Below are 72,089 nucleotides of genomic sequence, written 5' to 3'. Positions count from 1 at the left end.
TGAACATACTTTGACATAAAGGGTTGTCTGAACTTGTTAGTAAAACAACATTACAAGCTTTATCATTACTTGCAGAAAATTATTTTTAATAAAATAAACAGCAAAGCATAATTTACATCAAACAGACGAGCACAACAAGTCAACAAACAATTGAATAAATGCGGGTATGTGCAAACTCCTGGAAGTACAGCATTTTCCGCATATCAATGGACAAAGACGATATTGAGGAGGCCCTTCAGAGATCTGATTTGCTATCTGAGTTTCCAGAAGAAGAGGAGAGAGAATATGTCCTTAGACCCTTCATCATCCTTTTTTCACATGTGGAAGACACGCATCTGCTTTTAGATAACATGAGACGAAAAAGGAAAATGACTGTGTTTTGTGAGAAAATGTATCAAACATACATGTTTGTCATTGTTCAGTTACAACCTGCAATTCTTGTTCTTTATTTTATATATTCTTTAACTTTCTTGTAATAAATGTTGCAAACCAACTTCATCTTTACAGTCCATCTCTCAGATCTGCACTTAGTGTTATGTATTAAAATGTTTTTTTTATAAAGCAGGGCAAGGCAATTTTTATTTTTAAAGCACATTCACAACAGCAGCCAGAACAGAAGTAAGGGTAAAAGAAGAAGTTCAAATAAACTGTATGTACTCAGCACAAAACTGCAAGAATAACCAACCATTACATGAAAGATAAACTTAAAATACCAATACATTAATATTTCTAATCATGAATGTACGTGAGCCAACATATACAAACAATATGAACCTCTTGCAGGGTCAAATGGCAACATCTTTAATGATGACTTAAAATGGCCTGTGCTGGAGCAGACCTAACATAATAAGGTGAGCCATTCCAGAGAAAAGGAGCAGCCGCTGCAAACACCCGATTCCTACTTTGCTTCAGCTTTGACCTCGGCACAACTAAGAGCCTCTGGCTAGTAGACCGCAGGGCTCTTGTTGGCACATACAAGTGAAGAAGTTCCAAGAGGCAAGATGGGGCTGACCCATTCAAACATTTAAAAATAAAAAATAGAATTTTAAAATCAATTCTGAAACAGACCAGAAGCCAATGAAGCAAAGTCAGTATTGGTAAAATATGGCCACACTTGTGACAGCCATTGAATAAGCGAACAGCAAAGTTGTGGACTAGTTGTAGGCATCATAACAGGGCCTGATCAACACCTACCTACAAAGAACTGCAATAGTCCGAATGAGATGTTTTAAACGCTCAGATTGCCTTTTCAAGACCACTGTAAGAAAGAAAAGCCTTTACCTTAAAGTCTCAGCTGGAAAAAAGCTTCATTTAACCTCACAGTTTATCTGTTTGTCGAGTTTGAATGAGCTGCCACAGATCACACCTGGGCTTCTAACTGAAACTTTATGATACGTACAGTATATGGAAAGGGGTCCAAGAGCAACATCAGAGACACTCAAACTTTCTTAACTTTTGGACACCATGATCACAGTTTAATTATTATTTAGTTTAAGAAGATTCACTGCCATCCAGGTTTTAATATCATTCAAGCATGTATGGTGGGTCTGGATTTTCTCGCTTTGATTTTAGTGGCAAATACTGTATATTTGAGTGTCATCAGCATAGAGAAGCCATACTTGTTAAAAATGGAACCTAAATGTAACATGCATATCAAAAAGAGAATTGGTCCAAGGATGGAACCCACAAGTAAGAGGAGCTACAGAGGATGAGAACTCACCCAAATGAATAGAAAAACTCCTATTGCTTAGATAGGATTTAAACCATTTCAGGGCATTACCGTGGAAACCTACATACTATTCAAGGCAGGATATAAGAATTGTAAGATGCAAAATATCAAAAGCTGAGGTAAAATCTAGCAGTACAAGAATGGCAGAATCACCAGCATTAGTAGTTGGGAAGAGGAGGTCACTGTTAACCTTTAACAAGAATGTTTCAATGCTGTAAGAATATCTGTATCTGGACAGGAATTTTTCCAGAATACTATTTCCATCCAGAAATGTTTGAGTTAGGGCGATTTTTTCTAAGACTTTAGATAAAAAGGCAGTTTAGAAATTGGCCTGAAATTTGACACATTAGAAGGTCTTTATTTTGTTTTTTAAAAAAGTTTCTGCACCACAGTGTGTTTCAAAGCATCAGGATTTATTAAGGTAACAATACTTGGTCTGACAGAATCAAAAACCCCTTAACTAATAGAGAGGGGACACTGTCTAGGGGGCAATTTGTAGGATTCAGGCGTTGCACCAAATCAGACAACAGAGATGATGACACACGCAGGCTCAAGGTGGTCAAAGACAGCTGAACACACTGTTAGAACATAATGAATCTGAGCAGGAAGTGAGACCAATGACCTAATAACGACAATCTTATTTACAAAATTATTATATCTCCGTTTGGAGAGTAAGTTGAGGTATGTGACAAATGACAAATTCTTAATACAAGAAATGGTATATGGCGATTAAAGGAGTTAAAATCACTAAAAAATGTATTTTTAATTATTGCATTGACCCAAACAAAACATTTTTAAAGTTAAGTTTAAAATCTGTTAGTTCGGTTCCAAAATAAATAAAAAAGACGGTTTTTATGGAAGTGCAACTTTCAATAATGCACATTTTTACATTTCTTTCGAAAAACAAACAATATAATATCTATCAAGCAATTTAAGAAATTTGCTTCACTTTTTTTAATAAGTACATACTTATAAGTTATAGGGTCCCAGGGAGCACAATTATGCATTAAAATTAAAAACCAAGTAAACGTTTGAAAGTTTAATATCTCCACTTGAAATATATCAACATTATAGTAGCACTGTAGAGCAAAATTAAGAAAACACAATTCAAGACGGACAATGGAAATGAAGGTATGAACTCTATAGTAAGCTGGATCATTTATAAAATTGTTCAATATAAAAGTTTCTTTTACTGAAAACTCGAAAGTTTAGATCTTCATTTTTATGCCTGTTGATTGTTATGTTGTGTCATTGATCATCATTTATTTTGTAACATAATAAATTAACGTCATTAACGAAATTTTCCTTTATTGAACGAGGTTCCAGAAATAATGTCAGACATGACGTTTAGTACACAAGTACCGTAAAATAATTTCAAATATTTTGAATTGCAGTTTGAGCAACCACATTCATATTTAGAATGTTGTTTCCTTAATCTAAAAATATGTTATGCCCTGTTTCTTTTAACTATATCGAATCCTGAATCATAAATTATGAAACTGTTTTTTGTTTTTAAAAGTAAATACGACAGTAATACCATAAAGGGAAACTCGGATTCTTGCCTCGTGATTGCTGGAAGTCATATTAATATCGTATTTTAGAGTTACATGGTAAATCAATGTTATTAGATTTTCAGCGAAAGCGCTGTGACAGAGGACAGATGCGAATGCTGGGGGCGTGGTGTGGAAGTCTGGGGGCGTGGAAGGCTGAGTCTGCAACCTGCAGCCGGTTACAATTGGGTTTTTCAGCACTTGGTAAAAATGGCGTCAACCCATTTCTCTGTTCTCTGCGAACTTAATCACGAGACTGTTTTTTAAACGCGATAATTAGTTAAATGTTAAAAGACTTTTTTTACATTCAGATGGTTTGAGACTACTTTGAACGTATCCCCCGTTTATATCAACTTTAAAAACTTCTGCGTTCAGTACGATCAACGGGTGCTCTCTGTCTCTGTTAACATTCCGAACGAACCGCCCAACTCTTTATGGTACTTGATAAAAAGCTGTTTATATTTCATAAAGAGAAACTCGGATTCTTGCCTCATGATTGGAGGAAGTCATACAGTATTTATATCGTCTTTTAGGGTTACAGGCAGTGGCGTAGCTCGAGTTCGTGCCGCACGGGGCGGGGCGGTGCTTCAATTTGCCGCCCTCCAACATATCTGAATATGTTAAACTATTTAAATAGAAAATTAAAATGACGTATAGAGAAAAATTAAGATACACTTTGCATAGATTTATTCATATATAAAGAAACAGCAATATTTTGTAGATACATTTATAAGCATCAACTAGACAAGAATATAGTATATACGCATTGATAAGCCGTGTTCTAATTATTAGTTTAATATAATTACGCTACGAAAACCACAACCAAAGTAGGGTACAAGTGATAGGTGGGGATGTTTTCTGCGCAGAGCAAGAACACATTCGGATTAATAACGAAATTATAAATTGTAAATTAGTTGTTTATCTTTCTAGAAATTATCGGTGTAATGTTTATGTTTATTTTTGTCATTGCCTCATACATTTCAACTGCTGTGTCTGATGCAGAAGGACAGTCTGAACATTATTTTTCAAGCATTTGTGGTTAAACAAATCAGAGAATTTGACTTTTTTCATACATGAGTGATATTTTTTCCGAACCCTGCTGCTTACACACAAATTGTACTAAGCCTTATGGCCAATAATGCCGCCCCCAAAAATGTGCCGCCCGGGGCGAACCGCCTCACACCCCCCCTCCAAAGCTACGCCAAAAGTTATAGGGTAAATCAACATTACTAGACCGCGGTAACGTATGGTGCTGTGGCTCTGCAAGTGGATATTATTGGAGTCTCCACGCATACGCATAACTATTACGACCCTGCCCGATCTGCGTTTTTCAACTTCGTGACAAGAGTCCCCATCCGATTTGTCTCGCGCACGCGCTCTCTGCTTAATTAAAATTCATTTCACGACGCTGACCGATTTGTTCTGCGCATGTCTAATGTTTACTGACACACGTCACTCGTCAGGTTTGAATTGCACTTGCGAGTCATTTTTGTGTTGACGTTTATCTCCGTCTGTAAGTGGACTTCTTACTGGAAAAGATGACAACTTTTGAATTTTATAACGTCTTGGAAGACTATTTGTCGCCTGAAAATTTTAACTCCATTTGAATGACGAGTGAGGGAAATGAAATGCGAAGTATGTCTGTGAAGTTCATAATGGATACGTATAGCATTTTCTAAGTACATCGTATTTATGTAGAAAGCCATAAGGATTTTCCTTTTTAGTTTCTATACGACATTCGTAATCTCGTGGTTTAAATGTGAAAGTCGCAGCATTTTCCGTATTTTGGTTAATGGATGCATTTAATTTATCTCGCAACACCCTGTTAGCATATGGTGGTGTGTTTCTTTTAACATTTGTTCGCATTTTTCATCTTAAAGAGTGAACGGCTTGCTAATAATTAGGCTCAACAATATAATCGAGGTATCGAAATTAGGAATAGAATTAGGAGAGCACGTCTGACACTCGACGGGTGTAAAGTGTGCCCTCCAAAGCCATCGGTATTTTTTTATTATGTTGATATCAGATTACATCGTTACAATAGTTTTTCCATAATAAAGTTAACAAATATACAGTAATGGAGGCTAAATTACATACAAGAGTAGCAACAGCTAAGTTATTACAAGAAATTGAGATGCAGATAATAGCGTTACAGATTTATAATGAAGCAGATCAGAATCTTACACGTTTTAATTATTTTAGTGTTATCCGTTTTTAAAAGCAATTTCTAGCATATTAATGTCCATACAGAAAGATGTAACAGAGGGTCTAACGTTCTGTACTTTACACTTATGAATATGAAATATATGAAGCAGGGAAACCACAGTTACTCCATTTTCAAAGTCAAAGTGAACTTCATTGTCATCTCAACTATATACAAGTATACAGATAGACGAAATTGCGAAGCTCAGAGTCCACAGTGTAACAATATGACGTGCAAATAGTAAATTAAAAATAGAATAAAAATTTAAAATTAAAACACAAACAAGACAAGACATTGTGCAAAGATAGGACAAACAAGTAGCAGCAATATTGATGTGTAAGATATGTAATATAATAAATAAATAATAGATATAGATAATACAGAAATTATCAGTGTATAATAATAGTTGTTTAAGACGTGTGTAAACAATGACAGGTCAGAATGTTTCATAGCATAAGGATATCAAGAGTGTCAAAATCCTTAGAGTATCAATTTAGAGATTATTTTCTAACCTTTAGTCTTCAAAATTGTATTCAGAAGAAGAACAAGAATTAAACAGTGAGATATTGGTTTGTCATTCAAGACAGTAACAGAAATAAGTCTAAAACATTTTGGAATAAGAGTTGAAATAACAGAAATCTGAGGGGATTTTTTTCATTTGTACATAAACTACATTTTGGCGATATATTAATGTCATACTTCTGAATTAATTTGTTAGTTGGGTACTATTTATTCATAATTTTGAAATGGATTTCTTTAACTTTGTTTGGTAGAAAAAATTCTATGGCAGAAAACAGGCAATTTTAAAATTTATATCCAAAGCCATCAGAGAAGTGTGGTGTGCGTCTGATGTGGCACAGTGACAGGCTGAACACCTGCTGTTGTCATTTGTCATTGGCTTATCATTTATGCTGTTGGTTTCGGAGGAGTACACACACATTTTACTGAATATAATGGAGAAGGCTTGTCCTTAGAAATAACTTTTCTTATTGCTGCAGTTAGAAGTACAATGCTCCTTTATTGTATTTTTTTTCTTGACCCTACAGGATGCCCGGTGGTTACCAGCCTTCCAAGTGTCTGAATAGATGCCAGTGTACCCGAATTCTGAGACACAACTGGATGTCCTTTTCTTCTGCTTTTAAGATTCCCAATACGAGATGATGTGCAGTTCATGTTAGATTTGCTATTTCTAGAGGTAAGACTACCAAGACTTTCAGTTTCAAAAGTAATTTGTGCACAATTCCTGCAAAGCCTCCCCATATTTATTACTTGATCTGTAATATTTTGCTGCCTTGAATACTGTACTGTATGTCTGCTCACTCTGTCCAGTAACTAACACGGCTTTTTAATTTTAGACAGGAAAGCCTCAGAGTGTGAATCCTCAGAAACACAGAGACTGAGGCTCATTAGTCCCAGCAGTCACTAAACAGGGATATTGTTCTGTTTTGAAAAATAACATTTATTTTCTTAAGTTACTGTGCTTTTGGTGTTGGATTTTGAAACTTAAAACAAAACTAAAGTAGGAGAGAAAAACGGAAGAAGTACCGACACCTGAGCACATCACATTAGAAGTTCAGATATACAGAGATTGTAACACAATGTCTACTGTATGTGTAATGTAAAAGGAAAAAATATATACTACATATGACAGTTAAGTTGCGGTTCTTTTAACATCCAACAAAAAACCAGAGTAATTTAAAAAAATATTAGTCAGACTTTACTCTAAGCAGAACTTTTTTCTTTTGTGATGGTTTACTTTGGTAATAATTGATCTACAGGTGAACCAAGAAAGGAGGCAGAACAAGAAGTAAGAGTACACTTTATTAATGTTTGAACTCTGTGAGTGAATATCTACTGTGTTTATGTTTTTAACAGTTACAGTGAAGTAGAAGAGTCCGGTCGTGTTATGGGGCAGCAGTTCAACAAGAAGAAAGGAGAGATGTGTGCCATGTTGAAGTAGCGGCTGCCCCTCCTGCCTGGCACTTCTAGAATCCTCCCTCTCAACCTCTGCTCTGATCTGCTTTGCCTTTGCCAAGTGATCACGAGGTATTGGCCTTTTTGATTTTTTTTTTTTCTTCTGAAAACTGTCTCAGTCTCATTACACTGGCAGCCTCGCATAGAATTGATTTCAAAGTTCTATTAAATAATTAGAAAGCTTTGAGTATTTTAGACCCTGTCTGTGTTTTGTAGTGTCTGCTCCCAACATCTCTTTTCTGAAATGTTGCTTTGCTTTTTATTCCAAGATCAACCATAAAACCTGGCAGCTTTCTGTACTCTGGAATGCTTTGCCAATAGAGGACTGCCAGGCTACAAATGTCAAGCATTTCGAAAAACTTCAATAAGCCCACTTTTCTAATTTTTCTTTTTCTTAATTACTTGCATTGGTTGTAATAAATTAGAAATGGTACTGTGTACACTTTGTAAGCTCTGTACTGGGCACTAACCTCTATGGTTTTTCTCTGTTGTTTTTTTTTCCAGTTTATTGCAATGGTGCCCCCTGCGTTTCCACCGCCTTTTAAATCAACCCCAACTGCCTGTGATAGAAGAAAATTTCACAAGACATCCTGAAATGGAATTGTGATTGGACTGAGACGGCCACAATTATGTATGCTGGGATGTGCAGAGGGGGTCTGTGTGGGCTTTGGCTTGTGACCCCCACAGGTTTATTATCTCCAGTATCCTTGAAGGCTGCAAGTTTGTCTTTGTTCTTATTTACTTTTATAATGCCTTCAATTTTCTTTGTAACTGCATATTTTTGTAGAGCAATTTGAGCTGCACTTGTAAGCAAAGGTGATGTAAAAATATTATTAATGAACAAATATTAAAGGACAAATCAGGAAAAATATCAGTTTAAATAGAACACATTTTTATGGAATATTGCTGGATAACAAATCTGACTCTGAGTAGCATCTGGTTCATAAAGCTAAAATAGCATTTTTCCTTTTGTGACAAATTTAGTGATTCACTTTTATTGTGTTCAAAACCTTGGCTAACATTTTTTTTTTTAATACTAAGGTAAAAATCTGTAAATATATTTGTGTTCTCCTTCCCTAATAATTTTTAAAACCTCTCCTTGTTGGCCATTTTCATTGTAGTTGTGTTCTAGTTAAATGCATTTACCATTTATACATCTTTATGATTACTGAATTTTCTACTAAAAGGAGGCAATATCAGCTCTCAGATATGCTGACATTGTGGGGAATGTTCAGCATGGAAGAGGAGGCCTTGGCCTTACAACTAGCCGCCCAGCCTGGAATAAAGCCACTGCTCAAGCATGGAGGAGGATGGTGGTGGAGGAAGTACGTCGTCAGGAGCTGGCTGCAAGGTGGGTGAAGGCAGTCTACCTTGGCAAACGGGGGCAGTGGACACGGTGGGACAGTGTCGAAAGAAGGAAGCTTAGCTGGAACGATGTGTGGGCCATGGAGACGACGAGTCTGTGGTTTACCATCAGAGCCACTTATGATGTCCTGCCAACACCAACCAATCTCCATCAGTGGATTGGTGAAGATCCAGGGTGTGCCCTTTGCTCCAGGCCAGCCTCCTTCCGACATATACTCACAGGGTGTAAGACCAGTGTCACCCAAGGGCGATACACTTGGTGCCACAACCAGGTCCTAAAGAGCCTTGCTTCCATAATGGAGGAAAAATGACCTTTCATCAATGCCCTTACACAACCAATTTCTAATCACCCATGGACGATTGTCTTTGTCCAAGCAGGGGCTATAGTTACCAGGAGCAACTCCACACCATCAGAAAGAGGCCAGCTGTGCTTAGCACGCGACTGGAAACTGCTGGTAGATATTGGCCAACAGTTGGTGTTTCCTCCGGAGATTGCCTCTACTACTTTGAGACCTGACATGGTTCTCTGGTCCCCTTTCTTAAGGAAGGGTTACATTATCGAGCTCACCGTACCCTGGGAGGATTCTGTGGATGAGGCATATGAGTGCAAATATCTACGCTATGCTGAGTTGGCTGCTGAAGCGCAACATCGCGGCTGGACCATGGAGGTTCGCCCAGTGGAAGTTGGATGCAGAGGGTTTGTGGCAACATCTACCATCAAACTGCTTAGAGACCTGGGAATTGGGGGCCAGAGACAGCGCGCAGCCATCAAAGCTGCATCAGAGGCAGCGGAGAGAAGTAGCCAGTGGCTTTGGATGAAGAGGAATATCCCCTGTTGGGCCACCAATTAACAAACTTAGGCTGCCATACATAGGTTCATGAGATGTCAGTCATTTGCACCAAAGCGACTCTCATGACTAATTGGGAGTGGGACGCAAGCTTTGGGCTGATCACCCTGTAGCTGGCCGCCTCTGGTGAGGGTGTATAGTGTGAAAGGCTGAAACACCCCATGAGCCAGAGGAACACTATACTGATGATGCGTTCCAATATTCTGGAAAACTTCTCTAAGTCTACAATTCACCATTCACTGACAAGCGTAACTGAACCTATTGTACGTGCTTGCACAAGGATAGTAACATCTCGTTCTGTGTTTTGTAATCTACTCATAATATACATACAGTATATATACATATAAATATGGATGTGTATTATTTTTTTTTTGAGAAACATTGCTCATGGGTCTTTCACTTTTTACTTTTTTTAAAAATACCATTTATTTCTTCAGTAAAAAAAATGTATGAATAAGTGTATTGTATTTCCTTTTTTAAAGTTATAAAAAGCTTTTTAAAGTTTATAAAGCTGGCTCTGTATCAATATGGGTAAATAAAACCATTGACATGAGACGAGTCTGCACACAAACAGTGGTGTGTTATGTTGATTAAACTTCCATCCATCCATTTTCTAACCCGCTGAATCCGAACACAGGGTCACGGGGGTCGGCTGGAGGCAATCCCAGCCAACACAGGGCAGGGACCAATCCTGGGTAGGGTGCCAACCCACCGCAGGACACACACAAACACACCAGGGCCAATTTAGAATCGCCAATCCACCTAACCTGCATGTCTTTGGATTGTGGGAGGAAACCGGAGCGCCCGGAGGAAATCCACGCAGACACGGGGAGAACATGCAAACTCCACGCAGGGAGGACCCGGGAAGCGAACCCAGGTCTCCTAACTGCGAGGCAGCAGCGCTACCACTGTGCCACCGTGCCGCCCTTGATTAAACTTGTAAGAAAGAATATCATTGCACTCTGTCCACATGGTGTTCATCATAAACTGAACTACTTCATGCTGTTTAAATTCTGCTCAGTTAGTGAAGAATATTTTATTTTACAGCTGTTAAATTCAGTTCAGTTTTATTATATTAATAGGTAAGTTGGTTTCTCAGCGGGTTTTACAGAGACGCCTTGAAATAACATTAAAAACACATCACTAAGAACAAACGTAATACAAATATGAACTATAGCAGCAAGCACTTACTGTAAAAAAAAGCTCAAATAGATTGATTCAAGTGATAACAGAGCATTTCCTTAATTTAAGTCTGTTGATATAAAATTAAACTTCTTTGTAAGATTAATAGCCATTGGAATAAATGAGGATTTGAACCGGTGGCTTTATACTCTTGATTTCTTCAGCATCTGACCTGACTGCACAACTGAGAACGAATTAAAGAAATTTAACAAGTGGACAGTCGCAGTTAATACTAAGGACAGGGACGGCACAATGCCGTGCAACACAGTCTTAATTATTTTCTTTTTTTTTGAAAAAGGACCATATATTTCTATAAAGCTGGTAGGATACATTAGGTTTTATAAACCTGATGCCTTAAGACAAATGGCAATTTTATTAATAATAATTGATGTCTAAACATATTCTTAAACAAACACAATTTGCTCATAAGAGGGAAACTGCAACAATAGATCGAAATCGAAAGGAAATTTTATATGATTTATTACGTGAGTGGGAAAATAAAAACACTACGTACTTTATATATATATATAGTACCTGCCAAATAATACAAAGAGTACACAGCTTGTGTTTCGCCGTAATTGGGACTTATCAGGTGTGCACACCTAAGCTGCTTCTTACGGCGATCGAACACTGGACATCAACGTTAAGCCACAAAGGCTGCTTCTTTTATTTTGCAGGATGAATATTTTTATCATGGTCAACTAATGTGTAACTAAAATGAATATACCGTAATCTCAAGTTATACTGGATGCACGGTTCTGATCGGGCCGTGCCGTAAAGTGGATTTTTTTGTTTTTGATGTTTTTTTCATTAAGCGCATGCGGTGTGTGTCACTTCCCGTTGCCGGCCCGATCTGCGTGCGCGTGCGTATTGAAAGGACACGTTGTCGCTACCCGATCTGCGTGCCTACCAGATTTGCGCGCGCAGGCGTATTGAAAGCCTAACATGCCGTAAAGTGTTCACGCATGCGTTAAACAGATTGGGCAGCACCGTAGTGTGTGATGACGTAGACTTTCAATACGCACGCGCATGCAGATCGGGTCGGCAACGGGAACCAGGTAGTGACACACACCGCATGCGCTTAATGAAAAAAACATTAAAAACAAAAAATCACTTTACGGCACGACTCGATCGGAACTGTGCATACAGCACAATTTGACATTACGGTTTATTCATTTTAGTTCCACATTAGTTGACCATAATGAAAATATTTATCCTGCAAAATAAACGAAGCAGCCTTTTGTGGCGTGTAACATTGATGTCCAATGTTTAATCGCCGTAAGAGGAAGCTTAGGTGTGCACACCTGATGATCCCCAATTAGGGCGAACTATACACTGTGTACTCTTTGTATTATTTGGCAGGTACTATATATATATATATATATATATATATATATATATATATACAGTATGTATATATATATTGTATATATATATGTTATATAAAGCATGTAGTGTTTTTATTTTACCACTCACGTAATAAATCATATAAAGTTTCCTTTCCGTTTTGATCTATTGTTGCAATTTCCCTTATGTGCAAATTGTGTTTGTTTAAAAATATCTTTAGACATCAATTATTATTAATAAAATTGCCATTTGTCTTAAGCCATCAGGTTTACAAAACCTAATGTATCCAACCAGTTTTATAGAAATATATGGTCCTTTTCAAAAAAGAAAAGAATTAACACTGTGTTGCATGGCATTGTGCTGATTGTCCCCTTAGTATTAACTGTGACTGTCCACTTGTTAAATTCTTTTAATTCGTTCTCAGTTCTGCAGTCAGGTCAGAGGCTGAAGGAGTCGAGAGTATAAATCCACTGGTTCAAATCCTCATTTATTCCAATGGCTATTAATCTTACAGAGAAGTTTAACTTTATACCCACAGATTTAAATTAAGGAAGTGAGCTGTTATCATTTGAATCAATCTATTGGATCTATTTTTTTAACAGTAAGTGCTTGTTGCTGTAGTTCATATTTGTAATTCATTTGTTCTTAATGATGTGTTTTTAATGTTATTTCAAGGCGTCTCTGTAAAACCCGCTGAGAAACCAACTTACCTATTAATATAATAAAACTGAACTGAATTTAACAGCTGTAAAATAAAATATTCTCCACTGAGCAGAATTTAAACAGCATGAAGTAGTTCAGTTTATGATGAACACCATGTGGACGGAGGGCAGTGATACTCATTCTTACAAGATTAATTAACACAACGCACCGCTGTTGGTGTGCAGACTCCTCATCTCGTGTGAATTGTTTTATTCACCCATATTGACACAGAGCCAGTTCATTTTTACAACTTAAAAAAAGGAAATACAATACACTTATCATACATTTTTATTGAAGGAATAAATGGTACATTTAAAAATAAAAGTGAAAGATCTGTGAACAATTATAAAAGTAAATGAGAAGCAGATGGAGGTGTCCTTGTCCTTTGTAATAAATACACTGTGTGGTGAAATGGCCGGGGACAAAGACAAACTTGCAGCCTTCAAGGACACTGGAGATAATAAACCTCTGGGGGTCCCAAGCCAAAGCCCACACAGCCCCCTCTGCACATCCCAGCATACATGATTGTGGCCGTCTCAGTCCAATCACAATTCCATTTCAGGACATCTTGTGAACTTTTCTTCTGTCACACACAGTTGGAGTTGATTTAACAGACGGTGGAGACGCAGGGGGGCACCACTGCAATACACTGGAAAAAAAACAGAAAAACCGCAGAGGTTAGTGCCCAGTGCAGAGCTTACAAAGTGTACACAGCCCATTTCTAATCTATTACAACCAATGCAAGTAAGCCAAATTAGAAAAGTGGGCTTGTTGAAGTTTTTCGAAATGCTTGACATTTGTAGCCTGGCACTTCTCTATTGGCAAAGCACTCCAGATTTTGTTGCACGAGTACAGAAAGCTGCTGGTTTTTATGGTTGATCTTGGAATAAAAAGCAAAGCAACGTTTCGAGAAGAGATGTTGGGAGAAGACACTCAAAACAGACAGGGTCTAAAATACTCAAAGCCTTCTAATTATTTAATAGAACCTTAAAATCAATTCGTGTGAGACAGCCAGCCAGTGTAATGAGACCGAGACAAAACGGCCAATACCTCGTGATCACTTGGCAAAGGCACAGCAGATAAGACCAGAGATTGAGATGGAGGATTCTAGAAGTGTCAGGCAGGAGGGCCAGCCGCTACTTCAACATGGCACACATCTCTCTGTCCTCCTTCTTTAACTGCTGCCCCATAACACGATCAGACTCTTCTACTTCACTGTAACTGTTAAAAACATAAACACAGTAGATATTCACTCACAGAGTTCAAACATTAATAAAGTGTACTCTTACTTCTTGTTCTGCCTCCTTTCTTGGTTCACCTGTAGATCAATTATTACCAAAGTAAACCATCACAATAGATGAAAGGTCTGCTTAGAGTAAAGTCTAACTAATAATATTTTTTAATTACTTTGGTTTTTGTTGGATGTTGAAAGAACCCCAACTTAACTGTCATTATATGTAACATCGTTTTTTCCTTTTACATTACACATACAGTAGACATTGTGTTATAATCTCTGTATATCTGAACTTCTAATGTGTTGTGCTCAGGTGTCAGTACTTACATGAAAACATCTTTGTTTTTCACTCCTGCCTTAGTTTTGTATTAATTTAAAATTAAGTCTCGGTTCTTTCAAAATCCAACAACAAAGCACAGTAACTTAAGAACATAAATGTTATTTTGCAAAACAGAACAACATCCCTGTTTAGTGACTGCTGAGACTGATGCTCCTCAGTCTCTGTGTTTGTGAGGATTCACACTCTGAGGCTTTCTGTCTAAAATTAAAAGCGTGTTAGTTACTGGACAGAGTGAGCAGACATACAGTACAGTATTCAAGGCAGCAAAATATTACAGATCAAGTAATAAATATGGGGAGGCTTTGTAGGAATTGTGCACACATTACTTTTGAAACTGGAAGCCTCAGTAGTCTTACCTGTAGAAATAGCAAATCTAATATGAACTGCACATCATCTTGAATTGGGAATCTTAAAAACAGAAGAAAAGAACATCCAGTTGTGTCTCAGAATTCGGGTACACTGGCATCTGTTCAGCCACATGGAAGGCTGGTTACCACCGGCATCCTGTAGGGTCAAGAGAAAAATACAATAAAGGGGCATTGTACTTCTAACTGCAGCAATAAGAAATAAGTTCTCTCTAAGGAGCAAGCCTTCTCCATTATATTCAGTTAATGTATGTATGTGAACTTCTATAAGCTTATAACACGTGACAACAGCAGGTGCCCAGCCTGTCACTGTGCCACATTAGACGCACACCACACTTCTCTGATGGCTTTGGATATAAATTTTAAAATTGCCTGTTTTCAGCCATGTAATTTTTTTCTACTAAATAAGGTTAAAGTAATCCATTAACAATTTGTAATTCGCATCCTGCTTTCTTGTAATAACTTTGTTGTTGCTACTCTTGTATGTAATATAGCCTTCATCATTATAATTTGTTAACGTTATTATGGAAAAACTACTGCATTGATGTAATCTGATATCAACATAATAAAAAAATACCGACGGCTTTGGAGGGCACACTTTACACCCGTCGAGTGTCAGTCCTGCACTCCTAATTCTATTCCTAATTCGACACCTCGATTACATTGTTTTACTTAATTATTAGGATGCCGTTCACTCTTTAAGATAAAAAAAAATGTGGACAAATGTTAAAAGAAACACACCACCAAATGCTAATAGAATGCTACGAAATAAATGACATACATATATTAATCCATTAACCCAAACACGGAAAATGCTGTGATTTTTACGATTAAACCACGAGATTACGAAGTGGTTTAACTAAAAGTGATGTACTTACAAAAGCTGTAGATGGCCATTATAAAGTTCACAGACACACGTCGCATTTCATTTCGCTCCCTCTTCATTCGACTGGAGTTAAATTTTTCAGGCGACACATCTTCCATGACGTTCTAAAATTCAAAAGTTGCCATCTTCCAGTAACAAGTCCACTTACAGACGGAGTTAAAGGACAACGCAAAAATGACTCGCAACTACAAATCAAACCTGACGAGTGACGTGTGTCGTAAAACATTCGACATGCGCAGAACAAATCGGGCAGCGTCGTGAAATGAATTTTTAATTAAGCACAGAGCGCGTGCGCGAGACAAATCGGATGGGGACTCATGTCGCAAAGTAAAAAAACGCAGATCGGACAGGGTCGTAATAGTAAAGCTCTGCGCATGCGTGCGCATGCGCGCGCAGATCGGGTAGGCACCGCAGATCGGGTAGCGACACACGTCATCACACACCACGGTGCCGCTTAATCTGTTTAACGCATGCGCGAACCCTTTACGGTATGTTAGGCTTTCAATACGCCTGCGCGCGCAAATCGGGTAGCGACACTCCCTGCATTGTAGCGACAACTGGAAGAAAGGAAGACTGGTGGGGATGAGGCAGGAGTTTCAACGAGGTTAGAAAGTTCTTCATCGCCGACAAACGGAGGGTAAGTGCTTCTGGTTTTGGGGGCGCACTTTATGGATGTGCGAGTTTTAATCCGCTCCACTCAGATTTACATCACGAGACTTGAGTGAGAGGCGCACGGTGCGTTCGTGTTCTTCAGCTCAGCAGCGGACTTTGCTCGAGTGAATCCCCCTGTGGCCTTCCACATGCTGTTGTTCATTGGTGTGTGTCTCCGATTCATTTCACGTGGTCGAGTCCCATTTTTACTTTAAAGCACCCAGAAGCAACTTGCTTCATAAATCAAAAGACCGGAGTGTCTTTATGATGTTCGGTTTGCTGTGTCCCTTTTTGACCTGCGCCACTGTGTTATCAGACCAGACCAGTTTATCGTTCAGGTGAACCCCCAGGTACTTCTAGCTCTGCACCACTTCTGTGCTCTCCTCCCCAATGGCGACTGGCCTCTGAGGCTCTTTGGCTCGCCTGAAGTCCACCAGCAGCTCTTTTGTCTTACTGATGTTGAGTTGCAGAGCACACAGAGGGCTGGACTGGCAAGAATGTGTCAACCCAGTTGAAGATCTGCTTCAGTTCATTAGCTCTGCTCATGTTACCTTCCTCTGCATATTTTACAGCTGCCAATGATGATCGTCACCCCATTGCACACTTCCTTCATATTGTTTTGTTGTAACTTGTGGTCGCGTTTTTCTCTGTAGTGGACTTTCCCCTCACAGAGCCGTCTCTTCAGTTCTGACTGCACCACCTTCATTTCATCCTTATCTCCAGACCTACTGGCTCTCTTCTTCCTATTCATTAGGCTTTCAGGTTTTTTGTGATTCATCGTTTGTGTTTGGGGAGACAGCACACTGCCTTTGTGAGAACTGTGTTATCCACACAAAGGTTGATATAATTTGTGATACTGTGGCTGAGACCCCCAATGTACTGGCTGTGTGAGTCACAAAGCATAACCCACTCAGTGTTCTTAAAGGTGTCTTTCAGAGCCTCCTCAGCTTTTCTTGTCCATTCCTGAATGGTCCTGGTGGTGATTGGCAGCTGCTGGACAATGAGTTTATATGCAGATATGAGCTGTAACAAATTATGGTCTTATTGGCATAAAGGTTGCAAAGCATTTAACATTGGCGCACAGCAAGTCCAGGGTCTGGTTTTCCTTTGCTGTACAGTCCACAAACTAGTTAAAAATCAGTGAGGGTGGAGGAAAGTGAAACGGGGTCAAACACCCCTGGAATTGCGATGAGAGCGTTGGGATGGTCAGTAGAGAATTTGCTTCTTACAGAATATACTGTGTCTGTTGTGATTGCCGCATCTGCCGAAGTAGAATGGCATGTGAAAACTCTCTCATCATTTAATAAGATTGTAAGCCACCCTCCCAAAAAAAACACTACATTCACGCCCGGTGCTTTAATAGTAATGTGTCCAGTGTTGCATCGTTTTTCATTCTCAACAATGGCAAGTCCACCTTCTTTCTTACTCCCACTTTTGTTCCTGCTTCTGTCCATCCACATAATTTTAAATCCATCCAGTGCACCCCCAGAGTCTGGTGTTTCAGCTCTAAACCTCGTCTTACTGAAGCGCATAAGACTATTGAGTTTGTATTCCCTTTGGCTCCTGACCAGCTGAGAGCTCATCCATTTTATTCATCATTGATCTTTCATTGCCCGGAAGGCAGCTACAGTTTGTGCTTCTTGTCTTGTTGTGCTCTCTTTTCCTCAGCGTCCACTCTGTAGCTCTGCTGGGAGCTTAGCAATTAGATCGGGCACTCTGGGAGACAAAGGGCGCAGGTCCAGCAGTTGCTGTCGCAGGTAGGCGAGTCAAACCTTCCTGACCACTTCGGTTATCCAAGATCTCCAGAAAAAAAAAAAAAAAAGAAATAACAACAAAGAAAACCAAACACAGGTGCTGCTGTTATGCATGGCCATTCGTGGCAGCACTGGATGTTACTTTTTAAAATCCATGAATTGCTTGAACGAACAATTATGTAAAAGTTTATTTATTTTTCTTTTGTTATGAAATATGACAAACTCCCACGTTTCATTGCTAAAGCCAAACCAGTAATGCCTGTTAGTGAGTATTAGATAAGCTAATAGAGATTTGTGGTTTCTGTTACTACCACCCAGTTCTACCTGACTGAATTTGAATCGCAGCCTGAGTTTTTTTTAAGTCTCTATGCAGTTTCCTTGTCTGGTCTTTAATTCTTATTTTCTCTGCATTTCTAAATATGCTCAGGTTTTGAAGCCTGGCAAGTCTAACTTGTCTTGGTGTGGTCGTTGACTTGAATGTGAGTGTACCCTATGGTGGTCTATAGCTATTTCCTCACCTGTACAGTTACTCTGGTTTTTGCCCCAATTTGTTTTGTACTGGACTATGGTGGTGAGGTGGAAGCTAAGTCCAATTTGGGTGACTGCTACACGTAACTGTATCATGCAGAGCCCACCCAGGCTGTGTGGGTCACCCCTCTTATGTGAACACCACTGTCAGGACTAGAATTCCTCTTCTGGGCAAGACCCACTTTCATTAAATTTAAGGGTCAATAATGAGATGTTCTATGTCTGGCCCTCCACTGATGATTACCCATAATATATTGGTCCTTCAGGATCTCATCTACAGACAATGGAGCTCTAGGGAAGACTGAGGCACATGAGACCTCCACCATGCCAACATCACTGATCTAGTAGGTTCTAGAGCAAGATATGGCTTGTCTCTATAAAAAATACTCCAGGTTATGTGCAAAATCTGCTTAACTGTGCACATTCTGGGTAAGTTAAGCATATCAATACAGTAATCTCTCCTCGATCCAGAACCCCCCCCCACGATAGATGAAAATCCGCGAAGTAGAAACCATATGTTAGTATGGTTATTTTTATATATTTTAAGCCCTTAGAAACTCTCCCACACTGATAACATTATTGGAGCCCTCTAGACATGAAATAACACCCTTTAGTCAAAAGTTTAAACTGTGCTACATGACAAGACAGAGATGGCAGTTCTTTCAAACAAATAAAAGAATGCAAACATATCTTCTCTTCAAAGGAGCGTCGTCAAGAGCAGAGAATGTCAGAGAGAAAAGCAAACAATCAAAAAAATCAATACGTGCTTTTAAGTATGCCGATGCACCAAGATAAAAGCGGCATTTTTTAGAGGAGCGTCTGTATCCTCTAGGCAAACAGCATCTGTGCAAACAGCCCCCTGCTCACACCCCCTCCGTCAGCCAGAGAGACTGAGAAACAGAGAAAAGCAAACAATCAAGCACCACGTGGGAAGCATATCGATTATCATTGAGGAGTTTTAGTTAATATGTAATACGTGCTCTGATTGGGTAGCTTCTAAGCCATCCGTCAATAGCGTCTCTTGTATGAAATCAACTGGGCAAACAAACTGAGGAAGCATGTAGCATAAATTAAAAAGACCCATTGTCCACAGAAAGTGGCGAACCAGCGAAAAATCCGTGATATATATTTAGATATGGTTACATTTAAAATCCGGGATGAAGTGAAGCTGCAAAAGTCAAAGTGCAATATAGCGAGGGATCACTGTACACCATGTCATTGGGGGAAAAAATAATGCATATTCTTTGTGCCATGTTCAGACATACAGTATACAGTCTCTAACAAAAAAGACTTAATACTTAGTGGAAAACCCTTGTTTGCAAGCACAAAGGTCAAACGTTTCTTGTAATTGATGACCAAGTTTGCACATTTTAGGAGGAATGTTGGTCCACTCCTCTTTGCAGATCATCTCTAAATCCCTAAGGTTTCGAGGCTGTCTCTGTGCTACTCTGAGCTTGAGCTCCCTCCATAGGTTTTCTATTGGATTAAGGTCCGAGACTGACTAGGCCACTCCATGACCTTAATGTGCTTCTTCTTGAGCCACTCCTTTGTTGCCTTTGCTGTATGTTTTGGGTCATTGTCGTGCTGGAACACCCATCCACGACCCATTTTCAGTTTCCTGGCAAGGGAAGGAGATTGTCGCTCAGGATTTCTCGATACATGGCTCCGTCCATTTTCCGTTAATGTGATTAAGTTGTCCTGTGCCCTTAGCAGAAAAACACCCCAAAGCAAAATGTTTCCACCCCATGCTTGACGGTGGGGACGGTGTTTTGGGGTTCATAGGCAGCATTTTTCTTCCTCCAAACACAGCAAGTTGAGTTAATGCCAAAGAGCTCTATTTTGGTCTCATCAGACCACAGCACCTTCTCCCAGTCACTCTCTGAATCATTCAGGTGTTCATTGGCAAACTTCAGACGGGCCTGCACATGTGCCTTCTTGAGCAGGGGGACCTTGCGAGCCCTGCAGGATTTTAATCCATTGCGTGTAATGTGTTTCCAATGGTTTTCTTGGTGACTGTGGTCCCTGCTAATTTGAGGTCATTAACTAACTCCTCCCGTGTAGTTCTAGGATTCTTTTTCACCTTTCTCAGAACCATTGACACCCCACGAGGTGAGATCTTGCGTGGAGCCCCAGAGCGAGGTCGATTGATGGTCATTTTGTGCTCCTTCCATTTTCGAACAATCGCACCAACAGTTGTCACCTTCTCTCCCAGCTTCTTGCTAATGGTTTTGTAGCCCATTCCAGCCTTGTGCAGGTCTACAATTTTGTCTCTGACATCCTTGGACAGCTCTTTGGTCTTTCCCATGTTGTAGAGTGTGGAGTCTGCTTGATTGATTGATTCTGTGGACAGGTGTCTTTTATACAGGTGACTAGTTAAGACAGGTGTCCTTAATGAGGGTGACTAATTGAGTAGAAGTGTCTAACCACTCTGTGGGATCCAGAACTCTTAATGGTTGGTAGGGGTTCAAAAACTTATTTCCCTCAATGAAATGCAAATCAATTTCTATCTTTTATTTAAAGTTATTTTTTCGATTTTCCTTTTGTTGTACAATCTGCCACTGTTGAAATAAACCTACCATTGAAATGATACTGTTCTGAGACTTTTCATTTCTTTGTCATTGGACAAACTTACAAAATCAGTGAGGGGTCAAATAATTATTTCCTCCACTGTATTTACTTTAAGTAAAACTAAAAAAATGGTACAATGAGGGTAGTAACCCTGGTCTTAAGTTGGCTTCTTGAAAACAACAAATGGTAGTTTTTTCTTAACAAAAAGAAGCATTTCTGCCTTTTCACCAGCAAGCCTGTTTCTCTTTTCATTTACTGTATTTGAAAAAGCTTAAGGGTGTTCGATGTCTGCACTGATATATATATATATATATATATATATATATATATATATATATATATATATATATATATATATATATATATATATATATATATAAACAAATACCAAAACATGCAGTTTTAAAGTACAATTGTATGACTGCCTAACTGTAACATATGCACACTGTACCTTAAAGTAGATTACATCCTTATTGTATTTACTGCAATTTCATTTAAAATTAACACTTTTACTTTAAATTAAGCAGTCTTTTACAGAAGAGGGTTACTAGCTACTACCGCTTTATCGCGGTGCATCGGCATACTTAAAAGCACGTATTGATTTTTTGATTGTTTGCTTTTCTCTCTGACATTCTCTGCTCTTGACGACGCTCCTTTGAAGAGAAGATATGTTTGCATATATATATATATATATATATATATAACTGCTCAAAAAAATTAAAGGAACACTTTGAAAACACATCAGAAATCACATCATTGCCACATCGTTTGATGGAAATGAAAATGATCAACCTACAGAGCCCTGAATTCAAAGACGCCCCAAAAATCAGAGTGAAAACATGATGTGGCAGGCTAGTCCATTTTGCCAAAATTTAATTGCAGCAACTCCAAATTGTACGCAGCACTTTGTATGGCCCCTGTGTTCTTGTATACATGCCTGACAACATCGGTGCATGCTTCTAATGAGATGACAGATGGTGTTGTGGGGATCTCCTCCCAGATCTGGACCAGGGCATCACTGAGCTCCTGGACAGTCTGAGGTGCAACCTGGTGGCATTGGATGGACCAAAACATAATGTCCCAGAGGTGTTCTATTGGATTTAGGTCAGGAAAGTGTGGTGGCCAGTCAATGGTTTCAATTCCTTCATCCTCCAGGAACTGCCTGCATACTCTCACCACATGAGGCCAGGAATTGTCGTGCACCAGGAGCCACTGTACCAGCATAGGGTCTGACAATGGGTCCAAGGATTTCATCCTGATACCTAATGGCAGCCAAGGTGCCTTTGTCAAGCCTGTAGCGGTCTGTGTGACCCTCCATGGATATGCCTCCCCAGACAATCATTAACCCACCACCAAACTTCTCATGCTGAATGATGTTACAGGCAGCATAATGTTCTCCATGGCTTCTCCAGACCCTTTCACTTCTGTCACGTGCTCAGGGTGAACCTGCTCTCATCTGTAAAAAGCACAGGGCACCAGTGGTGCATCTGCCAATTCTGGTATTCTATGGCGAATGCCAATCGAGCTGCATGCTGCTGGGCAGTGAGCTCAGGGCCCATTAGAGGACATGGGGCTCTTGGGTCACCCTCATGAAGTCTTTCTGGTTGTTTGGTCAGAGACATTCACACCAGTGGCCTGCTGGAGGTCATTTTGTAGGGCTCTGGCAGTGCTCATCCTGTTCCTCCTTGCTCAAAGGAGCAGATACTGGTCCTGCTGATGGGTTATGGACCTTCTATGGCCCTCTCCAGCTCTCCTAGAGTAACTGCTTGTCTCCTAGAATCTCCTCCATGCCCTTGAGACTGTGCAGGGAGACACAGCAAACCTTCTGGCAATGACACGTTGATGTGCCATCCTGGAGAAGTTGGACTACCTGTGCAACCTCTGTAGGGTCCAGGTATCGCCTCATGCTACCAGTAGTGACACTGACTGTAGCCAAATGCAAAACTAGTGAAGAAACAGTCAGAAAAGATGAGGAGGGAAAAATGTCAGTGGCCTCCACCTGTTAAACCATTCCTGTTTTGGGGTCATCTCATTGTTGCCCCTCTAGTGCATCTGTTGATAATTTCATTAACACCACAGCAGCTGAAACTGATTAACAACCCCCTCTGCTACTTAACTGACCAGATTAATATCCCATAAGTTTCATTGACTTTATGCTATACTCTGATTAAAAGTGTTCCTTTAATTCTTTTGAGCTGATCTCTCTTTGAGATGATTGTTTCATATATAATATATATATATATATACATTTAACATCTGTCAAAATATTAAAGAACATTTAAAACAATCAGATTTAAATGATGTTTTATTTTGAGGAAAAAAAACATAACCCAGCCCTGAATTCAAATGCCCCTAAACTAAAACTGTGTTGGCAGCTAGCCAATTCTGCAAAAGCTGAATTGCAGCAACTAATTGAGCTTTTAGCCTCTGATGAATTTTGCATCATCCTTGACAATTTGATGCAGCTCTAATGAGGAAGATTTTGATGGGTCTCTCCAGATCTGGACCAGAGCATCCAATGGTTAGGTCTGAGGTGAACTGGTGGCACTGATGGACCAAAACTAATGTCCCTTTCGCTATTGAGGTGTGAAGTGTGTTTGGGCATTGTCATGTTCAATTCCAGATCGTCCTCAGGACTGCCTGATACTCTAACAGATGGAACTCTGGAATTTTTGGCACCAGGAGCCATGAATCAGCATCTATCGAAGCCTCCAGGTTTCATCCTGAACCAACTCGCAGCCAATCCTTTACAGCCTTATGCGTTGGTATATGTCATGATATGCTCCGACAATCATTAACCCACGCACTAAACGGACATTTGCCTTGAAAGTTCAGCACATAATTTCTCCAGTCCACAAGACCTTTTCCCAATTTTGGGTCAATCATTGAGATGTTTCTACTGTAAGAGCACAGGGCACCATTGTGCATACAGTGGTTATCTTGGAAATCTGCCAGCAGGCTGTTTGCCAGTCTGCTTTAGGTGAGCGACAGCGCCTTGGTCACCCTAGAAGGAGGCTCTTCGGGTTCGTTTAGGACATTCCGGCCAGTGGCCTCGATGGTCTTTCTGGCTCTGGCAGTGCTATTGTTCCTCCTGCTCAAGGGAAGGTTCACTCTTCGATGGGTTTTGCACCTTCTTGGCCATCCTCACTGTCTCATATGTCAGCTTCTAGAACTCCTCTACCTTAGACTGACTGAGACACAGCAAACCTTCTGGCAATTGTGCGTATTGATGTGCCATCCTGGAGAAGTTGGACTACCTGTGCAACCTCTGTAGGGTCCAGGTAGCCTCATGCTACCAGTAGTGACACTGACTGTAGCCAAATGCAAAACTAGTGAAGAAACAGTCAGAAAAGATGAGGGAGGGAAAATGTCAGTGGCCTCCACCTGTTAAACCATTCATTCCTGTTTTGGGGCTCATCTCATTGTTGCCCCTCTAGTGCATCTGTTGTTAATTTCATTAACACCACAGCAGCTGAAACTGATTAACAACCCCTCTGCTACTTAACTGACCAGATTAATATTCCATAAGTTTCATTGACTTAATGCTATACTCTGATTACAAAGTGTTCCTTTAATTTTTTTGAGTGTGTATATATATATATATATATATATATATATATATATATATATATATATATATATATATATATATATATATATATATATATATATATATATATATATATATATATATATATATATATATATATATACACATACATACATACATACATACACCGTGTGGTGTGTTTTTTTTGTGAGGTCAAGGGGCTGTGCTTACATGCATGTTTTGCAGTTTAATGTCTGCTCAATGAATCAATGAAAGCAACATTCAATTATTTAGTGAAATAATGTTGACAAGCCTGAATTATATCGGTCGACTGTAAAATGTACACGGTTGCCCGATTTCGATATCATAATTTTTAATGAACATCAGCTGATAACAATACAGTTCCCGATATATTGTGCATCTCTGCTATTTATGATGGTGTATGTTTGTGTGGAGCATTTACTTCCACAATATAAAGTTGATAAATGTGAAACTTGTTGCTTCCAGTTGTTGAAAACTGCAATACAATTTTGTTTCAGAGATTTTAATATGAAGCCTGTAAACATTCATTTAGACTTTTACCATTTAGCTGCTGTCCCCTGTCATCAAGCCCCCTTTGTTCAGAAAACGCTGAATGCCTCTGTCATACATGTTGTATGAGCCAAGTTGTATATTAATGTTTTTATGTTCAGTTAATTTGAAAATGTTAAATTTATTCTGTAGCTCAAGATTAGTTTATATATTAAGAATAGGACTAGATAATTATTCAGTTCTAATAGGGTATTGTTACTTTAAGAAAGGGTGCTGGGTAGTGGGAATTAGGAAGTTATTGTGTGGATTGAACAGGCTGTGGAAACACTCGGTTTTCTTACCGTGTCTGTCTTGAGTTTCATTTTGACCATGGACATATCGATCCATTATCCAACATGCAATATCCTAACTACACGGTCACTGGGGGGTCTGCTGGCACCAATCCCAGCCAACACAGAGTGCAAGGCAGGAAACAAACCCAGGCAGGGCGCCAGCCCACCGCAGAGCGCGCACACGCACACACTAGGGACAATTTAGAATCGGTAATTCACCTAGCCTGCATGTCTTTGGACTATGGTAGGAAACCCACACAAACATGGGGAGAACATGCAAACTCCACAGGAAGGACCCGGGAAGCAAACCCAGGTCTCCTAACTGTGAGGCAGCAGTGCTACCCACTGTACCACCGTGCCACTCGACAGTGGAAATATATAATGTGGAAAATAAGTGTTTTGATTTTTATACAATAACAGTGGAATAATGTGAAACACCAAGGAGTGGACACGCGTAAGTTTCTGCCGTAGCCACGTTTCGCACCTACGGTTGTATTTCCTTTATTTGCTGTGTTGACTCTGTGGTACTGAGCAGTTCAGTTCTTATTCCTGTTTTAGAATTTGTGTAAAGCGTCTTTTGATGGTGTCTGCTGTAGGAAATGTTAAGCTTGTTGCTACCAACATCATGTCTTCTAAAAAAAATTGATTCGTTATTTGCTATATCTAGCAAGATGAATGTGTGGTCTTTAAGATACCATCTCGGCTTGTGCACTAGCTATTCTTCAGCAAGGTCAGGGCTAATGTCACCCTCATCCAACTCCAATTCAGACAAGTCTTCCACCTTTCCAATCAAGAACAATTGCCCCTCGGAGTAAAGCGAATGCTCCAAAGTCTGTTACGGCCAAACCCCGTAAGCTATGGACAGCCAAAGTTAGGTCCAGGCTGAGAGCTGTAAGCTTGATGAGATGATTTGTGTCTTATAAGGTTTTTTTAAAGGAAGGAATATAAGCCTTGAGATTGGTTTCTTGAGTTTGCATAAGTCCATCCTCTCGGCTGACCACTGGTGCAAAGTTCTGTCCAACAGTGTTACTCCTCCTTGATTTATGGTCCTTTGTTTGAACTCGAGTGTCCATCTTGTGTCTCTGAGAGACATCCCTGGATGTTAACATGGTCTGGTATTGATTGTCTTATCAGGTAAGTCATGAAGGCTGCATTCAGGCGAGGGGCATGGCCATGGAAACTGAGCGTTTTTAGCTGGCAATACGAGTGTCTGGCAGCAGCATTTTTAAACAGGACTTGTGTTCTAGCCATGTTAAAAATGGTAATGTCAGTCTGTCCTACACTGCTGTTGACAGAGCTTTCCAAAATAAAGACGGGTTGATTGTCACTCTGTACACTGGCCTGTCCCACACTATCCCTCATCTCTCTTTTTTCTGTAAGTATGCTTTCACAACTCTTGACAATTGGTAGCCAAAATTCATTTTTCAAGTTGAAAACCTGCTCTTCAGTATTTACACCTGAAAACTAGTGGTGGCTGATGCTGTTGGTTTTCCTTTTGATCCGATACCAGGTGATACTGAGGCCAGCATTGGTGATACTGATACTGATGTGTCATCTTGTAGGAATGGTTAATAAAATCTCAATGTGTGTGTGTGGACGTCAAAAGGTCACATTTTAAACACTTTGCATTAGTGGACTATTACATATGGTGCCAAAGATCAGACTTGTTTACTTTTTTTTTATTAACAGACATTAGTATACGTGTTCAGTTCCTCCAAACGATCTGTGAAAGAACAAAAAGCGTTAGTGTTAGATGTTCTTTTTTTTACTGTAAAACTTGCAAAACTCTAAAAGTACATGGTGTGAAGTGTAAAATGTATAATAACAAAGCAAATACCAAGCGAGCGTCACTTTCAGATTCATCAGATCTCCTTCAGTTTCCCTGTCCGTTTTAGTTGCACTGCATGAAGACAGATTCAGTTTGTCATCACTGCTGATGAGAGGCTCCCCAACATCGTTGCTTATATCCCTGGCAAGAGCAGGCAACACTTGGGCTGTGAAAAACTAGGGAAGCCATTATTAGTGGGCACTCCTACAGGTGAGAGGAGAAGATGTACCCGTACCATTGAACGGGTAACACTTGGGATTTCTGCTTTTAGCACAACCCGAGTGAAATAAAGCTAATTTTGAGGATTTCATTTTTTTTTTTTTTTTTAAAAAACAAAATAAACATGATAAATTTCTAAATTAATCAGATCAGTAGGGCAGCATTTTTTCACTTAAGAAACATAGCAAAAGTTAGACCTCTTATATCATTGAAAGATGTTGAGAAATTAGTTCACTCTTTTGTTTTCAGTCGACTAGATTACTGTAACGCACTCCTCTCAGGACCACCCAAAAAAGACATCAATCATTTGCAACGAGTGCAGAATGCAGCTGCTAGAATCCTAACTAGGAAAAGAAAATCCGAACACATTTCTCCAGTTTTGATGTCACTACACTGGTTGCCTGTGTCATTCAGGATTGACTTTAAAATACTGCTTATGGTTTATAAAGCCTTAAATAATCTCGCTCCATTTTATATATCAGAATGCCTGACACCTTGCATTCCAAATTGTACCCTTAGATCCTCAAATGAGTCTCTTCTTAGAATTCCAAGAGCTAAACTTAAAAGGAGTGGTGAGGCGGGCGGCCTTCTGCTGTTATGCACCTAAAATCTGGAATAGCCTGCCAATAGGAATTCGCCAGGCTAATAAGGTGGAGCACTTTAAAAAAAACTGCTGAAAACACATTACTTTAACATGGCCTTCTCATAACTTCATTTTAATTTAATCCTGATACTCTGTATTTTCAATTTATTATCATTAACTATTCATGGTGGCTCTAAAATCCGTACTAACCCCTACTCTCTCTGTTTCTTTCATGGTTTTCTGTGGTGTTGACCAGCACCACCACCACCTAATCAAAGCACCATGATGTTCCTGCATTGATAGATTAAAAGCCAGAAGTCTACATGACCATCATCATCAAGTCATCATCATCAAGATTTTATTTTTTCTCTCTAGCTTTCTGGAGCTTTTTTTTTCTGTCCTCTCTGACCATCGGACCTTACTCTTTTTCTATGTTAATTAATGTTGTCTTATTTGAATTCTTACTTTCTTATTTTTCTCTTTTCTTCATTTAAAACACTTTGAGCTACATTATTTGTATGAAAATGTGCTATATAAATAAATGTTGTAAGATTGAAAATGTGTTCTAAAGTTTGTCAGTTCATCAAGCTATAAACATAATTTACTCCTTAATTTTTAATTTTTACCTTGTGATGTTAGCTCTGTAAGAAGCTGTTGTAAAGACACAAGTGGCTCTTGCAAAGGTGGTAAAAAGCAGCACCTTGAGTATTTGTTGGATGTATTATGCTCAGCAGGCCAGTATAGTGCATGACAGTGTTTGCACTGCTGGTCTAAAGTCCCAATGTTGTACTCTTGGACAGGAAGACAGGAATTTTGAACGTGATCAATGAGACCTTGCATATGTTCTGTTCTAAGTTTTGCTTGATTCGATTTAATAGATGTTTTGCTTCAACTTTTAGATTACGTATGAATAATGTAATGTTGCAATAGACGTTGAGATGACAGAAATGGGCTAAATACATGGGAACGTATGGCAAATTTTGACCTGAAATACTGTGTGGGTGTTATTTGTTTATCAGAATTTGTGTGTGTCATATTGTACAACCATCCTGTTTTACCATCAGGAATGAGCAAAGGACCTGCACGTGGCGATTTATTTGACAGAAATGATGATTCGTGATTTGATTTTGGATGTACACGAATATCTACTGTTTTTGATGTCTCCGTCTTTTGAAACTATTATCACAGACATTTCATCACATGTTGGTTTATTATAAATTCAACTGTGATCTTTTGGATTCATATAGAAATCTGAGAATTTCCTTGTCCGTGTTTTGCAGATAAATTTTGTGTAAACTGCGATACTTTTGGACATAGGGATTTGTATCAGTTATTGGCGGTATAGCGTCTAATACGGAGTGGTGGCTCTGAGGCTAGGGATCTGCACTGGCAATCGGAAGGTTGCCGGTTCAAATCCCGTAAATGCCAAAAGGGACTCTACTCTGTTGGGCTCTTGAGCAAGGCCCTCAACCTGCAATTGCTGAGCGCTTTGAGTAGTGAGAAAAGCGCTATATAAATGTAAAGAATTATTATTATTACATCAGACCATTTAAGTCTTTCGATTCTATGTTGCATCACTTATTGGTTAACATAAATATACACCTTCCTGAATTGTGGCGTCTTTGGAATTAAACTTGTTGTAGCTTTTAATTATTGTAGGACCACAGATTCTCATAGCATATGGTCCTGAATCTTGTAAATCTGTTTTGAGCATTGAAGGATGCAATCATGAACAGATTATTGTAGATTTGATATTTTGCCTATAGTGTTTGTGGCTTTCACTTTCACCAAACAACAAATCTTTTAAGTCTCGTGGATACACCTCTTCATTGGGAAGCAATACTACTTTCCCTGATGGCAACAGAAATTAGCCGATCTACAAGTCTCTGACTTAAACTTTAAAGTTCATTATGAAGTCTTATTTCTGACCTGGATTTGACCTACGAGCTTTTCAAATCCACTTGGTCCAGACTGATTATTACTTATTTTCTGAATTTGCACATAGATTATTCTTTGTTCTGTTGTGAATCCTTTTCTCTCCAAAGCTTTCGTGTCTCTTTTCGACGCGCTGCTCTTTCTTCTTTGCTTAGTCGTTCATGTGCCATTTAGAATGTATAACATTTTTAAGAGCTGGGAGCACATGAGTGTCTGGCAAAAGCATTCCAATAACTGCGAGGTTAGATTTCCGTGAACTTGTTTTAAGTTGTTTGTAAGTAGGGTGTGATGTGCAAAAGTCACCGTCAAACGGGTCTTGCTTACTAAGGTTGTAAAATTATTATTCCCCTAAACACCAAACCCCGCCCCCCCCAAATAAGCTTCTGTTCCAAGACTGCCGCTTTCCCCAGGAAAGCAAACTCAGTCAGTGTCGGGCGCCCCTTCAGTATAATAGAAACCACAGCATAGAAAGAAGTACAATGCAACAGGTACACATGTCATAAAAGTAGGAAGGACAGTCCTTGGGTGTGTGGCAACTGTTAACATTTGATTCTGATGATTCCATATAGAAGGGAACTGAGGAACTGACCTCTCTGTATTATTCTTTCCTCTGCATGTCCTGGAGTACAAAAGAAACAAAACCATGCACCAAAATGTGGAGACTGGGCAAAATCGGGGGAGAATAAAAAAAAAAAATGCGGTCACTGATTACAACTGCAAGAAGGTATACAGATGAATATGAATATTATGAATAATGTTGCATCAGAGTCACAGTGTTTTCCGAAATGTACTACACAGGTCATAAAATGAATTACTCCAAATACCATATATACCTATGTCTCTGTTTTTTGTCGGTGCGGCTTAGACATCATGGACCATAAGGCGCATACTAACTCAGCGTGAAAAGGAACATAATTAAACTGAATAAAAAAATTCAAGTGACCGTGAAATCAAAAGGCGGCAGATTCTCCAGCGCTTGTGTGTCAGCTTTTATCCTCCAGATCAGAGAGTTTCCAGTTCCATTGTCTCAAAACACCACTCACATCTATGGTTTTCCCAGCATCAGATCTGGGGTGGTGGTGGTTGTATCGTGATCGTGACTGAGAGAATAAAAGTGGGGAAAAAAAACACTTAACTTTTATAAGTGCTATTAATTTACACCAGCTGTTACAGATGCAAATCAAATGTTTGTTTTTATTGTATAATAACAATAAGAGCACCTCACTACTCAAAATGGTAAATTTGTGAGACACCCAGGATTGATCCCGCGGCCTCTTGATTAAAAGTCAGCAGTTCATACCGCTGCACCACGGAAGCTGTCATATTGCACATGGCACCTTTTGTGAAAGTGTTTATTTGATATTTGGCCTTTAGCATTTTACACATTTTACAGTTCATGTCTACATTTTGTCATTTATTATTAAAACATGAAAAATATTTGTTTTAACAATGTCTTTACATGGATTGTTGTAGACACAGAACACATGAAAGATTACAAAACACAGAATGAGATGTTACTATCCTCGTGCAAGCACGTACAATAGGTTCAGTTACACTTGTCGGTGAATAGTGAATGGTAGACTTGGAGAAGTTTGTAGGATATTGGGATGCATTATCAGTAGTGTTCCACTGGCTCATGGGGTGTTTCGGCCTTTCACACTATACACACTCACCAGAGGTGGCTAGCTATAGGGTGATCAGCCCTAAGCTTGCGTCCCATGCCCAGTTAGTCGTGAGAGTGGCTTTGGTGTCAAATGACTGACATCACATGAACCTATGTATGGCAGCCTAAGCTTGTTACTTGGAGGCCCAGCAGGGGGCATTCCTCTTCACCCAAAGCCATTGACTACTTCTCTCCGCTGCCTCTGATGCATCTTTTATGGCTGCGTGCTGGCACTGGCCCCTAATTCCCATGTCTCTCAGCAGTTTGATGGTAGAAGTTGCCACCAACCCTCTGCATCCAACTTCCATTGAGCGAACATCCATGGTCCATCTGCGATGTTGCGCTTCAGCAGCTAACTCGGCATAGCATAGATATTTCCGCTCGTATGCATCATCCATGGAATCCTCCCAGGGTACGGTGAGCTCGATAATGTATCCCTTCCTTAACACTAAAATTACCAGAGCCTACGAAAAAACTTGTAGATCCGTCCCACCTTAAATCGCTTCTTAAATCCCTTCACACCTCTCCGCCAGTGTCCTTGGTCCTCTAAATGTGCTGATAAACTCAGGCTGCAAGCAGCCGTTTATTCCATCCCCTCACCGACTTAGAATGTACACAAACTTCTTCCAGCACATGCATTGATTGATTTTCTGGGAGTGAAGTGGAGTTTTAGAGTGGAAATAATAGATCGTTGTTTGGAACACACGCATTTCATGTCTGTTCCGCTTCTACTGTAATCTGTGTAAACACATTGTTAAAACAGAAATGTTTTTTATATTCTACTAGTAGATGACAAAATGTAGGCATAAACTATATAATGTATGAAGCCTTAAGTCCAAATATCAAAGAAACACTTTCATAAAAGGTACAAACATAACGGAACAAATGCGCGTTTATTCTAAAGTGTAACTGCAGAAAAAAAAGTCACCTTAGCAGGCCATACTGACGCATATTCATTACAACTGGCGCGGTGGTGTAAAGGTATCAGCTGCTGACTGGGAATCAAAAGGTCATGAGTTCGATCCCTCACAACTTCGTTTTGAGAAGTAAACTGATCTTATTCTTACTATCTTAGAATAAAAACATCCAATTGATTTCAGCCTGTAACAGCCGGTGTAATTTATGATACTTGTAAAGATTAGCTTTGTTTTTTTTGTTTTAAAGTCAGTTTTATCTCTGCCTCGTTCACGAGCCCAAACACACCCCACCACCGCATCTGACACTGCTGTTTTCATAGAGACGTGCTGTAACAGAGGTAAGCTCAGCTCCCTTCTACATCGGAGCAAGAATGCACATACCATTGCTTGCATAGTAAAGTGTCAGCAGGCACTTTTCATGGCATTTCACACATTTTTGAGCATGCCCTCTGCACACTACTTGTGACTTTAGGCTTTCGGAAGTAAGTAAATAAATAAAGGTAAATCGTGTCATAAAATGATTTCTTCAAAACGTCACATATATTTGTCTCTTTCTTTTTTCAAAATGTTTGTTGATCACCACCAGCATGTTGTAGCACACAGCATCTGGCCACCTGCATGTTCTTGCGCGCACTGAATAAGAGACAAATATACAGTCTGACTGAGAGAATCAGATTGAAAAAAAGCAAACATTTCCAAATGCCATACTTTTACAGCTGATCTGACGCTGATCGTTTTCAAATAATATTGCATTAGTGCAACAATGTTTTCTGATTTGTACTATTGAGGTCATAAAATGATTTCTTCAAAATGTCACATGTATTTGTCTCCTTCTTTTTATTCCGCTGCTGCGCTGACATCATGCACCAGAAGGCAAGAGCTTATTCAGTACGGCAGGAGCACGCAAGTGGCCGGTTGCTTGTACTATCACAAGCTTTTTTTAAAATGTGTGTTGATCACCGCCAGCATGTTGTATGTAGCAGCCAGCAACTGGCCACCTGCATGTTGTTGTTGCGTGCACTGAATAAGCTCCTGATCTGACTCTAATAGCGCCAGCATAAATTCAAACCCGATCTGACGCTGTTCGTTTTAAAAATAATATTGTATTTGTGCGATGATGTTTTCACATATATTGTCTCTTTCTTTCAGGTGTGTAATAGAAACCACAGCATAGAGAGAAGTGTGTACAACACTTCTTACAGGATAAGGCGATGGAAAAAGAAAAGATGATGCAGCATCAACAAGCTTCAGTTCTTTATTTACCTTTAGTTACCTTTATTTATTTACTCACTTCCTACAGCGTAAAGGCACATGTAAAATGCAGAGCTTCCCAAATATATATATATATATATATATATATATATATATATATTACACGCACACACAAAGTACAGCAATGGCAAAAGTGCGATGTGCATTCTTGCTCCAAGGCTAGATCTGCAGTGTATCACGATACATTCTCTTACCAATGGTAGTGAAATGAAGTGTCTGCATGCACTTTTTGTGGCATTACACATGTATTTTTTGAGCATGTCCATACCAAATAACTTTCGAGCTATAGCACGTCTCCAAATAAGTAACATTCGAGCTATAGCGCTTCTTTATGTGATCCAAATAAATAACATTCAAGCTATAGCGCGTCTCCAAATAAATAACATTTGAGCTGTAGCGCATCTTTATGTGATCCAATTTTTCTATAGCTCAAATGTTATTTATTTGGATCACATAAAGACGCGCTATAGCTCGAATGTTATTTATTTGGCACGGACATGCTCAAAAAATACACATGTAATTCCACAAAAAGTGCATGCAGACACTTAATTTCGCTAGCATTGGTAAGAGAATGTATCGTGATAAACTGCAGAGCTATAGCGCGTCTTTATTTGAAAACAGCACTGTCAGATTGGGGAGGCTTAGGGAAGGATCCTGAACGCTACTGAGAGAATGAAAAGTGAATAAAAAAAAAACCAAAGCTAACCTTTACAAGTAAATTACACAGACTGAATTCAGATGTATGTTTTTATTCTAAGATAGTAAGAATAAGATCAGTTTACTTCTCAAAACGGAATCGTGAGGGATCAAACTCATGACCTTTTGATTCCCAGTCAGCAGCTGATACCATTACACCACCGCGCCACTTGTGGTGAATATGCATCAGTATGGCCTGCTAAGGCGGCTTTTTTTTCTGCAGTTACACTTTAGAATAAATGTGCATTTGTTCTGTTATATTTGTACCTTTTATGAAAGTGTTTCTTTGATATTTGGACTTCAGGCTTCGTACATTATATAGTTTATGTCTACATTTTGTCATTTACTACTAGAATATAAAAAAAAGTTTGTTTTAAAAATGTGTTTACACAGATTACTGTAGAAATGGAACACACATGAAATAAGGATCTATTATTTCCAGTCTAAGACTCCACTTCACTCCCAGAAAATCAATCAAGGCATGAGCTGGGCGAAGTTTGTGCACGTTCTAAGTCGATGGGGGGATGGAATAGCCAGCTACTTGCAGCCTGATTTTATCAGCACATTTAGATGACAACAGACGCTGGTGGAGAGCTGTGAACGATTTTAAGAAGCGATTTAAGGTGGGACGGATCTATGAGTTTTTTCGTAAGTTCTGGTAATTCTAGTGTTAAGGAAGGGGGCCATAGCATCATGTCAGGTCTCAAGGTAGTAGTGGCAATCTCCAGAGGAAACACCAACTGTTGGCCAATATCTACCAGCAGTTTCCAGTTGTGTGCTAAGCACAGCTTGCCTCTGTCTGATGGTGTGGAGTTGTTCCTGGTAACTGTAGCACCTTCTTGGACAAAGGCAGTCGTCCATGGGTGGTTAGATATTGGTGGTGAAAGGGCATTGATAAGAGATTGTTCTTCCTCCATTGTGGACGCAAGGCTCTTTAGGATCTGGTTGTGGAGCCAAGTGTATCGCCCTTGGGTGAGACTGGTCTTACACCCTGTGAGTATATGCCAGAGGGAGGCTGGCCTGGAGTAAAGGGCACACCCTGGATCTTCACCAATCCACTGATGGAGATTGGTTGGTGTTGGCAGGACATCATAAGTGGCTCTGATGGTAAAGCTCAGACTCTTCGCCTCCATGGCCGACACATCATTCCAGCTAAGCTTCCTCCTTTCAACACTGTCCCACCGTGTTCACTGCCCCTATTTTCCATGGGAGACTGCCTTGGCCAACCTTGCAGCCTCCTCCTGACGACGTACTTCCTCCACCACCATCCTCCTCCATGCTTGAGCAGTGGCTTTATTCTAGGGTGGGCAACTAGTTGTAAGGCCAAGGCCTCCTCTTCCATGCTGAACATTCCCCACAATGTCAGTATATCTGAGAGCTGATATTGCCTCCTTCACCGCTGTTGCTGGTCTACATTTTCGCCCAGTAGCCAAGGTTGGTGCGTTGCTTCTCAACACTTTGTCCTGAGAATCATTTAGTGCATGTGTTCCAAATAACAATCTATTTTTACCCACTAAAACTCCAGCACTTCACTCCAAGATAATTGAGGCTTGGGTTGGTCCTTTCTGCGTTGCTGGAAGGGGATGAGATGGGATGGGGGTGGTTGGGTGATAAAGCAGGCTTCTTGGGCTTTTCAGCACATTTACAAGACAAAACACGCTGATGAAGAGATGCGAAGGGATTTAAGGTGGGCCAGATTTATGTGTTTATTCAAAGGCTTTGGTAATTCTTATGTTAAACTCTTCCAAGTTTGGCAGGTCTACTCTTTGCATCCTCACTATTCCACTGACCTCCCTCTCATTTACACACATGTATTCTGTATTGTTCCTATTGACCTTCATTCCTCTCCTCTGTAGAGCGTATCTCCACCTCTCCAGTGTCTCCTCAACATGCTCCCAACTTTCGCTACAGATCACAATGTCGTCAGCAAACATCGTAGTCCACGGGGACTCCTGTCTCATCTTGTCTGTCAAGCTGTCCAAAACCATTGCAAATAAGAAAGGGCTCAGAGCCGAACCCTGATGCATTCAACGTGGAGATGGGCTAACATCAGTCACTTCTACTGCAGACCTCACCACTGTCACGCTTCCCTAATACATATCCTGTACTTCCTCATTCTCCTGATTTCCTCATACAATACCACAACTCCTCTCAATGCACCCTGTCACATACTTTCTCCAGGTCCACAAAGACGCAATGCAACTCCTTCTGGCCTTATCTCTGCTTCTTCAGGAACACCCTTATAGCAAACACCATATATGTTATGTTCTATCTTGGCATGAAACCATACTGCTGCTCACTAATCATCACCTCGCTTCTTAACACAGCTTCCACTACAATTTCCCATAACTTCATGTCCAATTTGCGGACAACAATACAAAAATGAACGCTATCACTTAAAATTGCTCGATAAGTTGTCCAGTATCCTATCACCCTAAGATTGCAAGCTCCAAACCCATTACTTAAGCTCCTCCTTCATTTGCCCCATTTCTTAACATAATCCTAAGGCCTAACTTGTATAAACCTTCCTTAACATTAATTGATAACACAATTCTGGGACCCCAATAATACTGAATGTTCAACCAAAGTAGTGAATACTATTGATACACAACTGTGCAAGATGGTCTCCTTTTTCTAGCCTGCTGGAGACCCCTTTTATTCCCAAACTCATTTTACATGTAATTTGATATCAAAAGTGATGGGTTACTGTCACCTTGCTACAAATTGTCTGACTTGATATCAGCTTTAACTTAGAGGATGTTTTATAAAAAAAAAAAAAATCTAATGAGTTTAGATCTTGATAATGCAGTGTGAATTGAATCCTGTTTTTTTTGTTGTTTTTTTTTTCCCCCCCAAAGAGAGAGAGAAAAATCTACCATTTACTCTGTTTAAATGGACGTGAAAGAGGAGACGTGCGAGGCCGAAATGAATATGATGGAGGAGAGGACTGCAAATTTTGAAGAGGACTGTGAGTGGGAGAGTGTCGACCCTAGACAGGAGAGTCTGAGCATTAAGGAAGAGGACTGTGAACTGGGATCAGTGAGTATTATTATTAAAGAGGAGTGTGTCAGCCCTGAGATGCAGAACTATAGCAGTATGAAGAGTGTCAAGGATGATGACCTTCATTATGGACATCAAGATGGAGCAGTGACCGGGTTAGTCTCTTCTCAAAGCAGATACTATTCATCTCTGGAGTCTTCTATTAATGTAAAATATGAATCATTACAGTATGACACAAAGACGATTGAAGAAATTTCATCTCCTAGAACTCAGGAAGGTCAGTCACCACCTAAGACATCATCTGAAACAAGTAAGTGAAAAATAAAAATGGATGTGCTTTTAAACACTAGAATTGCCAAAGCCTACAACAAAACTTGTAAATCCGTCCCACCTTAAATCTCCTTGCACCTTTCCGTCAGCATCTTTTGTTTTGTAAATGTGTCGATAAGCAGAAAACCACCTGCTATCACATTCACCCCACCACCGCACAGTTTTCTCAGCTTGCCTATTTACCTACAACAACAACATTTATTTATATAGCACATTTTCATTCAAAAAGTAGCTCAAAGTGCTTTACATAATGAAGAATAGAAAAATAAAAGACACAGTAAGAAATTAAAATAAGTCAACATAAATTAACATAGAATAAGTTAGGTCTGATGGCCAGGTTGGACAGAAAAAACAAAAAAAAAAACTCCAGACAGCTGGAGAAAAAAATAAAATCTGTAGGGATTCCAGACCATTAGACTGCCCAGTCCCCTCTGGGCCTACTACCTATGTGTCAGTTGATTAGAGTTGTATAGAGTAAATACTATGTTGTTATTTGAAATACATACATTTCATTTGTTCCGTGTCTACAACAATCTGTGTAAACACACTGTTAAAATAGAAAAGTTTTTCATGTTTTAGCAATAATTGACAAAATGAAACCTGAAGCGTATAATATGTGAAGCTTGAAGTCCAAATATCAAATTAACACTTTCACAAAATGTACAAGTATAACAAAACAAGTGCACTTTTACTCAAGAATTTAACTGCAGAAAAAAAAAAACCCGCGTTAGGGTACAACATTGACACATCTTTAATACGACTGCTTTGGTGGCATAACGGTAAGAACTACTGACTGTTAGTCAAAGGTCATAAGTTTGACTTCGGACAACTCTGTTTTTAGAAATGAGATGCTCTTATTCTTACTATTTTAGAATAAAAAACATACATTTGATATTAGTCTGTAACAGCCGGTGTAAATGTATGGTATTTGTAACGGTTAGTGATGTGTGTGTTTGCTATAGCAGAGGTGAACTCAGATGTTGTGCATTCTCTCTGATGTAGATCACACTTTTGCCATCACTGTAATTGTTACTAATAAAAGTCAAAGCCCTGACTGACTCACTCACTAATTCTCCAACTTTCAGGAAAGGTAGAAGGCTGAAATTTGGTAAGCTCATTCCTTACAACTTATTTACAAAAGTTAAGCAGGTTTCATTTCGAAATTATACACAACGGTCGACAACGTTCGCCATATTGAACTTTCTTATTTATGGCCCCATCTTCACGAAATTTGGTAGGCAGCTTCCCTGCGCTAACCAAAACCAATGTACGTACTTTTTTCGGTGGTATGACACCACTGTTGGCCGCCATATTGAACTTTCAAACTGTCTTTGTTACTTATGGGCCCATCTTCTAGAAATTTGGTATGTGGATTCCCAACGCTAACTGAATCCTACTTGCGTACATATATACGTCCATAGTCTGCAGCTCGGTCACCGTGTGAGGCGGCGTTGGGTCCCCCATCCCAACGCCTCCCACATTGTTGGCTGCCTGCCTGTATAAGGCTGTCCGTCGCTCCGGTCTCTACATTCCCTTCCTTGCTTCGCCATGGGATTCACATCTCCCTGCTGATAACTACGGTCTTTTTATTTAATCCACGGCTTCTCCGCTGTTTTATTGTTCGTTTATTACGATTATAGTTATGTGTAAGTATTTTAGACTTTCTTTACATTGTTCAGGCACCAATTTCCTTTGTCGTTCCAACCATACCCCTATTAACATGTCTATCGAGGTGATCACCATCGATCAAAGAACTGTCACTTACCGAGTGATTTCCACGCCCAGAGATGGCACCTGCCTTTTCCATTCTCTTTGTTACATATTGCACGGTCATATCAGGCTCACTCTTGATATTTGGAGGAACAATGTGTCTTATGTATTGAATGACTGGGACAGGTTCAAGATGTGGACTGATGACGGTACAGGACATAATTAGACTACACAGTAGCACTATAAGAGTGGAATGCTTAAGCCCTTCACCTATGGTTCTGCATGTGAGTTGATGGCTGCCGCTGAATTGTTCGGTTGTCGCTTTCAAGTGTACAGAAATAGCTAAATATTTTACACCTTTTAGACAACCGGCAATGCCTCTTAAACATCTTAGATTCACAGGTGACGATTTCAGTAGTGGACACTTTGATGTTTATGAATGTTTAAACTCTCAAAAGCTAAATGTGAAGTTATCGATGAAACCGGTTGTATGCTTACAACGCTTGACAGATGCCGAATGTCACTTCAACACAAGTCCTGCAAATACTGTCGTAATTGAAACAAACCATGAAGCTCAAACCGATTATGACAGCAGCAATCCAAGCTGTGGGATTTGAAACAAGATTACTGTTCACATGGCCAACTGTACGTTACATGCTCAAGAGTAAGCTCTGCGCACAGCTTGTTCATATTACAACTGGAGGGCCGAAACTGACAACGTGGTATACAAAGAGATCCTTAACAAATAATTATTGGTATATTTTTCCCTCGGTTTAAAAAGGTTTAATTTTCTTCTTAATAAAAATTTTAAGGCAGTACTTCACCGTTGCGAAGAGTGGTATTTTACTAGGTTATATATATAAGTCAGATCAATTGTTATTTACCATGATTTATTTACTTATCTTCCTACAGCGTAAAGTCACAAGTAGACTGCGGAGCTTCCAGTGTACATACAGTGCATCCGGAAAGTATTCACAGCGCATCACTTTTTCCACATTTTGTTATGTTACAGTCTTATTTCAAAATGGATTAAATTCATTTTTTTTCCTCAGAATTCTACACACAACACCCCATAATGACAACATGAAAAAAGTTTACCTGAGGTTTTTGAAAATTTATTCAAAATAAAAAAACTGAGACATCACATGTACATAAGTATTCACAGCCTTTGCTCAATACTTTGTCGATGCACCTTTGGCAGCAATTACAGCCTCAACTCTTTTTGAATATGATGCCACAAGCTTGGCACACCTATCCTTGGCCAGTTTCGCCCATTCCTCTTTGCTGCACCTCTCAAGCTCCATCAGGTTGGATGGGAAGCGTTGGTGCACAGCCATTTTAAGATCTTTCCAGAGATGTTCAATCGGATTCAAGTCTGGGCCACTCAAGGACATTCACAGAGTTGTCCTGAAGTCACTCTTTTGATATCTTGGCTGTGTGCTTAGGGTCGTTGTCCTGCTGAAAGATGAACCGTCACCCCAGTCTGAGGTCAAGAGCGCTGTGGAGCTGGTTTTCATCCATTATGTCTCTGTACATTGTTGCAGTCATCTTTCCCTTTATCCTGACTAGTCTCCCAGTTCCTGCCACTGAAAAACATCCCCACAGCATGATGCTGCCACAACCATGCTTCACTGTAGGGATGGTATTGGCCTGGTGATGAGCGGTGCCTGGTTTCCTCCAAACATGACTCCTGGCATTCACACCAAAGAGTTCAATCTTTGTCTCATCAGACCAGAGAATTTTGTTTCTCATGGTCTGAGAGTCCTTCAGGTGCCTTTTGGCAAACTCCAGATGGGCTGCCATGTGACTTTTACTACAGAGTGGCTTCCGTCTGGCCACTCTACCATACAGGCCTGATTGGTGTATTGCTGCAGAGATGGTTGTCTTTCTGGAAGGTTCTCACAGAGGACCTCTGGAGCTCTGACAGAGTGACCATCGGGTTCTTGGTCACCTCCCTGACTAAGGCCCTTCTACCCCGATCGCTCAGTTTAGATAGCCGACCAGCTCTAAGAAGAGTCCTGGTGGTTTCGAACTTTTTTCACTTACGGATGATGGAGGCCACTGTGCTCATTGGGACCTTCAAAGCAGCAGAAATTTTCCTGTAACCTTCCCCAGATTTGTTCCTCGAGACAATCCTGTCTTGGAGGTCTACAGACAATTCCTTTGACTTCTGCTTGGTTTGTGCTCTGACATGAACTGTCAACTGTGGGACCTTCTATAGACAGGTGTGTGCCTTTCCAAATCCTGTCCAATCAACTGAATTTACCACAGGTGGACTCCAATGAAGCTGCAGAAACATCTCAAAGATGATCAGGGGAAACAGGATGCACCTGAGCTCAATTCTGAGCTTCATGGCAAAGGCTGTGAATACTTATGTACATGTGATTCATCAGTTTTTTTTTATTTTTAATAGATTTGCAAAAATCTCAAGTAAAGTTTTTTCATGTTGTCATTATGGGACGTTGTCTGTAGAATTCTGAGGAAAAAAATGAATTGAATCCATTTTGAAATAAGGCTGTAACATAACAAAATGTGGAAAAAGTGATGCGCCGTGAATACTTTCCGGATGCACTGTATACAATGTACAGCAAAGGCAAAAGTGTGACGTGGATTCTTTCTCCGATGTAGAACCCTCGTCATTATCTGAATTCACCTCTGTTATAGCATGTCATTATGTGAACATAAATAACATTCGATCTGGCTTTTATATACAAAGTATAGCGACAGCAGCTTCCACCTGCAGCTATGGAATCTTCAGTACGCAAGTGCCTCTCCACACTAGTGTTTAGATCTAGACGGTGTATGTGCCCATAAAAACAAATCTAACTGCATTTTCATACCATTGCTTGAGAACTGAAGTATCGGCATGCACTTTTCTTGGCATTACACATGTATTTTTTGAGCATGCCCATGTCGATCAATCACAAAGCTTGGCCAAGACACTGTTGAGGTGTCGGCCAGCTCCCTGAGAAGTGACAACACCTACTCAATATAAAGTGATGACAAAAAAGAAATTTTGTAGTGCAAATATGTATCATTGGCGCTGTTAAAGGAAACTAAAATACAGTCTGTACATCATAGTCATCATTTTTGTGGTGTAATGTTTGTCACTTCAACACACCTTAGAAGAACAGCTTGGTGAAATTAATTATTTGGCTGCATTGTACTACTTGATCAAGGGTGTCCTTATTTCCCAGTTTCTCTGAAACATTATGCATTGGCCAGAATTGCTGTAAATATACATTTCTTCTCCTGTGAAGTTTTCTTTTGTAAATCTTGACCATTTGAATGGGCAAATATATATTTTCAGTCTCATTTTGTGTGTACTCAAGCTTTACAAAGGATGGCTTAGGACCTTCACTAGTCTACCTATAGAGAGAGCTCACTCCAGGCAGCCTGACTCCAAACTCCAAACAGAAGGCTTCAGCATTTACTGTCCTAAAATGGATTACTGATTTATATCATTACTAGCAAAATACCCACGCTTCGCACTGGAGAAGTAGTGTGTTAAAGAAGTTATGAAAAAGAAAAGGAAACATTTTAAAAATAACATAACCTGATTGTGAATGTAATTGTTTTGTCACTGTTATGAGTGTTGCTGTCATCAAGGATTTGATTATCATTTCTTTCAATCAGGTTCGTATTTGGAGGACGTGGTGTGTTTAAGTTACATTCCGTGTTTGTCAAACTTTGTAAAGATAACAGGTTTCATTCATCGAAGTGTTCACTACCCAAATCTCTACTCATGAATATAAGATGTTTAACAGGCATTCCCGGTATTAACTTGTGGAATTTCCTGCGAATATTTAGCAGCAGCGTGTCTATGAACTTGTAGAATCTCTAGCGAGTATTTAGCGACAGCGTCTTGTGACGGTTGTCACAAAATTTTTTATTGTGTGCCTTTAACTGTTTTTTGTTCCGCGTGCTTCCTTTTAGAGATTATGTCCCAGTAATCAACCGTCCATGCGATATCTGTTTAAGAAGAATTGGTGGCAAGCTACGCCTGTGGGTCCTTGCTGAACGTACCATGATGTGACGTAAGGGGAACTGACTGTAAAAAAGCAAGAAGGCGCGTATTTTGAACAAAAAGGGAGAAGGCAGCGAAGGAGTGGAAAAGTGAGAAGGAAAACTGTTTAACACTAGAATTACCAGAGCCTACGAAAAAACTCGTAATTCCGTCCCACCTTAAACTGCTTCTTAAATCCCTTCACACCTCTCCGCCAGCGCCCTTTGTCTTCTAAATGTGCTGATAAAGAGAAGCCGGCTATTCCATCCCCCCACCAATTTAGAACGTGCACGAACTTCTCTCAGCTCATGCCTTGATTGAGTATCTGGGAGTGAAGTGGAGTTTTAGAGTGGAAATAATAGATCGTTGTTTGGAACACACGCATTTCATGTCTGTTCCGTTTCTACAGTAATCTGTGTCAACACATTGTTAAAACAGAAACTTTTTTATATTCTAGTAGTAGATGACAAAATGTAGGCATAAACTATATAATGTATGAAGCCTGAAGTCCAAATAGCAAAGAAACATTTTCACAAGAATAACACAATCGCACTTTTATTCAAACATATAACTGCAGAAATAAAAAGCCGCCTTAACATGCGACATTGACACCAGTTTACTGTAACTGACTCTGTGGCTCAATAGATTCAGCCCCCGCTTGGGAATCAAGGGGTCGCGGGTTCGATCCTGCGCCCCTCCGTTTTGAGAAGTAAACTGCTCTTGTCTTACTGTTTTAGAATAAAAGCATACTTTTGATTTCAGTCTGTAACAGCCGGTGCAATTTATGATCCTTGTAAAGGTTAGCTTTTTTTTAATTCACTTTTCACCCTCTCAGCGTTCAGAATCAATCCATACAACCCCATCTGACACGGCTGTTTTCACTAAAGACGCGCTATAGCTCTGCAGTGTACCACGATGCATACTAACGCACAATCAACCCCGGTTCTGACACACAAACGCTGCCGAAGCTGCCTTCTTCATATCTCACCATCACTTGCTTTTCGTTTTATTGAGTGTTCCTGCCAGTCCCGCATGTTGCTGTATGCTTTTTCTTTGTACTACAGGACATGCAGAGGAAAGAATGGTAAAGACCAGTAACTTCGGCGCTATATGCAATCATCAGACACTCCCCATCTGCCCATGTCGCTCAAGCACAGGAACATATATTGGTGTAAAAGTATAACAAAAGTGCACTTTTTCCATCGCCTTTTCCTGTAAGAAGCAGTGTACACACTTCTCTCTATCCAGCATACAGCAACATGCGGGGACTGGCAGGAACACTCAATAAAACTGAATAAAAAGAAAATCAAGTGACGGTGAGATACGAAGAAGGCAGCTTCGCCAGCGCCTGTGTGTCAGAACCGGGGCGTTAGTATGCATCGTGGTACAGCACAGAGCTATAGCGCCTGTATTCTGTTTCTTTTGTACTCCGGGCACGCAGAGGAGAGAATAGTAAAGAGCAGTAAGTTCGGCGCTATATGCAATCATCAGACACTCCCCATCTGCCCGTTGTTTTGTTATACTTTTCAATACTTTTATACTGCTCAAACGGGCATGCTCAAAAATACACGTGTAATGCCACGAAAAGTGCACGCAGACACTTCATTTCGCAAACAAAACAAGTGCACTTTTATTCAAAACTATCTGTATAACCAAGAAAAAGAAAGCAAGTTACAGTAGGCGATTGATACGACACTTGCGTGGTGCAATGCTAAGAAGTGCAGATTTTCATTCCGTGCTATATGAAATCATCACATTCAAATATTAACAGTTCCCACACACCCAAGGACCGTCCTTCCTACATTTACGACACGTGTACTTGTTGCCGTGTACACACCTCTCTGTGCTATGGTTTCTATTACACTGAATGAGCACCTGACACTGTACTTTCTTCCCTGGGGAAGGTCCCGATCAGAGAATTTCCAGTTCCTGCATAAATTCACACCCGATCTGACGCTGTTCGTTTTCAAATAATATTGCATTAGTGCGATTATATTTTCACATATATTGTCTCTTTCTTTCAGGTGTGTAATAGAAACCACAGCATAGAGAGAAGTGTGTACACTGCTTCTTACAGGAAAAGGCGATGGAAAAAGTGCACTTGAATAAAAGTGCACTTTTGTTATACTTTTACACCAATATATGTTCCTGTGTTTGAACGACACGGGCAGATGGGGAGTGTCTGATGATTGCATATAGCGCCGAGGTTACTGGTCTTTACCATTCTTTCCTCTGCATGTCCTGTAGTACAAAAGAAAAAGCATACAGCAACATGCGGGACTGGCAGGAACACTCAATAAAACGAAAAGCAAGTGACGGTGAGATACGAAGAAGGCAGCTTCGCCAGCGTTTGTGTGTCAGAACCGGGGGGGGTTTGATGTGCGTTAGTATGCATCGTGGTACACTGCAGAGCTATAGCGCGTCTTTAGTGAAAACAGCCGTGTCAGATGGGGTTGTATGGATTGATTCTGAACGCGACTGAGAGAGTGAAAAGTGAATAAAAAAAAGCTAACCTTTACAAGGATCATAAACTGCACCGGCTGTTACAGACTGAAATCAAATGTATGCTTTTATTCTAAAACAGTAAGACAAGAGCAGTTTACTTCTCAAAACGGAGGGGCGCAGGATCGAACCCGCGACCCCTTGATTCCCAAGCGGGGCTGAGTCTATTGAGCCACGGAGTCAGTTACAGTAAACTGGTGTCAATGTCGCATGTTAAGGCGGCTTTTGTTTCTGCAGTTATATGTTTGAATAAAAGTGCAATTGTGTTATTCTTGTGAAAATGTTTCTTTGCTATTTGGACTTCAGGCTTCATACATTATATAGTTTATGCCTACATTTTGTTATCTACTACTAGAATATAAAAAAGTTTCTGTTTTAACAATGTGTTGACACAGATTACTGTAGAAACGGAACAGACATGAAATGCGTGTGTTCCAAACAACGATCTATTATTTCCACTCTAAAACTCCACTTCACTCCCAGATACTCAATCAAGGCATGAGCTGAGAGAAGTTCGTGCACGTTCTAAATTGGTGGGGGATGGAATAGCCGGCTTCTCTTTATCAGCACATTTAGAAGACAAAGGACGCTGGGGAGAGGTGTGAAGGGATTTAAGAAGCAGTTTAAGGTGGGACGGAATTACGAGTTTTTTCGTAGGCTCTGGTAATTCTAGTGTTAAAGGGCTAGGAAGCTGAATGGAAAGAAGCAGCCAGCGGTAAAGCAAGGAAGACTCCGTAATAAGGACGGTTGGGTGCACATAGAAGGTGTAACAATAAGATTGTTAAGCCTTATGATAATGTTCCCGCACGGTGGGTTTAGAGAGACGCACTGGGATAAGTATAGAATAGGGAAGCCCGTGTGACTGTTCTGCTGTTCTCCTTTGACAGTTCTGTGGCTCTGCATATTTGTATGCACCTCTCTAAAGTCAGTTTGTCTTCTCTCAGTAATCTTTGTTGCAAACTGGCATCACTTGTTCCGCACACAATTCGGTGATGTATAAGGAAACTTTTAATCTCCCTGAAATTGCATGTGCCTGCTAACACTCTGCAGTGTTCTCCCCAGAATTTTTTTTCCAGCCAGGTGGCACGAAAAATTAGCCGGGTGGGGCTGGGCGGGGAAATTTTGGTGGTGTGGAAAATTAAATGTGCACTATTTTTATTAGTTAATTATTATTCATTATTTTCCAAACCTCAATCTGACTTTTTTAAGGTTTGACACTTATAAAAGAATACTTTTATTAAATTTAAGAAGTATCCAATCCAGGATCCTGCAACCCTAACAAAAATTTAAAATAACAATTGTTATGACATAAACCAACAGGCACAAGTATTGTCGCTGTTGGGAAGAAAAGTAAAAACATTGAAAAAAAGTATAGGAAACCTAATGAAGAAAAATTTTAAAATATTCTTCAAAGCCAACTTGCATATGCAGAAGGTGTCTTCAGTTAAATATTTATTCTTCTTTTCGTCCTAGAGGCCCAGTTGTCTGAAGTTTTCCCATAATCAAAGTTCCCAAGATCTGGGCCCTCCAAGGCGATCACTCGTACACTGTCGTAGTGACTGTACTGCAAAGTTATCAGACAACCTTCTAGTTTCACTTGCCATTTTCGGCTTAATCTGGGGAATGTTCAGAATATTTTTAATTTCCGTTAAACCAGCCTTCCTAACTGAAGAATTTTGGAAGAAATAGAACAGCTGCCTTAAGATGTTCAGTTTTGTTAAATAAGGTACAGCAGCTGCTGCTTGGGCACTTGCAAGGGCTAATTGGTGTTTTTTCACAGTAGCAGTTGACCAAGAGTCCAGATGTTTTATGTCTAAGCAGTTTTGCCACTCCTTTCTGTTTCCCAATCATAAGACCTGCTCAATCTGACCCTAGTCCAACCAGATTAGCAGTTTTCAAGCCTAGAGTGTCCATAGCCTCACTCAGTGTGTTGATTATATTCTCTGCTAACCCGTATTGCGGGTTGATACAAAACTAACTCTGACCTCTTTAGTGACCTGGCAAACATATTTAATGTAAATAATTATTTTACATCTGAGATATCTGTGGTTTCATCACACAGGATACTGAAAAACGTTTCTGTATGTATATTTTTCAGTATGTTAGATTTTATATCTGATGCTAAGACATCCAGCAGCTCTTGCATTATTCTTTCAGATGTGTAATCTGCATTTTTACCAACATTAAGACTTTTGAGTGGGAAAGGGAGAGCCTGTTGGATATTCAATTGACACTTGCACTACGGCAGGTACGCATTCTCGACATTTCCACTTAATTCTCGACATTTCTGCTTTATTCTTGCCATTTATCTCGAGATTAAATTCGACATGTTGACTTTATTCTCATAGTTTGTCATTAAAGTAGAACATCATAAACTAAACTTCATCTTAAAATTAATGTTTAATTTACTAGATTTTCTCAAACTCCTGTCATAAGTAATGTAGCAATATGTCGACTTTATTCTCGTCATTAGCATCAAGATTAAAGTGGAAATGTCGAGTATAAAGTCAACATCTCAACTTTATTATCGTCGTATAGTTTTTTTTCTTCACTATGTCCGTATTTTTTTTTTCTTCACCGTGGCCCTAATATGGTTCCGTACAAAACCCTCAGGAATTCAGTGACAAAAGTTTTGCTCAGGGGTTTCTGCACACTTTTTGCAATATGGACGCAGGTCCAAATATGAGCAAATATAAGAACGGCAGATGGGGTCACTTTAAACAGGAACCACAGTGAGTGCTACAAGGATTTTTGCACACAGAACACAGCTAATGCTTAAATAACTGAATGTGTATGTATTGGTTAGCTATGTACTTTACAAGAAGAGAGCTGCTGTACGCTCAGCCGCACTATACAGACTGCGCTGACGCTGAGAACAGAAATATCAGAAAAAAGGCGCCAGGAAGTAATTTCTGACAGGCTGGTTTCGGTAGACCTTTTTTTTTTTTAATTTTATCAGACCTCCTCTTGCACTCCCACCTCCACATCATCTTTGCTTGTGAACTGCCGCTCTGCTATTAGCATGTACAGCCCCCTCTCGCCCACCCACATCTCCATACTCCTTGCAACTGTATTAAGCTGCTACACCCCCGCTATTACCATGTACAGCCCGCTCTCGAATCCCCACTTCCTCATACTCTGCTTGTGAACTTTGCTCCACCTCGACACCCGCTATTAGCTTTAGCAGTATTTGCCCACCCACCCGCTTGTCCTTTGCCATCTCTGCAGATCATTAGATCTGCCTTTGCCTGCAGATCTGCAGCCGTCATCTCACAATGTCATGCGTGATGACAGCCGGGTGCTCAACTAAATTAGCCAGCACCCGGCTAAAAGGCGCTAGGGAGAACACTGACTCTCAGATCTGTGACGTAGTTGTCTATATTTTCTTCCCTTGCCTGATTTCTTGAAAAAAATCTGAACCTCTCTACAGTTTCATTTATTTTCGGGTTGTAATGTTCATCAAATTTACGTATCATCAAGCTCATGGTTAACTCATTAGGTCTTACTTCACCGGTCAGCACCTGACACAATTCTCTGCTGCTCTCTCCAATAAGATAACGGAATAATCTGACCTTAGTGTTATCCTCTGCCTCCAGCATTGCAAGTTCTGTCTGTAATCTGAACTCGTCCTTCCATGTTCTCCATGACTTTGCCAGGTCTTTAGCATCGAGGCTTTATACCTTGCGTCTTCTCATTAAACTTGTATTTCGCAAATATCTCATGCGATCTTGCGATGTCCACGGCTTTATTTAATTTTAGCTCAGACCCGGCACTTAAAAGTTTCTCTCGCACTTTCGTTGAGTTTGTGCCAAACACTATTCTATCCCTGACCATCTCATCTTCATTTGCATAAGCACAGTCCTTCACCAGCAATTTTAAAACCTTTACAAAGTGATCAGAAGTCTCGTTTACACCCTTCGTCTTCTCATTAAACTTGTATCTCGCGAATATCGTATTTGTCGTAGGCATGACAAATCCCAGCGGCAGCATGTCTATGAACTTAATTTAAACTTAAGGTTTACACCATGCTTTGTTTCCACAGTAGCTGCACTTATATGCTTGTATGCGTCACTCGCTTCATATTCTTTTGCTGCCTTCTCAATTGTGTAATGCGTTTTTTGAACAGGTTTCATTCATCAAAGTGATCACTACCCAAATCGGTACTCGTGAATCTAAGATGTTTAATTTTAAAATTTAGCGGCAGCATGTCTATGAACATAATTTAAACTTAAGCTTTACACCTTGCTTTCCTATTGATATGTGTACAAAGACTTGTTCAACGTCAGAGGGTTTCCGCAGTAGCTGCACTTATGAATATGCTAAGCACAGTCCTTCACCGCTAATATTTACCTTATATGGGCAGGCACTCAGTTACTTGGGAGGCATGATGATGCGGGACGCAATTCCGCCTTACACGGATAGGGACGAAAGTAGGTTCCAGTTATGTCCGTTGCGCGTAGAATTTCAAAATGAAACCTGCCTAACTTTTGTAAGTAACCTGTAATGAATGAGCTTGCCAAATTTCAGCCTTCTACCTACACGGGAAGTTGGAGAATTAGTGATGAGTGAGGTGAGTGAAGTCAGTGAGTCACAGTCAGTGAGGGCTTTGCTTTTTATTAGTATAGACTAGCAAAATACCCACGCTTCGCAGCGGCAAAATACTGCCTTAAAATTTTTATTAAGAAGAAAATTAAACCTTTTTAAACTGTGGGAAAATATACCAATAATTATTTGTTAAGGATCTCTTTGTATACCACATTGTGAGTTCGGCCCTCCGGTTGTAATATGGCCAAGCTGTGCGCTGAGCTTACTCTTGAGCATGTAACGTACAGTTGGCCATGTGAACAGTAATCTTGTTTCAGATCCCACAGCTTGGATTGCTGCTGTCATAATCGGTTTGAGTTTCATGGCTTGTTTCAATTACGACAGTATTTGTAGTACTTGTGTTGAAGAGACATTCGGCATCTGTCAAGCGTTGTAAGTATACAACCGGTTTCATCGATAACTTCACATCCAGCTTTTGAGAGTTTAAACATTCATAAACATTAAAGTGTCCAATACTGAAATCGTCTCCTGTGAATCTAAGATGTTTAAGAGGCATTGGCGGTTGTTGAAAGGTGTAAAATATTTGGCCATTTCGGTACACTTGAAAGCGACAACCGAACAATTCAATGGCAGCCATCAACTCACATGCAGATCCATAGGTGAAGGGCTTAAGCATTCCACTCTTATAGTGCTCCTGTATAATATAATTATCTCCTGTACTACCGTCATCAGTCCACACGTTGAACCTGTCCCAGTCATTCAATACATAAGACACAATGTTCCTTCGGATATCAAGAGTGAGCCTGATATGGTCGTGCAATATGTAACAAAGAGAATGTAAAAGGCAGGTGCCATCTCCGGGCATGGAAACCACTCGGTAAGTGACAGTTCTTTGATCGATGGTGATCACCTTGATAGACACGTGTTGGGAACCCGCATACCAAATTTCTTGAAGATGGGCCCATAAGTAACAAAGACCGTTGAAAAGTTCAATATGGCGGCCGACAGTGGCATCATACCACTGAAATAAGTACATACATTGGTTTCGGTTAGCGCAGGGAAGCCGCCTACCAAATTTCGTGAAGATGTGGCCATAAGTAAAGTTCAACATGGCGGACGTTGTCGACCGTTATGACCGTTATGCGTAGAATTTTGAAATGAAATTTGCTTAACGTTTGCAAGTAAGCTGTAAGGAATGAGCCTGCCAAATTTCAGCCTTCTACCTACACGGGACGTTGGAGAATTAGTGACGTTGGAAAGTTCAAAATGTCGGCCGACAGTGGCATCATACCACCGAAATAAGTAAGTACATTGGTTTTGGTTAGCGCAGGGAAGCCGCCTACCAAATATCGTGAAGATGGGGCCATAAATAAGAAAGTTCAACATGGCGGACTTTGTTGACCGTTATCGACCGTTATCGACCGTTATGACCGTTACGTGTAGAATTTCGAAATGAAACCTGCTTAACTTTTGTAAGTAAGCTGTAAGGAATAAGCCTGCCAAATTTCAGCCTTCTACCTACGCGGGAAGTTGGAGAGTGAGTGAGTGAGTGAGTGAGTGAATGAGGGCTTTGCCTTTTATTAGTATAGATAATAAAGCTGTTCTCAAATGTCAGTGAACCTCTAAAAGACCACCAATATAAAGGCTGGGGGTGGTCTTTCAGGAGTGACATTAATGCGGCCCCATCTCTTAGGGTCTTGCTCACAAAATACAAAAATTTGGATAATTAATAAAGAACACATTATAAACAAAACATGAAATTACATAAATTAAATGAAAGGGGAAGTAATATTTGAAAAACAACAAAACACTAAATAAGCAAAGATTTTCTTTGAAATGCTTTTATTAGCTTTTTTACTTTTATTCGTATCTCGTTTTCTTATCTCCTCTTGACAATCTTTAACAGTTATCTTGATGTGATGTTGGGACAGCTTAGCTGTTAGCTAAACTAACAAGCTTGATGGTCTGATGAATGGTCTCCTCTTGTCTTACATTTTTTATGTTCTTGTTTTGTATGTTCATGAGCAGATCTTTAATGAGAAGAGACAGCTTTGCCAGCACCTACATTTCTTCCCTTTTATTTGTCTGGGTGGTTCTAAGCCACACCTCCAGTCACCCCTCATTGGTTGATCACCTGACTTAACGGGACTGTAAAAGTTTTTAAATGATGTGTTCAGCATTGACAGTCCAGTAGTTGTTTGTGTCTTATGAGTTCAAGTTGATTGTGTTTCTCTGTTATTATAGTGTAGTTGAAGATCAGACCAACAACAACATTTATTTATATTGCACATTTTCATACAAAAAATGTAGCCCAAAGTGCTTTACATAATGAGGAATAGAAAAATAAAAGACACAGTAAGAAATTACAATAAGTCAACATAAATTAACATAGAATAAGTAAGGTCCGATGGCCAGGGTGGACAGAAAAAAAAAAAAACCTCCAGACGGCTGGAAAAAAAAATTAATTCTGCAAGGATTCAAGACCATGAGACTGCCTAGACCCCTATGGGCAATCTACCTAACATAAATGAAACAGTACCCTTTGTATTTAGGGTTCTCACGGAAGGACTTGATGATGATGGTCATGCAGGCTTCTGGCTTTTAGTCCATTGATGTTGGAGCATCAAGATGCTTTGAGTAGACCACATTCTCAGGAGGAATTTGGGCCAAAATTCAGGGGATTCCAAAGGGTTCACTAACTTTTTCATGCATCTGTAGAGAGGTTTAAATTATATTGAAGATTTTAAGCAACACCTCAGAACTATTTAATCCAAGAGTGTCCATCTCTGTGCATCTATAGCTAACATTCTTGAATTTGGCCTGTTTGTGTAGTAATGTGTACAAGAACACGGGGACACAGTTGGAAACCAGTTATGGGTAAATTCTTTTTTTTTTTTTTTTTAATTTTTATTTATTAATTTTATTACAATCAATACATAGCAATCAAGTTTTTACAAAAAAAAGAATTATGTTAAGAACAGATCGATCCCCACCCTGAGAGAGAGCAAGCCAAACGGTGTAAAATTTAAGGCTTGTAAAAATACCTAAATTAGTAAATTCTCTGTGCTTTATAAACTTATTTTAAAATATTACTGATTAGATCCTGCCATGTTTTGAAAAAAGTCTGTACAGATCCTCTAACTGAGTATTTGATTTTTCCAATTTCAAATAATATAACACATCAGTTTCCCACTGACTTAAAGAGGAGAGTTTGGGTTCTTCCAGTTTATCAGAATAAGTCTGCGTGCCAACAGTGTAGTGAATGCAATCACAATTTGTTTGTCTTTCTCCACTTTAAGCCCTCTGGAAGAACCCCAAACACAGCTGTTAATGGGTTAGGAGGGATTGTGAGTCCAAGGCTGTCTGAGAGGTAATTAAAATTTTTGTCCAGAATAATGTTAATTTGGTGCAGGCCCAGAACATGTGACCCAGTGAGGCTGGGCTTGGTTGCAACGTTCGCAGGTTGGATCATGCCCTGGAAACATTTTGGAGAGTTTTAGTGAGACAGATGTGCTCGATATATAATTTTGAGTTGTATAATTGTATGCTTTGCGCATATGGAGCTTGAGTGAATTCTCTGCATTGCTACTTTCCACTCCTTTTCTGATATATTAATTGAGAGGTCATTTTCCCAGTGTCCTCTTGGATCTTTGAAAGGAAGGGATTGTAAAATGATTTTATATATTGTAGAGATGGAGTCTAATCCTTGAAATTGAGCAATATTTTTCCAGCGTGGATGAGGGTGCAAGATGAGGAAAATCTGGAAGGTTCTGTTTAACAAAGTTCCTGATTTGAAGATAGTGAAAGAAATTTGTAGCTGGAATGTTAAATTTGGAATGTAATTGTTCATAGGATGCAAAGACGTTGTCTATATAAAGATCTCTAAGCAAGTTAATTCCAAATTTTTCCAGATATTAAAACTGCATATGTTTGTGAAGGTTGAAAGAGGTGGTTCTCTTGCAGGGTGCCACAGATAGAAGCTTCTCCGTCTTAAAATGCTTTCTACATTGGTTCCAGATTCTAAGTGAGTGGAGCACAATTGGGTTATTAGTGTATTGCCGATAACGTGTGTTTATTGGAGCACAGAGCAAGGAATACAAAGAAGTACTGCAGGATTTTACTTCTATTGCGGTCCATGCCTGTGTATGTTCTTCTATTTGTGTCCAGGTTCTTATCGACTGTATATTTGCTGCCCAGTAATAAAACTGGAAGTTAGGTAGAGCCATGCCACCTTCTGCCTTTTGTCTTTGTAGGGTCGCTCTTTTGATGCGTGGATGTTTAGAATTCCAAATAAATGAGGTTATTGTTGAATCTAATTGCTTAAAGAACGATTTATTAATGTATATTGGTATGTTTTGAAATAAAAAGGAGCTTAGGAAGAATATTCATCTTAACAGTGTTAATTCTTCCAGCTAGTGTGAGATGAAGGGTTGACCATCTATGCAAGTCTTGTTTAATTTTTTCCATGCAGACACTAAATTTTGTTGATAAGAGCTTTATGTTTACTTGTGATGTTTACCCCGAGGTATTTAAACTGTTCTGCAGTGATAAAAGGTAGGGTGTCTAATCTAATATTATATGCTTGAGAATTCACCGGAAAAAGTCACTTTTATTCAGATTAATTCTGAGACCAGAGAGCTTTTGAAATTCTGTGAGTGCTGCTAAGACTGCAGGCACAGAATTTTCTGGGTCCGATATATACAGTACCATGTCATCTGCATATAATGAGATTTTCTGTTCCAGTCGTCCTCTGCTAATCCCCTTTATCTGATCAGTATTTCGACAATGTATTGCCAGTGGTTCAATGGCAATTGCAAACAGCAGTGGTGACAAAGGGCATCCTTGTCTTGTGCCTCGTTCTAGTTTAAAGTAGTCTGAGCAAATGTTATTGATGCAAACTGAAGCTTCTGGGTTAGTATACAGTAATTTAATCCATGCACAAATGTTCGGGCCAAACCCAAACTTCTCCAAAATAGTAAAAAGGTATTTCCATTCAATCATGTCGAATGCTTTTTCTGCATCCAATGATAATATTTCTGGGGTGTTTGATTTAGTTGGTGAGTATATTACATTAAACAGGCGTCGAAGATTTGAAGATAAGTGTCGGCCCCTAATAAATCCAGTTTGGTCTTGTGATATTACAGAGGGGAGCACTTTCTCCATCCTTCTAGCTATGATTTTAGAGTTATGGGTAAATTCTGTCAAACATTAGAAAGTTTTTCTTTACACAAAGAATGATAGACAGTTGGATTAAGTGACCAAGTATGGTAAACCATAGGAGTTTAGGGGCTTTCAAAACTCGACTTGATATTTTACAAGAATTAAGTGGATAGGAATGGTGGGCTTTGCTGAGCTGAATGGCCTGATCTTGTCCTGATTATTCTAATGTCCTGCTATATCTGCAGTCACCTGAGGGAAAATTACAGACTTGTTGCTATTGTGGCTCTTCATTTTATTTTTTGCTTCCTCTCTCTTTCTTGTATAGTAGGCCTTTATGTGCTTTACTTTAGTATTGTTTAAGTTTAGATTTTTCTGGCTTTGACTTTGAAAGATATTGAAAACTGGAGTTTGGATTGTCATAGGACTTGTTTACAAACCCTCTTAATGAAGGGATTGTGTTAAAACAATGTTTTAGTTGCCTCACATTTTTATGCAATCGTTTTGTTCAACCCACTGAATTAAAGCTGAAAGTCTGAACTTCAACTGCATCTGAGTTGTTTCATTTAAAATTCATTGTGGTAATGTACAGAACCAAAATTAGAAAAAATTTGTCTCTGTCCAAATATTTATGGACCTAACTGTATATCAGTTACGGTTCTCCTTTACTGATGTTCTTTGTTTTCCTCTCTCCTGTCTAATCTGTGTCTTGGATTGTAAGGTTGCTCTCTTATACTTGCAATCATTCAAATGTTGCTGATTTATTATCTCTGAGCTAGGCTGATGCAGTTTGTTTTCAAAAATCATTTATTTTGGTTACAAAAGACATTTTTACAGCTGCCTCAAGGTGCTACTGTGTGTCTGTGTCCTCGTCTGCCCCTATCACTATGTTGTGGTTCTGGAGGTGTTTCAGAAGGCAGGCTTGGTTATGTGTTCATGGAGACTGGTTGAAGAAAACTCAGTCAGCATACAGTAATATTGACAATCTTGAGAAGCATCTGAATAATCTTAAAAATACACCTGTGTATTTCTGATCCAGTACAGAAGCTCAAAATGACGCTAATCAGAGAGAAGGTAAATGACCATCTTGTGCAGAGTTGACAATTCATTTCATGTGCAATCGTTGCTATCTCTCTTGTGCTAAACTGAGCTTAGTTGTGAGCTCTTAGACTGCACAGATGAGATTTGTTAGCCTCCATGTCCCAGGTCAAGCAGAAATATAGTAATAGTACAGATATGTAGATAATATCACTAACTACTGCTTGGAAATTTAATGAGGTTTTATATTTCTTTCCTGAACTTCCCCTCTGCTGAACCCCTATCTTCAGAGAGATTGCTGTGCTTTTTAATTTTATTAATTTACCAAAACTCTCACAAAATGATGCTGCATTTCTTGAGTCCCCTGTTTTAGTTGAAGAAATTACAGTAAGCACATTTTTAAATCCATTTGCAACAAAAAAGCCCCCTGACGCAGAAGGTATGAAGGCAGAAGTTTATTTTGCATTTTAGCTACAAGAGTCCAGTTTGCCGTTTCAGGTCAGGTGTCATGTGGGTCTCTGAGATTTGTCAGTGACCTGTGTGTTTTATTTGTTTGTTTTACTCTGTTTTAATTTTATATTTAAAGCTTGTTCCTTTGCTATCCTCTGCCTCTTTTTAAAATCAAATAACAAAACAAACTAACACATTATGGTGTCAGTTGGCTTTGGACTAATTGTTTAGAAATATTAACACACATTCTGTTTAATAAAACTGCATTTCACGTTTGGCATGGCAGTCTCCGGCATAATGATAGGTGAAGATTATCACCTTCTATCTCCAATAATTATTTTTTTTTTATCATATTAGGAATATGATGACAACGTGATGATGCCATTCTGTAATGTAGTAAAAAAAAGAAAAATCTTGCTGATTGTGCCTACCTCGTGATCTATTTATTTTACTGTTTTAACCTTGTAGATTATGCTCATGTGTTGAATAGTTGTTCATTGTTTCATTTTCAAATTGATTATCTTTTCATGTGCTACTTAAGTTTGCTATTGCGTATCAAAATTTGTTCATAAATTAAACCAACATCTATTTAATGTAATATAATGTCAGTTTTAAAGAGGTGGGTTAAAAACTAAGCTTTTTTTTTAACTTTATACAGGAATCCAACTTCACTGCTGTTCTGAATGTGGCAAACAGTTTTTACTGAGACGGTATCTTGAGCGCCACCAGAGAATTCACACAGGAGGGAAGTCACATTGCTGTTCTGAATGTGGCAAAACGTTTTCATGTAAAACCCATCTTCAGAACCACCAAATAATTCACACAGGGGAGAAGCCGTATGCCTGTTCTGAATGTGGCAAAAAGTTTTCATGGAAAAGCTATCTTCAGAGACACCAAATAGTTCACACAGGTGAGAAGCCGTATGCCTGTTCTGAATGTGGCAAAAAGTTTTCATGGAAAAGCAATCTTCAGAAACATCAAAGAATTCACTCATTTCTGAATGTGGAAAACAATTCTCTTACCATCGTTCTCTAAAGAGACATATTACAACTCACCCAGGAAAGAAGCTGTATTGCTGTTCTGATTGTAGCAAAAAGTTTTCATAGAGAAACAATCTTAAGAGCCACCCAAGATTTCTCTTAGGAGAGAAGCCCTATTGCTGCTTTGAATGTGGTAAACAATTCTGTCTCAGTAGTTATCTTCAGAGACACTTTAGAACTCACCGAAGATAGAAGCTGTATTTCTGTTTTTGAACGTTGCATAAAAGTTTTTACAAAGAAGCTTTCTTCAGTGACGTGGACTTTTTCACATTAGAGAGAAAAGAAATGCAGTAACACCCCAACCTTGTCCACAGATGAACAAAGTACAATATGCTAATCTGCCGCAGAAGAAAGAATTCATAAGGGTTGATGAAAACCAAAAAAAAAACAAATTGAGAAACCTACTAGTAAATTGGTAAATATACCCTTTAGACCCATCTTAACAAATTACGAGCCCTCCTTATACTCTGCAAAAAGAAGCCTTAGTAGGAACAATGCAAGTTCTACACGGAGTCCTTGTGGGAAAATGGAGAGGGAAAAGTTGAGCAGTACAATGAGATTATCCTGACTAAAGAGTGAAGTTCACTCCTGTTTTGAGAGTAAGCACACCAAGAAAATGAGGAAAACTGAAACCTGAGAGAAGCAGTGTAGCTGTTCTGAATGTGGTAAAGAATTCCGGCACAGAAATACTCTTCTGACCCACTCTAAAGTACACAAAGGAGAGAAGATTAATGCGTGTTCTGAATGTAGCAAACAGTTTTCACGAAATAACAAACGTTTGGATAGAACAGCAACATTTATTTGTATTGAACATTTTCATACAAACCTTGTTACTCAAACTGCTTTACATGATGAAAGAAAAAGGAGTATAAAACATAATTCATGAATAGGCAGTAATACTATAAAGTTTGTATCAAAGAACAAGGTAATGTCAAATGGCGAGCAGGACAGAAAAAAAAGCAAAGGCAAAACTACTAAAACACTGTCTGGCCCCCACTGGGCATTCCACCTAACATTCTTACCTAAATTAGTCCTCATGGTTTACATGCTTCACATGAAGAATTTGTGGATGATGGCCATGTGGACACCTGCCATTTAATCCATAAACACGAGGCAGTGTGGTATGTTGATCAGGAGGTGGTGGAGCACATCGTCACCACAGAAGAAATGGAGAAGACAGCAGAGAATAGTGCAGTTTAGTATGGAACTGCAGAACCCAGAGGAAAATGACACATCGGTGTCCATATTGACTAACAGGGATACAGCTAAAATGTATCTACGTAAAAGCCTTTTTTTTTTTTTTTTAAATTGTTTTACAGCCTGGTGAATTTCTATTGGTAAAGTATTTTAAATTTTAGGTGTGTAACAGCAAGGCCACATCTCCAATTCTTTTCAGATTGGCTTTTGAAATTGTTAGCAGAGTTTCATTTGAAGATCTGCAGTTATGACTGGGAGTGTAAGGGGACAGACATTCCAAAATGTAGGACAGGGTGAGATTATTTAAGGCTGTGTAAACCATTACAGTCGATCTCCTACTTACAAACGGGTTCCATTCCGTTCTAAGAGAGCTGTTTGTAACTCCATTTTGTTCATAAGTCCAGCATGTATTGGTATGTGTGGATAAGTGTTTTAGTTTCAGGCATCTCTTGATTTGGACCTGTAAACAGTTTTTTTTTCAGTAGTTTTTAATGTGTTTTGAGCAGCTTGCAAGTATTGTACATAAAATAAAGATTATAATAATAAAAATAAGATCTTCCCACCTTTGCTGCCACCACTCGGCAGACAAGCAAATTATCCTTAAGTGCTAATTTTGATCTTAAGGACAACTTTGTGTATATATATATATAATGCAAGTTCTAATCTCAAAAGTTCATAAGTAGGGGACTATCTGTTGTCGTATTTTAAAGTCAATTCTAAATTGAACAAGTAACCAATGTAACAATGCTTAAACTGGTGAAATGTGCTCAGATTTTCTTTTTGTTAAGATTCTTGCTGCTGCATTCAGCAGTAACTGTAACTAATTGGTGTCTATCTTAGGTAGTCCTAACACACACACACACATGAATAAATATATATGTTCAAAATATTTATTTCCTGATGAGATCTTTTTTTTTTTTTTCTTTGAATGAACTTGTTTCCTTTTAAAAGTCAAATGTTTCTATCGCACGGTTCTTCAGCAAACAGATTTTTTTCTTATCCTTTTCTAATTTTTACAAAGTGGTTCCAATAATAGTGGAGGGCACCGTGTATATAAAAAAAATAAAGGAACCCTTTTAAATGAGAGTATACCATCAAGTCAATGAAACTTCTGGGCTATTGATCTGGTCAGTTCAGTAGCAGATGGGCTTGTTCAGCAGTTTCAGCTGCTTTAGTGGACAAGACAAACAACCATGAGATGACCCTGTTTCCTTTAGAAGCAAAAACTCTAAATTGCAACATTTTCAGTCAACGAAAAATAGCGATATGGCGGTACAAATCACATCAGAGAAATTAACTTAGCTTTCTTTAATGACGATTCACGCAATATTACAAACGGAGGAAGCTATAGCAGACAATGCCAAGGTCGGATCTTGATGTATACAGTCTGCTATTTTACGTTGCTGCGCTGAAAGGATTTTCGGGACGAATGAAGATAACATCATCCGGCTGTCAGCTTCAATGGGTTTGGCTGTAGTCCAAGCCTTTTTATACTGGTTTTTCCACGTGCTGGTCCTCTCTAGTCTCCAAATAAGGAAAGAAAAGACTCAACCCCACCTCCTAAAATACAAGAATAGCACATTGCTTACACTGCAGTTGTCCCCTTCAAAACTGCTAAAGTAATGTTTTTTTAAGTGCAGGCAGACTAGCCTTTGTGTGCCAAACTTAGTCTGCACATGTGAATGAATCCTTTATAAGTGTCTTACAGAGACAGTGACATTAGCTATAATATTATAGCAAACGTATTATAACAAACCACCCTTTGTCACTGGATCTGTGACGAAACAATCCCTGAGGATGTTATCTACAAAGCAAAAGGTACTCAATCCCCCTTCACAGTGTAGACATTTCAATAACATTTCTAGAAATGTGAAGTGTAGTACCACTATGGCTCCTGTTTTATTTATCTAATATACCAGCGTAAATATTAACAATGATAAGTTAAAGTACATTTGGACAAACAGTTACATCCTTCTATATAAAAGCGGTCGGGATTGTCCTTCCGTTCCGTCCGTGCTACGCAGACGCAGAGTTTCACACACGCCCTGTCCATTTTGCAATGCACGATGGGATTTGTAGTTTCGTTTTTCCAGGTAAAGATGATTTTCTACTCCAGACTGTGCGATATCTTCTTCTTTCTTACTATATAAAAGCGGTCGGGATTGTCCTTTCATCCCGTGAGTGGAAAGCGTAGCGGTATTCCGCTTATCACAGACTTACTACTTGCAGCTTGCAGTACGAAGTGACATGATGTGAGCAGAGTTCTGGTGCTCCCATCGATCCCTTGCTTTTGTGTGCAATACGCTGGAAAAATAGACGAAATTGTGTCTCTGGGAATAATTAATGTTGACGGAGTACAAATGCCTCACTGCGTAGTAAATATCAGAGGGGTTCAAAAGGGCAACCTCAATATTGAAAAAAAGTTTAAATTTCATCACAAAATAACAGAAACTACGAGTATTAAAGTAATACAGCTCAAATGCAATATAACCAAATTAATGAGTTTGTATAAAATATCAAATTGATCTACATATTAAATTGCCTTAAGAAGTGGTCAACTTAAAAGTCGGTCGCCTTAAAAGGCGGGTCAGCCTAGTTTAACACTAAATAGTGATCATTGTATCTCACCAGTGGTGTAGGTGCAGATGTCCTGTTATGTCTTATATAGTCAGTGTTGTATCTAAATATTACTGAATCCATGCAGTTGGAAACCATAGCATCAGATTATATTATAATTCTATATAGCATCTTGATGGACTTCACTATTCTTTGGCACTCATAACATTTCTAGCTTCAGTATGTTTCTAGATGTGCCCCACCCTTTGGTGTCTGACCCCTTTATGAGTTACAATAGTTGTAACATAACTCAGATACTATTCTAGATCTATTGCTACGATTATTAATTGTTCTTAACTAGTATTATTGCATAATTGTTCGTTCACTATCTTTTATCCTCCCCAACTTCACTGTAGATGTTCTAGTCCCTTTCAATTTACAATTTAACATCATTGGTAAATCATGCATATCCTCATACCTTTGAGTCCTCAAGTATATTCCTAAACTTTCTAAATTCGTGCCTTGTCCAAAGACAAAGTCTGTTGCTTGGTGGCTTTGCAGATCCTTCTGAACAAACATGTGACTGCTTCAGGACACTAAAGTCTTTGCCATTAGTTGGAACAGAAAACTAAACAGTCCTATTGCCCTTAGAGCGCTCATGAGATGCACACATGGTGACTGTCCAATTTTAGTAGAGGAGCACTTCACTCTAGGCTTGCACTGGATACAGCAGTCAATCAAGGGAGCCCTTGGCATTCAACAGCTGTCATCTTTTCACTTCAGTGGCATTACATAGCCTGTTTCAGTTGAAGTCCATAAGTCTGTAGTAAAATGTCTGCACATGACATGGCATCAGATTTGCTTAGCTGGACTTACAATCTTTCTTTGATTCTGCACCCCTTCCACTTCTGGAGAAGCAAGTCGTTTCTTCGCCAGCTATTATAAGGTATGTGCAGCAGATCAAGAGTCATTAGTGCAGTACAGTCACTTTAAATCTTCTTCATTGATAAGACTTTACCACTGAGTTGGAGAGGCCTAAACTAAACTACTTGCTATGCTAAATAAAGAAGGGTGAAGGGTAGAGCAAATACATAACATAAAACAATTCTTTATCAATCATATGCATAATAAAATGCAACACTATTAATGACAATCCCAGACTCTCAGTCTCATATCATAAATAACAGAAATAAATTAATACATTTAAACCAGGCTAGTGAAAATGTTTCTTCAGTAAGACATATACACTAAACAAATTTAACACATTTCATCAGTTATCTATCACAAGTGTCTTAAATTATAACAAGATGTTACATATTGGAACTTGAGTGTTTTCATTTTTGTCTAAAACAAAAATCTTATAACATCTATACCATATAACCATATAATGTATATATATGTATATATATATATATACACACACACACACACACAGTGCATCCGGAAAGTATTCACAGCGCATCACTTTTTCCACATTTTTTTATGTTCCATCCTTATTCCAAAATGGATTAAATTAATTTTTTTCCTCCGAATTCTATACACAACACCCCATAATGACAACGTGAAAAAAGTTTACTTGAGGTTTTTGCAAATTTATTAAAAATAAAAAAACAGAGAAATCGCATGTACATAAGCATTCACAGCCTTTGCTCAATACTTTGTCGATGCACCTTTGACAGCAATAACAGCCTCAAGTCTTTTTGAATTTGATGCCACAACCTTGGCACACCTATCCTTGGCCAGATTCGCCCATTCCTCTTTGTAGCACCTCTCAAGCTCCATCAGGTTGGATGGGAAGCGTTGGTGCACAACCATTTAAGATCTTTCCAGAGATGTTCAATGGATTCAAGTCTGGGCCACTCAAGGACATTCACAGAGTTGTCCTGAAGTCACTCTTTTGATATCTTGGCTGTGTGCTTAGGTCGTTGTCCACAACCTTGGCCTTGGCCAGTTTATTCCTCTTTGCTGCACCTCTCAAGCTCCATCAGGTTGGATGGGAAGCATCACAGATCTCTCAGAGATGTTCAATCGGATTCAAGTCTGGGCTCTGGCTGGGCCACTCAAGGACATTCACAGAGTTGTCCTGAAGCCACTTCTTTGATATCTTGGCTGTGTGCTTAGGGTTGTTGTCCTGTTGAAAGATGAACCATTGCCCCAGTCTGAGGTCAAGAGCGCTCTGGAGCAGGTTTTCATCCAGGATGTCTCTGTACATTGCTGACGTCATCTTTCCCTTTATCCTGACTAGTCTCACAGTTTCTGCTGCTGAAAAACATCCCCACAGCATGATGCTGCCACCACCATGCTTCACTGTAGGGATGGTATTGGCCTGGTGATGAGCGGTGCCTGGTTTCCTCCAAACGTGACGCCTGGCATTCACACCAAAGACTTCAATCTTTGTCTCATCAGACCAGAGAATTTTGTTTCTTATGGTCCGAGAGTCCTTCAGGTGCCTTTTGGCAAACTCCAGGCGGGCTGCCATGTGCCTTTTACTAAAGAGTGGCTTCCGTCTGGCCACTCTACCATACAGGCCTGATTGGTGGATTGCTGCAGAGATGGTTGTCCTTCTGGAAGGTTCTCCTCTCTCCACAGAGGACCTCTGGAGCTGTGACAGAGTGACCATCGGGTTCTTGGTCACCTCCCTGACTAAGGGCCTTCTCCCCCGATCGCTCAGTTTAGATGGCCAACCAGCTCTAGGAAGAGTCCTGGTGGTTTCGAACTTCTTCCACCTACAGATGATGGAGGCCACTGTGCTTATTGGGACCTTCAAAGCAGCAGAAATTTTTCTGTAACCGTCCCCAGATTTGTGCCTCGAGACAATCCTGTCTCGGAGGTCTACAGACAATTTCTTTGACTTCATGCTTGCTTTGTGCTCTGACATGAACTGTCAACTGTGGGACCTTCTATAGATAGGTGTGTGCCTTTCCAAATCATGTCCAAGCAACTGAACTTACCACAGGTGGACTCCAGTTAAGCTGCAGAAACTTCTCAAGGATCATCAGGGAAAACAGGATGCACCTGAGCTCAATTTGGAGCTTCATGGCAAAGGCTGTGAATACTTATGTACATGTGCTTTCTCATTTTTTTTTTTTCCATCCATCCATCCTCTTCCGCTTATCCGGGGTCGGGTCGCGGGGGCAGCAGCTTAAGCGGAGAGGCCCAAACTTCCCTCTCCCCGACCACTTCTTCCAGCTCTTCCTGGAGAATCCCAAGGCGTTCCCAGGCCAGCCGGGAGACACAGTCCCTCCAGCGTGTCCTGGGTCTTCCCCGGGGCCTCCTCCCGGTTGGACGTGCCCGGAACACCTCACCAGGGAGGCGTCCAGGAGGCATCCTGATCAGATGCCCGAGCCACCTCATCTGACTCCTCTCGATGCGGAGGAGCAGCGGCTCTACTCTGAGCCCCTCCCAGATGACTGAGCTCCTCACCCTATCTTTAAGAAAAGGCCCAGACACACTGCAGAGGAAACTCATTTCAGCCGCTTGTATTCGCGATCTCATTCTTTCGGTCACTACCCATAGCTTATGACCATAGGTGAGGGTAGGAACGTAGATCGACTGGTAAATTGAGAGCTTTGCCTTACGGCTCAGCTCTTTTTTCACCACGACAGACCGATGCAGAGCCTGCATCACTGTGGATGCTGCACTGATCCTCCTGTCGATCTCACGCTCCATTCTTCCCTCACTCGTGAACAAGACCCCAAGATACTTGAACTCCTCCACTTGGGGCAGGATCTCTCCCCCAACCCTGAGAGGGCACTCCACCCTTTTCCGGCTTTTTATTTTTAATAAATTTGCAAAAACTTCAAGTAAACTTTTTTCACATTGTCATTGTGGGGTGTTGTGTGTAGAATTCTGAGGAACAAAATGAATTTAATCCATTTTGGAATAAGGCTGTAACATAACAAAATGAGGAAAAAGTGATGCGCTGTGAATACTTTCTGGATGCACTCTGTGTATGTATATGTATGTATGTGTATATGTATATACTGTACACTGCTCACAAAAATTAAAGGAACACTTTAAAGAAACACATTAGATACATCAGATCTCAATATGAAGTTGGATATCTATACAAATAACGACAGGGCAATGTCTTAGGAACAAAAGGATGCCAAGTCTTTTAGTGGAAATAAAAGTTTTCTGCCTACAGAGGGCTCAATTGTGTAGACACCCTAAAATCAGAGTGAAATGAAGATGTGGCAGGCTAGTCCATTTTTTCAAAAACTTAATTTCTGCTACTCAAAATGCTTTTCAGTATCTTGTGTGGCCCCCATGAGCTTGTATGCATGCTTGACAACGTTGGGGCATGCTCCTAATGAGACGACGGATGGTGTCTTGTGGCATTTCCTCCCAGATCTGTATGAGGGCATCCCTGAGCTGTTGTACAGTCTGAGGAGCAACCTGGCGGCGCCTAATGGACCGAAACATAATGTTCCACAGATGTTCTATTGGGTTTAAGTCAGGGGATTGTGAAGGCCATTCAATTGTTTCAAATCCTTCATCCTCCAGGTACTGCCTGCATACTCTTGCCACATGAGGCCGGAAATTGTCGTGCATTAGGAGGAAACCAGGACCTACTGCACCAGCGTAGGGTCTGACAATGGGTCCAAGGATTTCATCCTGATACCTAATGGCAGTCAAGATGCCGCTGTCTAGCCTGTAGAGGTCTGTGAGTCGCTCCATGGATATGCCTCCAAGATCATCACTGACCCACCACCAAACCAGTCATGCTAAACGATGTTACAGGCAGCATAATATTCTCCACGGCTTCTCCTGACCCTTTAAAGTCTTTCACATATACTCAGGGTGAACCTGCTCTCATCTGTGAAAAGCACAGGATGCCAGTGGTGGACCTGCCAATTCTGGTATTCTATGGCAAATGCCAATTAAGCTCCCCGGTGCTGTGCAGTGAGCACAGGGCGCAGTAGACATTTGGGCCCTCAGGCAACCCTCATGAAGTCTGTTTCTGATTGTTTGGTCAGAGACATTCACACCAGTGGCCTACTGGAGGTCATTTTGTATGACTCTGGCAGTGCTCATCCTGTTCCTCCCTGCCCAAAGGAGCAGATACTGGTCCTGCTGATTGGTTATGGACCTTCTATGGCCCTCTCCAGCTCTCCTAGAGTAACTGCTTGTCTCCTAGAATCTCCTCCATGCCCTTGAGACTGTGCAGGGAGACACAGCAAACCTTCTGGCAATGACACGTATTGATGTGCCATCCTGGAGAAGTTGGACTACCTGTGCAACCTCTGTAGGGTCCAGGTATCACCTCGTGCTACCAGTAGTGACACTGACTGTAGCCAAATGCAAAACTAGTGAAGAAACAGTCAGAAAAGATGAGGAGGGAAAAATGTCAGTGGCCTCCACCTGTTAAACCATTCCTGTTTTGGGGTCATCTCATTGTTGCCCCTCTAGTGCATCTGTTGTTAATTTCATTAACACCACAGCAGCTGAAACTGATTAACAACCCCCTCTGTTACTTAACTGACCAGATTAATATCCCATACGTTTCATTGACTTTATGCTATACTCTGATTAAAAAGTGTTCCTTTAATTCTTTTGAGCAGTATATATGTGTGTGTGTGTGTATATATATGTGTGTATATATATATATATATATATATATATATATATATATATATATATATATATATATATATATATATATATATATATATATATTACTATTTCCCCCCTTCCTGATTTCTTATTCTTTTGCATGTTTGTCACACAAAATGTTTCTGATCATCAAACACATTTAACCATTAGTCAAATATAACACAAGTAAACACAAAATGCAGTTTTTAAATGATGGTTTTTATTATTTAGGGAGAAAAAAAATCCAAACCTACATGGCCCTGTGTGAAAAAGTAATTGCCCCCATTGTTAAAAAATAACCTAACTGTGGTGTATCACACCTGAGTTCAATTTCTAAATGCAGGCAGACTAGCCCCTGTGTGCCAAACTTAGGCTGCACATGTGAGTGAATCCTTTAAAAGTGTTTTGCAGAGACAGTGACATTAACCTTAATATTATAGCAAATGTATTATAACAGACCCCCCAAAACAGGAATAAATGGTTTAACAAGTGGAGGTAGGCCACTGACATTTTCCCTCCTCTTTTGTTTTGTCACTCGTTTTCCATTTGGCTAAGGTCAGTGTCACTACTGGTAGCATGAGGCCATACCTGGACCCTACAGAGTTTGGTTGCACAGGTAGTCCAACTTTTCCAGGATGGCAGGCACATCAATACCATGTGCCATTGCCAGAAGGTTTGCTGTGTCTCCCAGCACCGTCTGAAGGGCATGGAGGAGATTCCAGGAGACATGCAGTTACTTTAAGAGAGCTGGACAGCGCCTTTCATAGAAGGTCCTTAACCCATCAGCAAGACTGAACGCTATCTGCTCCTTTGGGCAAGAAGGAACAAAAAGCACTCCAGAGCCTACAAAATTACCTCCAGTAGGCAGGCCACTGGTGTGAATGTCTCTGACCAAACAATCAAAAACAGACTTCATGAGGGTGGCCTGAGGGCTCGATGTCCTCTAGTGGGTACAGTGGAGCTCGATTGACATTTGCCATAGAAGACCAGAAATGGCAGGTCTACCACTGGTCCCCTGTGCTTTTCACAGATGAGAGCAAGTTCACCCTGAGCACATGTGACTGATGGGAAATGGTCTGGAGAAGTGGTGGAGAACATTATGCTGCCTTTGACATTGTTCAGAATGACCGGATTGATGGTGGGTCAGTGATGGTCTGGGGAGGCATATCCATGGAAGGACACACAGGTTAAACAACAGCACCTTGACTGCCATTAGGTATCGGGATGAAATCCTTGGACCTATTTTCAGACACTATGCTGGGTCATGGGTTCCTCCTGGTGCACGACAATGCCTGTCCTCATATGGTGTGTGAGTATGCAGACAGTTCCTGGAGTAGGAAGGAATTGATACCATTGACTGGACCCCACACTCGCTTGTCTGACCTCAATCCAATAGAATACCTTTGGGACATTTATGTTTCGGTCCATCTGACGCCACCTGGTTTCACTTCAGCCTGTCCAGGAGCACAGTGATGTCCTGGTCCAGATCTGGGAGCAGATCCCCCAATACATAATCTGTCGTCATATTAGGACGTTATTAGGCATGCATACAAGCACGTGGGGCCCATACAAACTACCGAGTATGATTTGGAGTTACTGCAATGAAATTTCAGCAAAATGGACTCGTCTGTCTGCTGCATCATTTTTTTTTTTTTCACTTTGATTTTATGGGTGTCTTTGAATTCAGTCCTCTGTAGGTTGATCATTTTCATTTCCATCAAATGATATAGCATCCTTTCGTTCCTAACACTTTATCATGTCAGTAGAGATAGCTAGCAGGATTTTTTTTCCCCATTGAGATATGATGTATTTTCAAAGTGTTCCTTTATTTGTTCTATATTGAGAAGATACACACACCATAATCATGGCCGAAATTATCAGCACCCCTGAAATTTTCCCAGAAAATTGTTGCAATTCCAGATGTTTTGGTATGCACATGTTAATTTCCTTTATGTGCATTGGAACAACACAAAAAAACAGGAAAAAAGAGCCAAATCTGACATCATGTCACACAGAACTCCAAAAATGGGCCGGACAAAATTATTGGCACCTTTTCCAAATTGTGGGTAAATCGTTTTATTTCAAACATATGATGCTTGTTTGAACTCACCTGTGGCCAGAAACAGGTGCTGGCAATATAGCAATCACACCTGAAGTCAGTTAAAATGGAGACGAGTTGACTCAACTTTTGTGTTGTGTGTCTGAGTGTGTCACACTAAGCATGGAGAACAGAAAGAAGAGCAGAGAATTGTCTGAGGACTTGAGAACAAAAATTGTGGAAAAATCTCAACAATCTCAAGGCTACAAGTCCACCTCCAGAGATCTTCATGTTCCTTTGTCCACTGTGCGTAACATAATCAAGAAGTTCACAACACATGGCACTGTAGCTCATCTCCCTGGACGTGGATGGAAGAGAATAATTGATAAAAGACTGCAACGAAGGAGAGTCCGAATGGTGGATAAACAGCCCAATCAACTTCAAAACATATTCAAGCAGTTCTGCAGACTCAGGGTGCGACAGTGTCAGCTCGAACTATCTGTCGACATCTGAACGAATTGAAACGCTATAGCAGGAGAGCCAGGAGGACCCCACTGCTGACACAGAAACATAAAAAAGCCAGACTGGAGTTTGACAAAATGTACTCGAGAAAGCCAAAATCCTTCTGGGCGAACGTCTTGTGGACAAATGAGACCAAGGTAGAGCCTTTTGGTAAAGCTCATCATTGTACGGTTTACAGAAAACCGAATGAGGCCTACGAAGAAAAGAACAACACAGTACCTACAGTCAAACATGGTGGAGGTTCTAAGATGTTTTGCTGCCTCTGGCACTGGATGTCTTGACTGTCTGCAAGGCATCATGAAATCTGAAGACTACAAAAGATATTGGGGCGCAATGTTGGGCTCAGTGTCAGAATGCTGGGTCTGCATCAGAGGTCATGGGTGTTCCAGTAGGACAATGACCCCAAACATACCTCTAAATGCACCCAGAAATGGTTGAAGACAAAGCACTGGAGAGTTCTGAAGTGGCCAGCAATGAGTCCTGATCTAAAGCCGATTGAACACTTACGGAGAGATCTCAAAATTGCCATTGGAAGAAGGCGCCCTTCAAATCTGAGAGACCTTGAGCAGTTTGCAAAAGAAGAGTGGTCAGAAATTCCAGTTGAGAGGTGGGACAAACTTGTTGATGGTTATAGGAAGTGCTCGATTTCAGTTATGTATTCCAAAGGGCGTGCAACGAAATATCAAGTTGAAGGTGCCAATAATTTTGTCCAGCCCGGTTTTTGAGTTTTGTGTGAAATGATGTCAGATTTGGCTTTTTTCTCTATTTTTTGTGTTTTTCCAATGCAAATAAAGGAAATAAACGTGTATATCAAAACATTTGTAATTGCAGCAATTTTCTGGGAAAAATGGTGCATTTTCTGAGGAAATTCCAGGGATAATTTTGGCCATGGCTCTATCTATCTATCGGGGGCAGCATAAATCATAAAGAGCAGAGACTGAAGATCAGCAGTGAATACACAAGGAGGATAATAAAGATCTTTTGAAGAGAGTGAGGAACAAATTGTCACCATTTAATCAGCTAGTAAAACACGTCATCTCATACAGCTGTGGGGTCACAGAATGACCACAGAAAGACCTCAACAGTGTGGATGTAAAAACAAAGTTGCTCCGTGCCAACCAACTGAAATACAAAAACCAGTGCATGCCAAGACTTTACCTTCATAGGGCAGAAAGTGGAAAGCACCAAACAGAAGTCGATTACGGACGCAGATCTTCAATCATACGAGTGCCAGCATTCCCTCTCAGCTCACAGGAATGCCACATTTGTAAAATATTGCAGCCTGAACTTGAAAGGCAATATCATCTACCATCATCAAGCTTGGTTAGGCAATCCACAAAACCGAAGGAGTACCTGACATTACCTCAAAGGTCTGCACAGCGTGAGGTGACACAATTATATGACAAAACAAAAAGAAAGTAACAAGGTTGACCAAGAGAGGAGAAAAAACACAACTGGAGAGACCAGAAATGCAGTGGGAAATACACAGATCTGCTACTATAAGATCATGAGGACCAGAACTAGGCACGTATGAATGACTTATTAGAGGTAAAACGAATTGTGGATCACATGTGAGGTTGTTTGCAATTTGTTTTCAAAGAAATGGAAAAAGCAACCAATGTAAATTTGGCAATAAACTGATGGAAACAAT

General features: G+C 39.9%; 1 protein-coding gene across 1 annotated transcript; it reads left to right on the top strand.

The window, feature by feature from the left end:
* The first annotated feature begins 16,187 nt into the window (after positions 1-16,187).
* Positions 16,188-60,616, top strand: LOC120533549 (zinc finger protein 502-like). Its single transcript, XM_039760483.1, has 3 exons — positions 16,188-16,362; positions 37,611-38,062; positions 58,149-60,616. Exons 2-3 carry the CDS (start codon positions 37,645-37,647, stop codon positions 58,523-58,525), a joined length of 795 nt encoding a protein of 264 aa, XP_039616417.1. The 5' UTR covers positions 16,188-16,362; positions 37,611-37,644; the 3' UTR covers positions 58,526-60,616.
* Positions 60,617-72,089: the final 11,473 nt, after the last annotated feature.

Source organism: Polypterus senegalus, chromosome 8 (assembly GCF_016835505.1).
Source record: "Polypterus senegalus isolate Bchr_013 chromosome 8, ASM1683550v1, whole genome shotgun sequence".
Classification (NCBI taxonomy): Eukaryota; Metazoa; Chordata; class Cladistia; order Polypteriformes; family Polypteridae; genus Polypterus; species Polypterus senegalus.
The sequence above is the reverse complement of the archived record's forward strand: the minus strand, read 5'-3'. Positions and strand labels throughout refer to the sequence as shown.

Excerpts from the sequence above, each read along its gene's own strand:
- LOC120533549 (XM_039760483.1), top strand. The coding sequence starts at position 37,645 with ATGGACGTGAAAGAGGAGACGTGCGAGGCCGAAATGAATATGATGGAG. Across the intron at positions 38,063-58,148 it reads TAAGACATCATCTGAAACAA|GAATCCAACTTCACTGCTGT; the intron begins GTAAGTGAAAAA and ends AACTTTATACAG.